Source organism: Lampetra fluviatilis, chromosome 26 (assembly GCF_964198595.1).
Source record: "Lampetra fluviatilis chromosome 26, kcLamFluv1.1, whole genome shotgun sequence".
Classification (NCBI taxonomy): domain Eukaryota; kingdom Metazoa; phylum Chordata; class Hyperoartia; order Petromyzontiformes; family Petromyzontidae; genus Lampetra; species Lampetra fluviatilis.
The window spans coordinates 10885090-10947309 of record NC_136300.1 but is presented as its reverse complement, the minus strand read 5'-3'; the positions used below and the strand labels follow the sequence as shown (position 1 = coordinate 10947309).

At 50.7% G+C, this 62220-nt stretch overlaps 3 protein-coding genes across 5 annotated transcripts in view; all 3 read left to right on the top strand.

Annotated features, from left to right (window-relative positions):
• The first annotated feature begins 1583 nt into the window (after positions 1–1583).
• LOC144942082 (enoyl-CoA delta isomerase 2-like) lies at positions 1584–16549 on the top strand. Of its 2 annotated transcripts, none has more exons than XM_078868760.1 (10): positions 1584–1661; positions 6730–6898; positions 8239–8337; positions 9999–10178; positions 10700–10769; positions 11141–11243; positions 11618–11738; positions 12836–12925; positions 13489–13632; positions 14811–16549. In XM_078868760.1, exons 1-10 carry the CDS (start codon positions 1612–1614, stop codon positions 14964–14966), a joined length of 1182 nt encoding a protein of 393 aa, XP_078724886.1. In that variant the 5' UTR covers positions 1584–1611; the 3' UTR covers positions 14967–16549. The 2 variants fall into 2 exon arrangements, with proteins under 2 accessions (XP_078724886.1, XP_078724887.1); XM_078868761.1 differs by lacking the exon at positions 1584–1661 and adding an exon at positions 4552–4918.
• A 3446-nt stretch (positions 16550–19995) lies between these two features.
• LOC144942081 (tubulin beta-2B chain-like) lies at positions 19996–34796 on the top strand. Its single transcript, XM_078868759.1, has 6 exons — positions 19996–20175; positions 24656–24764; positions 26065–26175; positions 27026–27270; positions 28810–29412; positions 31203–34796. Exons 1-6 carry the CDS (start codon positions 20119–20121, stop codon positions 31419–31421), a joined length of 1344 nt encoding a protein of 447 aa, XP_078724885.1. The 5' UTR covers positions 19996–20118; the 3' UTR covers positions 31422–34796.
• A 23481-nt stretch (positions 34797–58277) lies between these two features.
• Positions 58278–62220, top strand: part of LOC144942208 (protein-glutamine gamma-glutamyltransferase K-like) — a 4284-nt gene continuing 341 nt past the window's right edge. Inside the window, exons 1-3 of one of the 2 annotated variants that reach the window (XM_078868964.1) lie at positions 58278–58377; positions 60285–60440; positions 60884–61020. In XM_078868964.1, the coding sequence (XP_078725090.1) occupies positions 60887–61020 (134 nt within the window). In that variant the 5' untranslated portion in view covers positions 58278–58377; positions 60285–60440; positions 60884–60886. Of the gene's footprint in view, positions 58378–60266; positions 60441–60883; positions 61021–62220 lie in introns of those variants that run through there. The other variant, XM_078868965.1, reaches the window with a different exon arrangement.

Below are 62220 nucleotides of genomic sequence, written 5' to 3'. Positions count from 1 at the left end.
TACTTAAAGCTTTCGTGACTGCAGGAATTAATATTCTTTGGGTCTTTCGGTAAAGTCTTTAGGTTTATGACCCTTGGGCTACACCCATTTCAAATCTTTTAAACAGCCTGCATCAGCAGCTTTTCCCCCTCTTTTTTCACCTGATGACAATTGCTTGTGTTGCAATCGAAACGTCGTGATATTTGTATTCTTTTTATTCACTTCATTTTTATTATTTTATTGTTATATCTACGTGACTTTACCGAAAGACCCAAATAATACTTGTTTTTTATTCGGTTATAAACAGTAAACTACATCTGTGAAAAGAATATCTTCATAGCTCATCGGATTCCTGCAATGTAAAGACGCTCGTCAATAGAATCAGAATCAATAACACTTTATGGTCTTCATAGGAAAACTATGCAAGAGGCGACGTTTCATGCAATGGCCCTTCTTCATAGCACAACGAGAGAGATCATAAGAGTTGGAGACAGTAATTATTTATACCCTGGTGCCTGATGCAAATTCAACTTTACACATATTAAAAGCTTGTTTTTCTATTCGGTTATAAACAATTACTCACATCTGTGAAAAAGAAAGATTTTCACAGCTCATCGGATTCCTGCAATTTAAATACATTTTACGATTTTGATTTAAAGCTTTCGTGACTGCAGGGATTCATCTTCTTGGTTCTTTCGGTAAAGTCACGTAGAAGGGAAGTAATAAAATAATAAAAATAAAACATAATAACAGGACCCTGCGGGGTGGGCTGGTAGGAATAATACTAATACCGGTACAGGGATATCGACCGCACACACACGCACACGCGCACACACGCGCATAAACGTACACACGCACACACACCGCACGCACACACACATACATGCACGCACGCACACGTAATGAAGTTGTGTTGCTACGCTTCCAGTTCGCCGTGAATAACGATCCGAAGCCCAATAGCGCCCATTCATCACGCCGCTCGAGTGGGCCGGACACGCACACACACGCACACAGTCACACATATACACACACGCACGCACACACGCACACACAGACACGCACACACACGCGCATACACACGCACACGCACGCAAACACACACACACACGCGCAGGGGGAGCGGGCGGCCATCTTGTCGGACGGACGGACGGACAAACGGACGCGGACGGACGGACGGACAAACGGTCGGACGGACGGACAAACGGTCGGACGATATAATCTATTGGTGGTCTGGTCCACTTCGTTCCTACCAGTAAAATTATTCTCACGTTTCGGCCACAACGCAAGCAGTCGTCATCAGGTGAAAACCAGGTCCGTCGAGGCGACAGAGTCTGAAGACGACAGAGTCTTGAGAATAATTTTATGTTTTATTTTTATTATTTTATTACTTCCCTTCTACGTGACTTTACCGAAAGAACCAAGAAGACATTTTACGATCCTAAGAAGCTCTCCTGCCTACTCCTGACGTCACCGCATCCCCCCGCCCTCGTCGCATGACGTCACGTCACACTTCCATCCTCGCGCGTGACCGCATGTCACCTCCGCGGCCGCGGTGGTTTACGTGACGTCACGTAACCAACACTTCCGAGGCGGCTACATGACGTCATCTCGCGGGTCGGACATCACTTTGCCATGGCGTCTGTGACTCGGCTGGGTGGGCTTCTGCTCCGTGCTTCGTTCAGGTCGGTGACGGCGAATTCGGCGATTTGGCGGCTGCGGGCCGAGACGTTTCGGAAAACGCTCCGTCAGAGTTGTAATTATCGCCGTCGTTTATGAAAGAGAAATGTATAAACACGAAAAAAAGTTATTTACACGCAAATCAAAGTTCGCAAAGGGTTTGAGCCAAGTGGGTGAACTGAAGCCGGGTCTCGTTACCCCTCTACAACGCACTGTACGCGTGCACTGTACCGCGCTGAATCTACTGCTGGATGGATTAACGAAGTTCTTTCCACACCGTGCGGGTCGTGGTGGGGCTGTGGTTGTCTTCACCATATTTCGCCACGCCGGGCAGTACGTACACTGTTGTTGTTGAACTTCTTTTGCACCGTACGTAGCTCCAAAGCGGTCAACCCATACGGCTTACCCTGTATTCTTGTGCAGGGAAATTGAGTTTTTTAGGTTCAATGCGGGCAGCACAAATTAAGTGTCTATTTGTTTGTGTTTCTCCCTTGTGATGGTACTTTGTAGATTTATAAGGGCCACGGGGTGACCGGTAAGGTCTGAATTGGTCTGTAGTAAGGTAGGGCACTGACAAGGGGTTGACAGGAATGGTAGCCAACTGTGCGAATCGGAGGTGCGGGGGAAGGAGTTTTGACTGCTCTGCCCTCCCACGTAGCCCGGCAGCAACCTATTGTATACATGGTGGTGGTGGTTGCCCATATAGATTGCAGCGTTAACTCTCTTAGCGACGTCATAACGCGCTTGTGCCAGGCTAGGTGCACCTTTAAGTCACGTGCGGTGGTGAAGGCGCCCGGCAGGAGGTTACGGGATAATCGCAAGTGCTGTGGGTTTCGCGCACCAGGGATGATTTGACAGGTGCATCGCCAGCGGTCAGCCTAACTCTGTAACAACGTAGGGACCTCCTTTGCCGGCACCAAAATATGAGAATAGTTTTTTCCCCTTTTTTCTGGCAACAAAACAGGTGTTAAGATGTTAAAACACCAAACTGAAACTTTTTACAAGGAATCATGTCTGCATTAACCACAATACTTGTCAGAATGCAAACAACAAACGTACTCTGATAATATATGCATTGTCCTTAAAATTGATTGGTCCACACCAGAGACAGCTTTCTTTTGAGCCTCGTCTCAAAACGGTGTTAGACCAGAGGACGACCAAAAGACCCCCCGTGTAACCTTTAACACACTGTTGGGGCAAGTGCTGTTGGCGAGTAGCACCTATGAATGCCGGCACGGCACACGAGGGGGTGGGTGGCCAGCACCACGCCCGGTCGCCTTTGTCTCCCCAGTGGCGATGTTTACACCACACTGCACCGGGAACTCATTTTAGGCTGAGTCGACCCTAAGGCAGGCCCAGGACTGGTTCAGATAATCGTCAGTGGTGTTGGCCGTGAGCGGAAATGGAATTCGGGTCGCTGGATTGTTTGTGCAGCACGCTAACTGCGACACTTTACCTCTTTAACGACCACTAAACCACACAAAGCCCTCGCCTTCATCATTATCGGCCATAATCTATCCACTGCTAGATGACGACCCCCCCCCCCAAGATCGCTCAACTCATCTCACAGTCTCGCCACGCGACAGTCCATCTCGTCATAACGAGCCGATTTCATTGCTCCATCTCCCCGTGTGGTGGACGTCTGGTCTGCCACTCCGTTGTGAGGCTTGACCCTCCAACCGATCTTCGTCTCTTCCAGCGACGTTTACTGCCCAAGGGTACGTTTCTGCACAGTCTCAAGGGCTCTGCTGGCAAGGCCCCCCCCCTCCAGATGAGCTTCGCAGCTCTGCTACAAGGACATCCACAGCCCAAGACCGCCGGCATTGGCGGCAGTTACACAACATTGCAGTTACGTAGAGTCACACAGAGAGCAATACGCATGTATGTTGAACTTCTTTCGCACCGTACATAGTCAACCTTTTAGAATTATGTGGAGTGCCATGGAGTTACGTAGAGGTGTACAGAGTTACATTGCCAAGAGCACTCCGACTCCCACCCATCCACCCACCTCTTTGTTGTATTACTTTGAACCTGGGCCATCTTCAATAGCTGTTCTAGGTACATGCTAATGCTGCAATAAGAATAATAATGCGAGTCATAGCGCCCACAATATTTCACGGACACGAGCAACGTTTTACCCATGACACCCGCCCCACGGGAAAGGGAAGTAAGAGTCACAAGGATCCTGTATAGTGAATGGAAACAAAAACAAGGGAATGGGTGGGGGAAGACAGAAGAAAATGGAAGAGGGTGGAAACGGATCGTAGAAGTGAGAGCACGGGGTCAGGATAGATGAGGATGGGGAGGTGGAGGAGGTTGCATCAGTGGTCTCGACACACAGCCCTAACCCTCACATCCAATGTACGATCCGCAAATACGAAGGAAACATCACGGCGACACACTCCGCTGCTCCTGACGCGGTTGTCTGGCTTGACCACCTGAATGTGAAGTTGCAGTTGTTGCTCCGCATCTACATGCATCTACATGCGGCGCAACAAGGATGCCGTAGTGGCGAGATTTTATCTCCCTCTCCTGGTATACAGGAGGTCGTGGGTTCGATCCCGACCCTGATGCCTGTATATTTGGAGTTTGCACGTTCTCCCCGTGGCCACGTGGATTTTTCTCCAGGTCCTCCAGGTTTTCCCTCACCATTTATAAACATGCGCTTAGAGTATTTGGATGCTATACATTTCCACATGATAAGCCACTTCGTTGAGCTATCATTTGTGGCAAGGTCGCTTCTGACAAAGAGTTGTATAGGTCAGTGGGCCTTCTCTGATAAAAAAAAATAGTAGTACATCAGCCATACGAAAGAAGAAGAGAACCCTAACATCTAAACCACACACAGTAGTCTAGAACCATCACAGGTCAACAAGTCGGTGGATGGGTCCTGGGGTTTAAACAGCTTTCCTGCAGGCGATTGGACATTTGGCTGTGAAGCCCAAGAAATCCACACACCCGTTGACCTTCACCCAGCGTTACCACAACCTCAGCCAAAGTCACCACCAGAGAGAGAGGCGGGTCGGGGGTGGTATAGTTGTTTGCGAGTTGCATACGTGCACTGCACAGCCATGTATATATAATCTCACTTGGGCATTTTTCTTTTACACATTCCATCAGATAAGTTTGCCACGCGGCCATATTGGAGCCCATAATTTCAAGTGGCATTGGTTCAAACTCGCGCAAACTCTGGATTGGATTCGACACGCTGTCTCGTCGGCAGGAGTTGAGTCTCACGAGAAGGCGTGACCTGGACGGGAGAGTGAGTAGCAACTTTTAATGCAATCAGCGCCGCCACTTTTAAAGCTCTTGCCACAAATGAACCACAATACCTTGCTGATCTTGTCAAGGAGCATATAAATCAACATGCGAACTCCTGTTCATCCTCACAGCAGAGGATTTTGGCTGGCCATCGGACAGACAGTCACCGCAGCATCGCGCGCTTTCAGTTACGCTTCTGTGGCCATCTGGAAACGCTCTTCCGATATTAGGAAGCCACTGGAGTTGTGCACTTTTATTATTTTGATCACAAACTCATTGCTGGAGAACTTATTTTTGTATTTAGTTTGTTGTTCTTTACCCCGCACCTCTGATTGGCACATTTGGCTACATACGGTTCGAAAGAAGTTCAACATAGACACACTACTGCCACTCCAACCCAAAATAGGATTGCCGGCTGGCTACGGCCTGCCTGGTTACTCTCTCGAACCTATTTGGCGGACAGTGACAGCATTACAATTGTTTTCAAACCCTCATCATCATCATCACAATGCTGTCGACGTTGGCATGATCTTCATTGCGGTGCACATGTACAGACGGCCCCTTTTTAAATCCTTTATATTAAGTTCACTTGCTTGCGCGCTTACGACCGTGCAAATCTTTCGGTCGTTTTTTAACCCATTTCCCGTGATCCAATCGAGCTGACATTTTGCACACAGACTCGTTGTGCGTGGCAATTTATTTTCGTGAAAAAAATTTCCAAAATTTTACACTTTTTAGGAACATTTTTTTTATATTTAATTACCAATTGCTTAATGGTGGCAGGCAATCATCTGACCCATAGGTGGCAGCCATCTCAAGCCAGAGGACGAGAGGACTCTAGCCGCCCGTTTCGAAGACCAATGTGGGCTGGTTTGTGGCCCATTGAACACGTACTGTAATTTATTGTCTTGCTCTTTGTAAGAAACTGAAAACACAGCAAGGTCCTCCTGTCATGGAATGTAATGTAAACCAATCGAAAGCAAAAGAAAAACAGAAATGAATAATAAAATAAAACCGATGCAACACATATAAAGGATTTATAGTGAAAAACTTTGTTTTTACAGGTTAATCTTTTTGTCAATAAACTACTGGATGAGGGCCTCCCAAAGCCATACGGGTCATCAAGGTTTTTTGGCCATATTTCACCGTACTGGTCAGTGCAGGTTGGTGAAGTCGTGAGTATAGACATTTGGGGCGTAGTCCAGCACAGCACACCATCATAATTCTACTTGTTGATTGAAAAGTGCTGGTTTTCATCGCACTCGCCATACTATTGATTTAGTAGAAGATGTTTATCCGTCGTTTCGCTTTTAACTAAAGAGCCAAAAGTAGCACAAGAATGAGCTCCTGGTTCGCATATCACGGTGGAAAGACGATGGCGCCAAGGACTCCTCCAGAGTCGTTCCTGTTTAAGGGACGAGCTTGGCGATCCAGACTCGCGTCACTTTTAGAGTTCAGTTCAGCACCACGAGGAAAAACAACAGCAGGTCAATCATTCACCCGCTGCACCGTTACCACTGACCAGTGATGATTGGCAAAGTGGTACAGAGTTCACAGCATAAACGCCAGCCATACCGCTCGGCGGCGTCGGCGGCATTGTCCCTCCGGAGGATTCAACGTGTAGGTTTTCGCTGCCACTCATGATCCGAGTGTGGTATTTCTTGCTGAGCATATCTTCTCTCGGGCTTTCGCCACGCACTACTGCGGCCGTCTTCAGAAGTTGTTCAGAGTTCGCACTCCGGAGCTCGGAGCGGTGCGACGTCGCGTCGTCTTGACCACGTGTTCGTCCGCTTGGTCGTCGCCGCCGTGCAGGACAGTGCCGTGGAGAGACATTCCTCGTGCCGGCCTCCGCAGCTCCGCCGTGGCCATGCGTCCTGTGGCGAGTGAGGCCGAGTTTGAGACGGCGAAGCAGCGGCTGGGACAGCTGACGTCGGACCCAGGAAATGAGGCAAAGCTCCTGATCTACGCACTCTTCAAGCAGGTGGTACACGCACCCCCACCAACTACCCCCACCAACTACCGCCCCCCTCCATACCACCGCCACCATCACCACAACCCCAATCACCATCACTACTACAACCTCAATCACCACCATCACTACTACAACCTCAATCACCACCATCGCTACTACAACCTCAATCACCACCATCACCACCGCCACAACCCAATCACTACTACCACCACAATCCCAATCACTACCACCACAACCCCAATCACCACCACCCCCCCCACCATTACCTCCCCAACCCCAATCACCACCACCACTTCCACCAAAGACAAAGATCCTCCATATAGCCTTAACATGCTGTTGGAGCAAGTGCTGTTAGCAAATAGCACTTATGAAGGGCAGCATGGCACACGAGGAGGTGAGTAGCCAGCACCACGCCCGACCGCATTTGGCTCCCCAGTGGCAATGGTTTTACACATCACACCAGGTACTCATTTGAGGCTGAGTCGACCTAGGGGAGGCCCAGGACCGGTCCGGATAATCGTCACTGGTGTTGGCCGTGAGCGAGAATCGAAGTCGGGTCGCTGGGTTCGTAACGCAGCGTAGCGTTAACCGCTACACAACCCCAATCACCACCACCACACACCGAGGTATACAGCAGCCGGCCAGAGGGAAAACACCCCTGTGCGGAGGTGTACAGAGTAGACGGTCTCTAGAGACGCGGGGAGGAGGAGAGGTCGACTGTGACATGAAGAGCGATATAGAAAGATAGAGAGATGGACATGAGTACAGGTGCAGCAGTCCCGGGGGACAAAAAATCCCCCCTACCAAAGGCTCAACCCCACCCCCTCTCATAATTTTTTTTTTTTACAAAAGCACCGTACTTATGTGCGCGTGTGTGTGTATCCTGCTGTACCTGGTGCGGTGTGTAAACGTCGTCACTGGGGAGACGAAGGCGGTTGGGCGAGGTGCTGGCCACCCACCTGCTCGTGTGCCGTGCCGGCCATCATAGGTGCTCGCTAACAGCACTTGCCCCAACAGTCTGTTGAGGCTATACGGGGATCTTTGTTTCCTGCTGCAAGGTGGCGTTGTAACGGAAGTGGTCAGTCGTGTTTCTGCCGGCCTCCCCGTAAGCTGCTTCCTGCAGCGCCGCTTGCTGACAGAAATCGTTATCAGCACGTTTTCCCCCTGCTGGGTCCGGATGGAATTTCCATGGCGTTGGAGGCAGCCTGAGCCAGCCGCCAAATGTTATTTTTGGGTGCGGGGGAGGTGTAGAAGCGGCGTCGGTGGCGATTTCTATTTTGAGCTGTCGGTTTGGCGCTGTGGTTGAGCGTTGGCGGTGGGTCTTGATGTGCCCTGCTGTGTCCGTTCAGTCCACGCAGGGGTCTTGCAACACCCCCAAGCCCGGAATGCTGGACTTTGTCAACAAAATGAAGTGGGAGGCGTGGAAGAACCTGGGACCTCTGAGCAAGGTAACTGCCGCGTGTCGGTTCCGGGAGGCTACGGGCTGATGATGTGGCCCAGGTGGTTCGCCGGTTCAAATGCCAGCAGGCCATCCTGGTCATTACCGCCGATTTGTTAACCGTAAAGATACGCCCTTGTCTGCTTCGAGGTCTACGTTAAAGATCCCCTGTGTAATTTGCTCGCCGTATCTCCAAGCACAGGGTGACTTGAAAAATACCAATTACCGGTAAGATGGAAGCCGTTAGACAGATGTTCGGGATCCATCAGAGTCCGAGCCAATTTCGCAAGACTTAAAAAACCATTATTCCCAAGAGCTTACCACGTGTGATCCAGCGTGCATTCGTGGTGGACCCGACTTGTGAAGAGTGCACGATGAAAGATGTTCAGACTTGAAACTAACGACACTTAAATCATGGGCGGGGTGATGGCCGACACCGAGTGGCCGTGGGCGGGGGAGGTGATGATGGGGTGGGGCCTGCGCCGCGAATTACCCATTTGGAATATACACAGCAATCGCCACGCCCCGACTGAAAACACTTTTAAGGACCCACCTGAAAGAGTTATGAGTCAGTGAGGCTTTCGTGCGAAAAGAAACATAATAACTCTTTAGCCCAAATTTGCCAATTCGAAAAATACCCGAATCATTGCCCCCTACTGGCAGACGAATGCCCACTTGCAGTCCAGGTGCCGCACAGAGATAGCTTCCACTGAGGGTGCCCTATAAAAATCTTCGAGATGATGCAAGTTCTGAATTGCCCCGGCATAAAGGAGGGCAACTATTTCAAACATAAAATCATTATCCCAACATTTAGAGCGCATGTGCTCGTGTTATCTTTCCATTCTAAGGCCATCTTCACCAGATTGACCTTGTAATTGAGTTCTTATATGGTAATCAAACTCTCAGATTTTGACAGCTTTGTAGTGGACATGTTCGCGGCATGACAATCAAATGGATATATTTTCGTGTTATTCTCAGAGCTGGATTGAGCCAATTTTAAGTGTAAATGGAATTTAACGCGACGTATTTTTTTGCGCGTGGATAATTGGTAAACGGGCTGAGACCATCGGCTCTCTACATTTGAAGAGACCCAGCTACGTCGAGGAGGGCTGAATCCTTCACTCTAACCCAAGATCTCAGCCGTTGCCCGTTGACCATCTCTGACCTGGCCTTGGACCACCTCTCACTTTAACTTTCTTAGTTGGGGGTATGGCGAGTCGCACATGGCAACCTCAATGCCAGGTCAAGGTCCAGAGATCGTCACGGCCAGCTCTACCGCATCTCTCCAGTTGTTGCAATACGGATTGAGGTGTCTCAACCCGATTTGGTCTCCAACGATTTACCCCATGAATCACCCAACCACCTTTGTATGTATATTGAGATCCTGGGTTAGAGGGCACCACGGTGGTGAGATGTTAACGACCTCGCCTGGTATACAGGAGGTCGTGGGTTTGATCCAGAACCCTGACGCCTGTATATTTGGAGTTTGCGTGGCTGCAATAAATTTCCACACGATAATCCACTTTGTTGAGCTATTATTCGTTTTAATTTACAGATTGAGGTCTCAGCTCGGTTTGATCCCCAGCGACTGACCGCATGAGCCGTATCTCTAGTCACGATTGCTCGTGATGACAACACCACCCCCCCGCCCCGATCGTTGAACCCCGGCAGGAGGAGGCTCGACTGAAATACGTGCAGCTCATCGACTCGCTGGTGGCGGCCGAGGCTCCTGCTGCTCCGTCGACGGAGCCCGGCGCCACAGCTTACCAGACCCTGCAGCTGAAGCGTGAGAACAACATGACGGTGATCACGCTGAACCGGCCTGACAAGAAGAACGCCATCAACATCACGGTGACGCCCGCAAACCCAACTCTAAACTTAACAATGTTTCTATTTTACCAGATAAGGCCCACTGAGCTATATAGCTCTTTTTCAGAAGTGACCTGACCACAAATTACAGCTTAACTTAGTGGCCTATCATGTGTAAATTTACAGCAGCCAAATACTATATACGCACGTTGATTCTAAATGTGGAGGGGAAAGAGCCAGGATTAAAATTTACACCACCACGGGGAGAGAGAACACGCAAACTCCAAATATACAGCAGGTGTCAGGTTTGGGATCGAACCCACGACCTCCTGCATACCAGGCAAGGGAGTTAACATATCGCCTCCGCAGCGCTTTGCTGCCACCGCTATCTCCCGGCTGACTCGCCGTTAAAAGAATGGCCCAGTAGCTCACTGGGAACGCCTGCCGCCATCTGACTTAAGACGTGCATACCATCGTCACGGAGGATGTGCGGTTTGCAAGTGCCGACGCGTGAGAGGTGCGATATGTTGCGATGGTCCTTGAGTACCCGTGTCGCCTCCCAGATGTACGAAGAGATCATGAAGGCGTTGGAGGAGGCTGGGAAAGACGAGTCCGCGTTTGCCGTTATCACAGGTGAGATTCTCCAAACGCCATCGCATCTACATATAGATATGCTTGTTCCAATGTTGTACATCAGCATTCGTTTGCAGCCCTTTTTGTCAATCCACTGCTGGATGAAGGCCTCCACACAGCAATGAGGTCACGAGGTTTGTTTGACCGTACTTCACGCTGGTCAATGTTGCTTAGTGAAGTGGTGGGGAGGGGTCAGATAGCCGTGGCTGGGAGTTGCTCTCGGGTTACCAGACTCATAGCACCGTGAATGAAACACTTTAGCCATGTGTGCACCTGCACCAGTGTGTATGTGTGAACACCGGCGAGAGTGTGAGCGAGCGCATACGCGCAAGTGTGTGTGTTCACCGGCACGCATGCACCGCTTGCCCCAGGCGCCGGCGATTACTTCTGCAGCGGCAACGACCTCAGCAACTTCACCAACATCCCGCCCAGCGGCATCAAACAGATGGCGCTCGACGCCGCCGAGCTGCTGCGGTGAGCCGGGGGGAGTGGGTGAGGGGGTGGCAGTGGTGGTCAAAGGTGGTGCTGTTGTTGGGTGCTGATGGTTATTGATAAATGCCAGTGGTGATGGGCAATGGTGGTCAGTGGCGATGGTGGTGATGAGTGGCGGTGGTCGTGATTGGTGGTGGTGGCGGGTGACAAGTAGTGACGATGATGGTCAGTGCTGTTTATGCACTATAGTGGTGAGTAGTTATCGGTGGTAAAGGGCAGCAGTGAGGATAGACGCTGGTGATTGGCGATGATGATGGGTGATGGATGATGGTGATGGGGGGGGGCGCGACGGACGACGGTGATGGGGGCGTTTGATTGGCGTTGGTAACAATGGCTGTTCACCTCTGCGCGAGCAGTAGGTTTGTGTCGTCCTTCATCGAATTCCCCAAGCCACTGGTGGCGGTGGTGAACGGCCCGGCGGTCGGCGTGTCGGTGACGCTGCTCGGCCTCTACGACGCCGTCTACGCCAGCAGCAGGGTCGGCCACCCACCCACATGCATGTCTACATCACAAGGGATCCCCCGGGCAAAACCCCCTCTAACAGACTGTTGTGGCAAGCACTGTTGTAGCAGGCATTATTGAAGGTCGGCTCGGCACACACACGTGGGCGTGAATGGCCAAGGCCATGGCCGCCCTGACCGCCTTTGTCTCCCCGTTGCTGATGTTTTTACACACAGCACTGGGTACTCGTTTAAGTCTATGAGTCGACCTATGGGGTGGCCCAGGACCAGTTCAGATATTCGCCACTGATATTGCTCGTGAGCGGGAACTGAACTCGGGTCGCCAGGTTTGCAACGCGTCGCACTAACCGCTGCGCCACCATTCTCCTGTACAAATACATGCAAAGACAAAGATCCCCCGTGTAGCCTTAACAGACTGTTGAGGCAGGTGCTGTTAGCGACCACCAAAGAAGGTTGGCATGGCTCACGAGGGAGTGGGTGGCCAGTACCACGCCCGGCCGCCTGTCTCCCCAGTGGCGATGTTTACACACCGCACCAGGTACTTATTTGAGGCCTAGTCGACCTAGCGGAGGCCCAGGACCAATTCAAATAATCTTCACTAGTGTCGGCCGTGAGCAGGAATCAAACTTGGGTCGCTGGGTTCGTGGTGAAGTGCGCTAACCGCTACACTACCACTCCCCACAGAAAGACGTGCTCACACAGACACACACACATACACATTGTTTTTTGTGTCAGTACTGTTTTGATCTGCAAGTCTTTTTTTTTTTCTGTTTTCCGTCTATATTTTCCGTATTATTTGGCCTACCTCGATTGTACTCTTGATTCTTTTGACCATGAGCCTCATGGGAACGTTTGCGTACGATTTGCATGCACGATGAATGGAGGCGCCACCGGTGGTGAGGTGTTATCTCCATCGCCTGGTATACAGGAGGTAGTGGGTTCGATCCACACGATAAGCCACCACTTAGTTACGCTATCATTTGTGATACCCAGGTGGCTTCTGAAAAACGAGCTACATAGCTCAGTGGGCCTTACCTGGTAAAATAAAAATTGTTTAATAGCTCTTTAGTATCTCGGTGTGTGCTCACGGTGCTCGCTCTGTCTCCCTTGAAGGCGACGTTCCACACCCCGTTCAGCCAGCTGGGTCAGAGCCCCGAAGGCTGCTCCTCCTACATCTTCCCCAAGCTCATGGGCGCCGCCAAGGTGAGCTCCGCCATGCCGTACCCTGGCGTCCTGGCGCTCGCTGCCCGTTCCAATGCCACTCGGCCTCCTGCCTCCAGAGGCTTGGCACATCACCAGCATCGCCAATATCACGCGAGCGCGCAAGCCGCTAGCCAGCTCCTCCTCCTACCCATCAGCACCACCTGGACCACCCACATACATCCCTAGTATAGGTCAAATGGTAATTGCATGTGAGGTTATCAAGAAGCATAGACAGCTCGGCATCAAATTGTGATTTGGACAAAAGGGGTAACGAAACGATGCGTCAAGCGATGGGATTCCAGGTGTTTTGGGGCATTAGCAGAGAAACATGCCCAATGTGTCTCCACTGAGTCTGTGGGTCTCTGGGTGAGTTTACTGGTCTTTGTGTGAGTCTCCTTGAGCCGATAGAATTCCAGGTGTTTCGGACATTCACAGACTGACAACGCATATAAACAACACACATCCACACGTAAAATTTACGTGCATGCTACATGCGCACATTCTCCTGCTCATCCCCCTCTGTCCGTCCGTCTCACGCGCACCCTGTCCTCACGATCTCCCAGGCCACCGAGATGCTTCTCTTCAACAAGAGGCTGACGTCCCAGCAGGCGTGCGACCTGGGCCTTGTCACCGAAGTCTACCCCGAAAACAGCTTCCAGCGGGAGGTGTGGGCTCGCTTGGAAACGTTGGCCAAGCTGCCCAAGAAGGTGCATGGTTCCATCGTTGTTCCGTCGTTTCTATTGTTTTGCGCAAATTGCTCAGTTTGGGCACAGTGGGTTCTCAGATTTCCTATAATGGCAAAAAAAAACACGGTACTTTTTACTGTAACGGGAATTGGCCCAAAAGCATCCCAGTGCTGAAAAATAATGACCTGAAAATTACTCGCTTTGGATCGCACGCAGCAAACATTGCCGCCCACTGCTGCAAAAACTTGGCAGGACCCTCCTGAAAGAGAGTCTGAAGACTCAGCGAGTCTTTCCTGGTGCTAGAATCAAAAGCAGCGACAAAAAATGTTGACGGCTGGCAGTAAACACAGCAACATCTTAAATGGCACTCGACTCTTTTTTGTACATCCCTGTTGTTTGTCATTTTACGAAGCTGACAGCTGCTTATTGATCTGCCCACAACATTTTTTGTCCATCTATTCGTCCTTCTGAGAACACTTAACTATGTGGTGGTGGCTGTGCACATCGTGGCTGCCTGTAACCCAGCACTGAAGGCAGCAAGGGCTAGTGAATTGCTGCAGAGATGTTGCGAAACTCCCTTCCCTGTTGGTGTCGAGGTGGAGCCATACTTGGCTCGCCAGGAGATGACAGCACAGAAAATGTGCACGCCACCTGTTTCATCTATATGGGATAGAGTGTTGCCCCCTTGCACGTGTGGGTATTTTGCTGGTGCTCTGATTTATTCCCACGTGTATAACCATCCGGTAGTGAGATGCACAAAGGGCTGCACCATGGTGGCGAGGTGTTAACTACCTCGACTGGTATGCAGGAGGTTGTGGGTTCAATCCTGACCATAACGCCTGCTGTATATTTGGAGTTTGCATGTTCTCCCTGTGGTCACGTAGATTTTCTCCGGGTCCTCCGGTTTTTCCCTCCACATTTCGAATCAACATGCATGAAAGTATTTGACTGGTACAGTAAAAATAGTTAGTTTTTGTTGTTTGGATAAAAATTGTATTACTCCGTACGAGCGATGCTCCAACTGTGTGACGTGCGATGACGGCCATTTGCGCCGCTCTGCGTAACGAGGTCGCGTCGCAGGGCACATACGTACGTTGAACTTCATTCGCACCGTACGTAGCCAACCGTGCTATTCGGAGGTGCTGGGGGGAGTTAAGAGCAGGCAAACTAACGATGTGTCGTCACGTGTGCGCGCACAGTCCCTGGCGTTCTCCAAGCAGCTGTCACGCGACGCGGAGCGAGAGGCGCTACATGCTGCCAACTTGCGCGAGTGCCAGCGGCTCATCGAGCGCTGGCAGTCCGAAGACTGCATGGCCGCCATCGCAGGCTTCTTCCAGAGCAAGGCCAAGCTGTAGGCCGCCGCCAGGGGCAGGGGGTGGGGTGAGGCGGCCGCTGTGTGCGGTGCCGTGTGGCGCCACTTCTCATCGTCGCGGTGGTGGTGGTGGGGTGCGGTTTAGTGGTTAGGCGTCGTGGTCATGTCGTGTTGTACCGCCGGGAGATTGCGTGTGAGTGTACCGCTTTGGAATGTGCTCTGAGTTCCATCCGTGAGCGACGAATTGGCGCCGAATGGGACTGATTGTAGCAGCGCGCGTTTCTCAAGATTCCGTTTCGTAAACGCCCAATCAGCAGCTGCTGCTGCACTGTCAGGATTTGTTGAAAGAGTATTGGGCTGTGATGATGCACACATACATACATGCACACATACATACATGCACGCATGCACGCAGACACACGCACAGGCAGGCACACGCGCACGCAGACACATGTACACGCACACATATAGAGTACTCACCACACGTGCACACACAGAGAAAAATGCCTCCAATATAGCCTTAACAGATTGTTGGGAAAAGTGTTGTTAGCAAGCACCTGTGCAGACCAACCCGGCACACAAAGGGGTGGGTGGTCAGCAACACGCCCGGTCGGCCGTTTTTGTCTACCCATTGCTGATGTTTACTCACCATACCAGGTACTCATTTAAGGCTGAGTCGACCTTAGGGGACGTCCAGGACCAGGTTCAGATATTCATCACCGATGTTAGCCGTGAGCGGGAATCTAACTCGGGTCGCCAGTGTGTGCTAACCACTACACCGCTGCCCACATACGCACGCAGCACACACACACATATGCGCCTACACATACAAATCCACAAACACAAGATGCTGTTGGTGAGCAACGATTGCAATGCAATATAATTTTTTATTTATCTTACAAATGCAACTGCGTGTCTAGGCTCGACAGAACAGTGGGACATGGGCACGCTGTTAAGGCTGGAGCACCGCAACAACGGGGGGTGGGGTGGTCAGGACCATGCCCACACATAGCAGATACTAATTTTAGGCCGAGTCACTCTAGGGGAGGCCCAGAGTCGGTTCAGGTATCATTTCCCACTGATGCTAGCCGGTGCCGGGAATCTATACTCGGACGATTGGGTGATTTTTAGTGGCCTGCGCTAAACACTGCACTAGCAGCACGTGCTGCTCGACCGGGAGGATCGTGTCCGTGTCATAGTGGTGGCGAGACCTCTGCTTGTGTTATTGTATACATTGAAGAGGACCACCTTTGCTCGCGCCAGTGTTGAGTGAGAGATTGAGTCGGTGAGCGTGTAGGGAGAGAGAGAGCGAGCGAGTCTGTGAGTCAGTCCGTGAGTGAGTCTGCGAATGAGCAGGTGTGCAGATTGGGTGAGCGAGTCGGTGAGTGAGTAGTGATGCTGAGAGCGAGCGAGCCAGTGAGAGAGAGTGCACATCCATCGCACCGCTCTGTTCGGTTTGAGATCGAATTCGTCCTGGGTCCACTAATGGGGCATTCATTTCAGGGCCATGGCGTCCGAATCGCCATGGGGGAGACGTCTCGAAGTGCATTTCCACTTTTTTCCAACGTGAAATCGATTAGCGTAACTTTTTTGAATGAGAATATGCAAATATAAATACAATTTCATTGGTCCGTTGTGTCTCGGGGAGTGTCTTTGTAACGACGAGGTGCACCTAGCCTGGCACAAGCGCCGTTAGTGACTTCACCGCCACATTGGGTGGTGAATGGCAGTTGTGACGCAAGAGTTGTTCAACGGGAGCACAGTGGCCTTATCGGAGGACATTTGACAAACTCGACACGGTCATGAACACTTCAGAAACCTAGAAGTGGATGGACTTGCCCTCACATTTTGAAATAATTTTCGTATTTTTTAATCTGATTTAGCAGGAGATAAGTCCGTCCGCGTGTCTCGCAGAGAGAGAAACGACCCTCAGAAGCGGATATCCCAGAGCTGCCTCTTCAGATGCCCTCTTTCAAGTGGCGCTCTGCCCCACGCACAGCAGAGAGCGGCACACATCCGCTCCCACTCTGCGTAGTTAATGCTCGTCTGCGTGACAGTCGAACTGATATATTTGTTTTAACTCTCGGAACTGAAATTTAGCCACAAATTGAGCGATTCACCGTTAGCCAAACGAGTCTATGAACCACTGCAGTTTGGGGTTCATGTTTCCAGAATCCTCGAGAATCAACATCATGCGTTTTTGGCTGCTGTAAGTTTCCACACGTTAAGCCACTTCGCTGAGCTATCATTTGTGGCCAAGTCGCTATGAAACACTTTCCTGCTGCGGAGGGAGCTGGTAGGAACGTTGGGTTGCTCGGTCAATGGCCAGGGTCAACGGCGGCGTGGTGTATTCCGCAAATATGCCCGACTGTGAGGGCGGGCACAAGCCGGCGTGAGTAGGTTGAACCTTGAGTTTTATAAGGGCACCACGGGGTGACCAGCTCCTCCCCACCCAGCCCCACCCCCCACACAGCCCCACCCTCCCCACCCAGTCCCACCCTCCCCACCCAGCCCCTCCCCTCCACCCAGCCCCTCCCTGCACGATGGACACAATAATCCCCTGTGGGCTGGTGTAACCAGGAGGTTCCTACCAGTAAAAGAGCTACATAGGTGAGTGGGCCTTACCTGGTAACATACAGAATATGATTGTCTTATATGTGTCTTCTCGTATGTATTTTGCATCGTGTCCATTTTTATAGTATTATTGTTTAACACGTAGGCTTTCGCGACCAATATCAATACACCGATGTGCTGTACTAGTGACCATGTCACTAGTACGGCATGTTCTGTTTACGTGACAAACCTTACTACAGTAATTGGTGGTGGCGGGTTTAACGACATATATTTAGACGGTCTAACCCAAAAACGTGTATTAAGTATGATTGTTAGTTCCATTAGCCCGAGTATAAACTTTTCCGTAAATGATAAATCGTGCTTCGATGCATTCGATGCGTTTAAAGTGCGAAAGAATCAATTTTAGTTCATTATTAATGGTCACGTACCCAGCAAAAAACATTAGCGGCCTAATGTTTCATTCAAGTAATGACACGTGTCCACAGTGCTGCGTCACGTGTCACACTGGTGCTGGTAAAGTACAAACTCGTGTACATCAGGATCATGAGCCATGGTCTGTCCACTGCTGGATATCGATGTCCACATCACCATGAGCCAAGGTCTATCCACTGCAGAAAGAAGACCGCCTCACATCATCACGGTCCCGCGATGCTCCAATCTATCCTGCACTGGCCTATCTCCTGCGATCTATCTCCTGCACACAAGTTGATCCATCTCACTCCAACTCCGCTGTGGTCGCCCTATACATAATTTACGCGATCTAACCCAAAAACACCTCTTATGGATGATATTGGTCGCGAAAACCTACGGGCTCTACATATAATAGGGCTCTACATCATTTTACACACACTCCCAGCATAAACACACTCCCAGCATAAACACACTCCCAGCACACACACACTACCAGCGTAAACACACTCCAAGCACACACACACTCCCAACACACACTCTCAGCATAAACACACTCCCAGCACACACACACTACCAGCGTAAACACACTCCAAGCACACACTCCTAACACACACTCCCAGCATAAACACACTCCCAGCACACACACACTACCAGCGTAAACACACTCCAAGCACACACACTCCCAACACACACTCTCAGCATAAACACACTCCCAGCACACACACACTACCAGCGTAAACACACTCCAAGCACACACTCCTAACACACACTCCCAGCATAAACACACTCCCAGCACACACACACTACCAGCGTAAACACACTCCAAGCACACACACTCCCAACACACACTGTCAGCACGTACACACTCTCAGCACGTACACACTGCCAGCACAGTCCCCGGTGCCATGGGTAGATTGAGATGAATCGCAGATGCGCTCTACCTGTGCTCCCCACTATGCCAATTAGATGCGCTTTAATCTCCCAGTGCTCTGCTCGTTGTTGTGAGCGTCTCTTCTCCACCCTCCGCTGTTCCTGTTGGGCGGCTGCCTCCATCGGCCTTGTGGTGTCCTTCACGAGCCTCCTCCTCTACAGAGGCCAATCTTGACACCTCTGGTACCGGTCGTCGGCAAGTCCACTCAGCGCCGCATCCTCCCGTGCCACATCAGCTCCATCTCTCCTCCAGCCCGTGCTGTGCCCGTTAACCCCCCTCGATCTGGCCAAAGAGAAGCTGCTTGGGCATGCGGTGGCTGGGCATGCGACGGCTCACGCAAACAGACGTTAGCACGATGAATCTGCGTGCATATGTCATGAAGAGCCAGATTGCATGGCGCATGTACATGCACACAACCATTTTCAATTCACTGCTGGATGAAGGCCTCTCCACGTGTCTCGATCATGGAGATTATTTGACGTCCTCACCATGCTGGTCAATGCGGGTTCTAGGTGGAGGCAGGACCGGTTCAGATACGATGTCAGCCCTGGCTGGGAATCGAACTCGGGTCGCCGGGATCATAGCGCGGTGCGCTGACCACTTAGCCGCCGCTCCCACCTCCCAGTGCGTTTTACGATTTCGGTGCGAATGCCGCCTCATCGCCTTTTCGTTCCCGACGCATTCTGGGTGATGCGCATCCACGCGTCCTCAATCCACCATCTCCACCCTCCTCATCCCCTCCCTCCCTCTCTCCATGCCTCCCTCTCAGACGCATTGCGAGAGAAGGGGAGGGGTGCGCATGGAGAGGAGGAGGGGAGGGATGATGATGGGAGGGGGTAGGAGAGGAGGGGAGGAGAGAGGATGGGAGGATAGAGGTGGGGGCAAAGGAGGGGAGGGGGGAAGAGATGATGGGATGGGATAGGAGCACAGGGGAGGGTAGAGGAGGGGGGGAGAGAGGAGATGGGGAGGAGGAGGAGGGGAGAGGACGCGAGTCGCAAGGGATGGATAATCCCCTGACATTGGTTACAATGTTGGGCGCGTTATACAGCGTGGCACTGGAAGGGAGGGCGGGTGGGGTGGGGAGGGGGGGGAGAGGGTGGGACGATGAGTGGGAGGGCGTCTCCCTGGCCGCTATAAGAACCCGGCCTGGAGCGCTCCCCTCCCAAGAAACGCGACCTGCATCGTCTCGCTCTGCACCACCACCGCGTCCTGCACCACCACCACCACCGCGTCCTGCACCAGTCCCCCAGCTGCCGCGCTCCCCGCCACCACCACCACCATGCGTGAGATCGTGCACATCCAGGCCGGCCAGTGCGGCAACCAGATCGGCGCCAAGGTGAGAGTGGCACCTCATCACCCCCACCGCCACCACCATCATCATCATCGTCACGATCATAATGCTCTCATTCGTATTCATTCAGATCATCATCCACATCGTCACGATTATCCACACTCTCGTTCCTATTCATTCAGATCATCATCCTCCACATCATCATGCACATATCACACATCACCATGCTCATCCTAAGAGACAGAATCCTCATCACCACCTCTTCATTCTGCTCCGACTGCGCATGTTTATTCCACCACCTCCACGGTTCTTCTGTTCCCTCCTCTTGCACGGATCCCACCTCTTCCTACAACCGCCACCTCCTCCTCGTTCACCTGCTCCATCTCCCCTTAATTGCTTATTCTCCACCTCTTCCTAGCCTCCCCTCTTCCTCCTCCTCCTCTTCGAGGGCGTGGTCCTGGTCCTTCCTCGTGCGCCTCCGAATTTCGCGACGTCAAAAAATATTCTGCTCGCTGATGCCGCCCACACTTCCATCCTAGTAGCATTGCTACCCGTATAGCCACCTCCTCTCTCCTGTAAATTCACTGCTGGATGAGGTGGGAGGGGGTGCTCCCCAAGCCTGTGTGCGGGCTGTATGAGAGTTAGTTGACCATAATTCAGCGCCCTGGTGAGTGCGGGCCGATTTGAAGGCGAGAGGGGGAGCACATGCATCGAATCTTGAAACAGCATTACAAGACTGGACCACAAATAAAACACACAAATAAATCTTCGAAATCGGACACGCGGGAGGGATGTGTCCTCACAATGCTATCGAAGGAGTTATCGTCTACGATGCTATTCGACGAGATCCATCCGATCATTCGCTGATTCATCGCCACTGCGATAGAAGCACCAATCAATGATAGAGACATCATCAACGTCACAATTATCGCTGTTACTCCGACATATCGCATTATGTTAAACAACAACAATAAAACGTTGCCGCTGATGCTGCTTCTGAAGAAGGGCCATGGTTCGAACCGTCGCCAATGTGAGGCGTTCCCTCTGCAGGGGCAGAGTTGGTTCGAGACGAAGGTGGGGGGGGGGGGGTTGTGCGCACCGCCGCCTACCCAATGCAGCATCACCCAAAAAAAACCACAACGTTGGTGATAGCAGGAATTTAATGGGGATTGTTGCATTCCTTGCAGGGAAATCGATAGATTCGGTGATTCATATATTGGTTATATATTTAATAAAAACATTTGTGACGTCGATCTGCATAGATCTGCGTTTGATTTGAAACAAAGACCTCATCAGCCTCCCCTCCCACCCCCATTCTCCACGCCCTGTGAGTGGGGGGGGGTGCCCCTCCCCTCATCCCGGCCTCCTATTTCCCCAGATATCGATTTTAGGAGAGGTTAATTTTATTGTGGTTTTTTTTCTCCCCATGCCTTACTTCCCGCATCATCTCCCCCAGATGGTCAATTTCATTTCTCCCATCTGTGCAGAATTTCAGGCGACAGTTTCTGCTATAAAAATCGCGTCTCGTGTTGCTTTTGTATAATTCTGGGGGGGGGGGGGCGGGGAGGGTTTTAAATCAATCCATCGTTGTCTTAATAAAAATTCCGATTCTGTGTTTATTCGGAGCGGCTAAAGAATGATCACGCTCGCTTTCCGCTTCCCGCCGGAGCCTTGCACTGCATACTAATAACGTGCAACCAACCCCCTGACACCCGTGGCAGACGCGAGCGAAATATGAGATGAATAAATAATAAGCAGCCACATGATTTAATAAATGAACACATGCAGGCATTCTTGCAACTGTTCTTTCCGTATATATATCAGCAGACTGAGTACGTCGATAAAACGGCATGAAAATGGACATGACGAAGACGACGATGCTGATGATGCTGATGATGTTGGTCACGCTGATGATGTTGGCGATGCTGATGATGATGACTGTGTATGCTGATGATGCTGTTGATGATATAATGATGATGTTGGTGATGCTGATGATGATTTTGTTGGTGATGCTGATGTTGGTGATGCTGATGATGACTGTGTATGTTGATGATGAATGCGAAATGAACGAGCAGATCGTAGCTGCCTGGCTGGAGTAACGTCACTGCTGGGGAGTGAGTAGCATTGATTGCATGGGAGGTGAGTTGCGAAGGGATGGGTTCGATAGCGACCGAGGGTCGTGACTGATGACAGGGGGAGACGTTTCAGGGGCGGTGGGCGGAGATTGGAGGGTGAGAGGGAGAAGGGGGGGGGGGCGCCTGGGTTGGGGTTAGAGAACTGGGGTGAGAGGGAGGGGGAAGCCCCGCCTACCACCCCCCCCCCCCCCCCCAAGATCTCAGGGGTGGGGTCGCTTCGCCAGCTGCTGTCGAGGCATTGGGAGCGGGCGGGCGGGCGCGGCGGGGGGGGGTGCAGGGGAGGGCGCAGGCGGTGCAACTGCACCGGAGCCCAATGGGTGTCCAGGCCACGGGATACGTGCAGGAGTGGGGGAATTGGGGAGGGGAATGTGAGGGGGGGGGGCCAATTCATCTATTGCGCCAGGGCCCACGCCAACCGCGCTCTATCTGTGTGCCCCCGTGTAGGGGTGCCGCTGTGCAGGAGGCGACGGGGGCATCCCCCAAGCCGTGAGGGGCTCTGGCGGTTATTTGACCATACTTCACCAGACTATCACGTAGCCTTGCAAGCAGCCTCCAGCATCCGTTTAGTGCGAGGTGGTCGCCCATTGAAGCCGCAGCAGTCGCGACGATTTGGCCATCGGCACCGTTACTCCGAAGCGAAATTAGAGCATCATTCGTACGTTATTTGCGTTGTGGTTTTAAAAACGGTTATTTCACGCGCGATACGATGCATTTATTGCGGATTTTGAGACTCGATACGAATCGATACAAATTCGATGCATCGCCGCACCAGCGTCAAACACGCCTCTGAGATGTGTCGTCACAGACTGTGGGTCGGGCTTGGAGGCATGCGGCAGGCGCTGGGAAGAGTGCCCAGGAGTGGGGGCTGGCGGCGGATGGGAGGGGAGGATGGAGGGGGCGATGAAAATGGGGGGGGGAGGATGGTTCGGGACCCCTCCCACGTATCCGCAATGCGGACTCCACACTCCCTCACCCCCCACCCCACCCCCGCCACCGCCACCACTCCCATCCTCACCTCCTTACACCGCGCCCCTATGCAGCGCTACGTGGGTGGGGGGGGCTCGTTGAAGCGCTCAACATTCGCCGCTGCAATTCGGCTGCCTTGATGCGCGGATTGCTTCAGCCGGACCTCGCCTCCCAACGGCTGCCAGCGACGCGCGTCGGACGCCCACGGCCACTGCGCTCGCTCTGCCTTTGTCCGCCGAAGGCCGCCGGCAAAATTCCGCGACCCTGAATCCCCGACTCCGCGCTGGGTGTGGCGGTCGCGCCGACGCAGCGACGTCTCTCGGACCTGAGCGGACGAATCGATCGTTCGCCCATCGGTCGAATAAATTGGGCGAATAATTCCGAGCGAGCGATCGAGCTGGTGAATGAACGAATCTTCGGACGAACGAATGAATGAATCATTGTCCGGACGATGCAAATAACGGGACCGTGTGACCGATTGCATCGATGATGAATGACTCGATGGAAATACCGACAACTTTGTAATTGAACACATTTTTGAGTCGTTGAATGAATTAATTGATGGCAAAACGAATGAAGACTGGGCGGGCATTTGCTCGTGTCGCACAAAGGTTGTACTCGAGCCATGCACGGAGACGCAGCAGAGCCAGGGACGCGGCTGGCGTGGTTATCGGTGCCCATGAATCTGAACCCTCGGTGTGGTGGGGATCACGTGGACACGTCAACATGATAAATACGTTCGATTCGTCATTTTTAAAAAGCCAATGATAATGAAACATGATTACAGATGATGATGGTGATCATCATACCGAAACCGATTGAGTAATGATGAGCGTAACGATGATTGCTTGGCCTGGCGAAGATGACGAGGAGTTGATGATGCAGCGTCAACTCAGCGCGAGTTCAACTCAGTCGTCTGCCCCCTGTCTCCTCCACGCCCCCCCCCCCCCCCGTGTCTCCCCGTGTCTGGTGTCTTCACTCGGCCCTCTCGTGTCTCCCTCGTGTCCCCTCCACGTCTTCGCCATGCCTCCCCCTGTCTCCACGCCTGTCCCCCACCGTGCCCCCGCCCCATCGTCTTCAACCCCCCCCCCACCGTGCCCCCCCCCCCCACTGTACCCCTCCCCCCCCCCCCATGCCTCTCCATCGTGCTCCGCCTCCCCACCGTGTCCCACCCCCACCGTGTCCTCCCCCTCCCCACCGTGCCCCCCTCACCATGCTCCTCCCCCCCCCTGTGCTCCCCCTCACCGTGCCCCCCCCCACATGCCCCTCCCCACCGTGCCCCTACTCCCCCACCGTCCTGCCCCCCCCACTGTGCCCCCCCCCCCACCGTATCCCTCCCCCCCCACGTGCCCCTCCCTCCCCCACCATACCCCCCCGCCCACCGTGTCACACCCCCGCCATGTCCTCCCCCCTCCACTGTGCAGTTCTGGGAAGTGATCAGCGATGAGCACGGAATCGACCCCACGGGCTCGTACCATGGAGACAGCGACCTGCAGCTCGAGAGGATCAACGTCTACTACAACGAGGCATCGGGTACGGCGCGGGGAGCCCTCACGGTCCACTCGGCCTCACTGCTCCCTACTGTGGCTGGGCAGCGTCGTCGCCTCGCGTCGCCGTGAAAATCGCGAGCGCCCGAGTCGGTGGCGCAACGGGCGTGGGGCCACCACGCAGGGGGTGCCTTGGCCCTGCCCCCTCCCTGAGTTGGCAACCACCATGAGATTTGTTTCCAACAAGAGTGGAAAAAGAACAACGAGTTATTTAGCACACCGTTTATGTTCGTGAAAACGCTTTCATCCGCGTTCCGCGTTTTAATTTAATTAAGATCCATTCACGCTCGGCAAATTGTGCATCGCGTATCTGTTTCTATGTTGTCATCACCACCACCACCAGGGTGTAACCAGGTAGACACGCAGAGCTGCCGTGGCTGCATTGTACCAAGACGGAGCACCCCCATAGCGTTAAATGTTCGAGACCGTGAGCGTAACGAGGATGTGATGAGGCAAGAGAAGACGCGCGATCTATAATAGCCTCTAGGAGCGACTGTGCGGGACAAATCAATTATTGGGGTGCCACCTGATCCGATTGCCGCACCCCCTGAACTGATAATGTCGTTCCTACGCCACTGGCCCGAGTTTAATATGCGCTCGCAAACAGAGCTTACATCTGTGGGGTAAACTATAGAGGAGGTGATTGACTTTGTATAGCCATCGCCGTCATCATCAGCGATCACGTTTTAAAGTAACCACGTTTTATTATCATCATCACCAGAGGTGTGGACTCGAGTCATGTGACTTGGACTCGAGTCAGACTCGAGTCATGAATTTCATGACTTGCGACTCGACTTGGACTTGCATAACAATGACTTTGTCCCACCTATGAGATGTGGACTCGAGTCATGTGACTTGGACTCGAGTCAGACTCGAGTCATGAATTTGATGACTTGCGACTCGACTTGGACTTGCATAACAATGACTTTGTCCCACCTCTGATCATCACCATCTTAATAAACACGTGCCATCATCACATCCTTTATAAGCATCATCAGTAAGATAGTCAGCTTTCTTATCCCTTGTAATTGCAACGAGGATTCGTGATGATCATGGTCAGAGCCAAAATGTGTTTGCCGATCGAGATTTAGAGAATGTTACAGAGAGATGGATTGGTGTATACACACGTGTGTTTGTGTACACGTGTGTGTATGTGTAACTATGTGTCTGTGTCTGCCTGTGTCTCTGCGTGTGTCTCTGCGCATGTCTCTGTGTGTGTCTCTGTGTGTGTGTCTCTGTGTGTGTCTGTGTGTGTGTCTCTGTGTGGGTCCCGTGCGTGCGTGCAGGGGGTAAGTTCGTCCCAAGAGCCATCCTAGTCGACCTGGAACCCGGCACCATGGACTCCGTCCGATCCGGACCTTTCGGACAAATCTTCCGGCCCGACAACTTCGTCTTCGGTAGGCAACCAAGGCTGCTCGTTTTCTTGATTTTGTTGAACCCGATGTGAACTCAGGAGACCAGGACAGGAGTCTCATTGCAAGAGTGACCTGGGGCATGAGTCTGTGATAAAACCACTTAATCGAGCAATCATTTGTGATCGCCAGGTCGCTTCTGAAAAATAGCTATGTAGCTCAGTTGGCCTTGCCTGGTAAAATACTAATTGTTTAGTTTAGTGTGATCCCAATTGCGTAATTTTGCAATGTAATTTTACATTTTTGAAAACTTGGACCGTGACATCGGCACACCATGGCCTCCTTCCTCGTTCCGAATGATGCCACGTGATCCTTAACGTCCACCGCGATGCAGACGGCGTGGAGTTATGAATCAGTGCGGCCTGCCAGAACCGAACCACGAACCTCCAAAACCGTTAGCTTCGTCGGAGGGTCCCAGGTTGTCCCATCCGCCCACTTCAATTTGTTAACAATCCCAAAAACAAAGATCCCCCGTATAGCCTGAACAGACTTTAGGGGCAAGTGTTGTTAGCGAGCACCTGATGAAGGCCACCATGGTACACAAGGGGGTGGGTAGCCAGCACCACACAGGGCCGCCTTTATCTCCCTCGTGACTACACACCGCACCAGGAACTCATTTGAGGCTGAGTCGACCTAGAGAAAGCCCAGGACCGGTTCAGATAATTGTCACTGATGTTGGCCGTGAGCGGGAATCGAACTCGGGTCGCCGGGTTCGTAGCTCAGTGCGCTAACCGCTACACTACCACTCCGCACTGGGGGGGGGAAGCGAGATGCAACGATGCAAGATGCGCCGGGCCGCATAGTGACCTTCCCCCCACCACCCGTTCCACCGCAGGCCAGAGCGGCGCGGGTAACAACTGGGCCAAGGGCCACTACACGGAGGGTGCGGAGCTGGTGGACTCGGTGCTGGACGTGGTGCGCAAGGAGGCGGAAAGCTGCGACTGCCTGCAGGGCTTCCAGCTAACGCACTCGCTGGGCGGGGGCACCGGCTCGGGCATGGGCACCTTGCTCATCAGCAAGATCCGCGAGGAGTACCCCGACCGCATCATGAACACCTTCAGCGTGGTGCCCTCCCCCAAGGTAAGACTATAGTACAAGTATCAGTACTATCGTCCTATAGTACTGATATTATAACCCTGACCGCATCATGAACACCTTCAGTGTGGTGCCCTCCCCCAAGGTGAGGAGACTAGATAACTACTCGGTGGAGGGCTATAGAACAGGAGGACTAAAATAATGTACACGAGGACTATGGATTACAGCCCCAAAGGAGGATGAACCCCGACCACATCATGAACACTTTTCAGCGTGGTGCCTTCACTCAAGGTGACACCAGCCCTGCCACCCTGACACTGAGGAACTGGAACTACACCTGGCATGAGGTCACACACGAGTAGTTGCCCCAATGCTTGCCCTGACACGAGTTCTGAACCTAGACCTGACACTGACATTTACCCAGAATGACAATCGGTATTTTTCCTGGAGAAATCCTATGAGCTATAAATCTATTTTTTTGCAGATGTCCAGTAGGGGCACGGGGTCATAACGTTACAATAACAAACAATACAAAAACACGATAGGTGTGCAAAGTATAGGAAAGGTAAAAAAAACCCTAAAAGTAAATACAAAGAATAGATAAAGTATAAAAGTTCAAATTGCACAAGTACACCAATTCATCAAACTTGGGCAAGGCAGCAAAAACAGTCCCAGGCACACCAAGACAACACACAGTCCCCCTCAATAGAATTGCACATTAAAATGTAACTATCGATCACATTGACAAATCTGGTTATATCCACCACAAATGAGGTTCCAATGGAGTGTCCCAGTAGTCAAAAATTGGTAGAATTATAGGTTCAACAATTTGCAAAAAATTGTTGGAACAATCGAATGGGAAAACATTATTTCCTTCTTTATTATTTTTTATTTTATTTTCTATCCACGTGACTTTATCGAAAGAACCGAGAATATTGTTTCCTTCTGTATAAAAACCCTATCCACACACACCCTCCACCCAGAAGCAACCACTGAATACTATCCCTGACTGATCCTAAACCATAACCTCTGTATGCGTAACTTCTACCTCTGCCACTTAATTGACGCTAAACTCTAACCCTAACCAATACCCCTGCTTTAACTCTACCCCTATGAGTACCCCTAAATATAACAAAACCACGACTGCCCCCCACACCACCATTAGTGTCGGACACAGTGGTGGAGCCGATCAACACCACTCACCCACCTGCCCACCAACCAACTCGCACACCCACCCACCGACCCACTTGCCCACCCACCCACTCACCCATCCACCCACCAAACCACTCGCCCATCCACCTTTAAACCCACTTGCCCACCCACCAATCCACTTGCCCACCCACCCAACCACCTACCCACCCAACCACCTACCCAATCACCCACCCACCTACCCACTCGCCCATCCACCCATCTACCCACTCACCCATCCACCCATCTATCCACTCGCCCACCCACAAACCCATTTGCCCACCCCAGCCAGCTACCCACTCTCCCACCCACCCACTCACCCACCCACCCACTCACTCACCCACCCACCCACATACGTACTTTCTCACGCCCCCCCCCACTCTCTCCCCACCGCAGGTGTCGGACACGGTGGTGGAGCCGTACAACGCGACGCTGTCGGTCCACCAGCTGGTGGAGAACACGGACGAGACGTACTGCATTGACAACGAGGCGCTCTACGACATCTGCTTCCGCACCCTCAAGCTCACAACACCCACGTACGGCGACCTCAACCACCTGGTGTCGGCCACTATGAGCGGCGTCACCACCTGCCTGCGCTTCCCGGGACAGCTCAACGCCGACCTGCGCAAGCTCGCCGTCAACATGGTGCCCTTCCCTCGCCTGCACTTCTTCATGCCGGGCTTCGCGCCGCTCACCAGCCGCGGCTCGCAGCAGTACCGCGCGCTCACCGTGCCCGAGCTCACCCAGCAGATGTTCGATGCCAAGAACATGATGGCGGCGTGCGACCCGCGGCACGGCCGCTACCTCACGGTGGCCGCCATCTTCCGCGGGCGAATGTCCATGAAGGAGGTGGACGAGCAGATGCTGAGCGTGCAGAACAAGAACAGCAGCTACTTCGTCGAGTGGATCCCCAACAACGTGAAGACGGCCGTGTGCGACATCCCGCCGCGCGGCCTCAAGATGTCCGCCACCTTCATCGGCAACAGCACGGCCATCCAGGTGAGAAGGGGGGTGGGCGGGTGCATGGTTTAAATATAGCTCTCACGAATTATGGTTTTCTCATTCGCAAAGGCACAAACATTCCAAAGCTTGGGAGCTCAACTGGCATAAAGCCCGATCACCCCCGCAGGAAATGAGCCTTGACTTAGAAGAAGACGATCCGAAGATCTCAGGGGGCACCTCGTTTGGAGTATAGAGATGAGCCAGTTCCTGTAAATCATTCCGAGCTTTGCGCCACCTTTCAACGTTACTTTGCGTACTTTTCATTCTGCGTGCTCCCATTACCTCTGCCACTGTGCCCAATCCACGCGTCACAGCCTGCCAATGTTGCACTGACCTGGCTCGTTCCTTTTGTTCACACCGTATTTACGTATGTGTGTGTGTGTATGTTGAAATTCTTTTGCAACCATACATAGCCGACCATATTAATCAGAGGATTTCGTTACTCTCGGTGATGGTAACGGTGGTAGATGCCTTGATTTTATTTATTTTTCTCAAGGAAGTCTTGCCGAGTCTCGAGATTCCCTCTCTGCGAGGGTTCCCGCTACAGTGGGATGTGGGGCCGTTGTTTCCATCGATGAGAGGTTTGGCTTTTTTACATGGTGGAAAATTGGAAGCATCGGAGAGAAAACCCACCACGCGTACAAGTGGATAATGTTTACATTTGTGCACAGATGGATTCAAGAAACTGTTAGTCACCTTGCAGCTCCATGTGCCTGCATTCCCATGTCACATCTCCCCTGTACACCCATGACCCCACGTTCTCACAACCCCATGTTTTAATGTTCACAGGATCCCAACATTCCCACGCCCCTGTGTTCCCCCATGTTCTTATACTCCCCCTCTATATCACATGGCCCCACGTCCCTCTTTTTCCATGTGCTCATGCTTCCGTGTCCCCGTGTCCCTATGGCCCTGCCCGTAATGCCCTCCTGTCCTCATATCCTCATGTCTCCATGTCCATATGTTCTTGAATCGCCATGGCCTCGTATTCCCATGTCTTCAATCTCTTTGCACCTGTTGTACCTTCAGGTCATTAAGTCCCTATGTCCCCATGCCCGTGTGGAGGCGAGGGTTGGTGAATCGCACAAATGTCACGAAATGTTTGTATAGCAAAATTGTGGACACCAACTGTTCCGTCTGTGTGGGATAGGGTGTTTCCCCCTGGTATGCGTGGGTTTTCTCTAGGTGCTCTGGTTTCCTCCCACGTGAAAATAATCATTTATTGCCCAATAACACCTTCATATATAGAGAGGACCGTAGAGCTTGGGCACTTGTTGGCACCTGCTCATCATGTGGCTGCCCTCTTGCTTGTCTGTGGTTTATTGTGCCCCCAAGTCACTATGGCGAGATGTTAACTCCCTCGTCTAGTATACAGGAGGTTGTGGATTCGATCCCAACAATAATGCCTGTATATTTGGTGTTTGCATGTCTCTCTCCTGGTGGTCACTTGTATTTTTCTCAGGGTCCTCCGGTTTTCCCCTCCACATTTAGAATATACATCACACATTTAGAATATTTCTGCTGCTATAAATGTCTACGTGGTGATGATGATGATAAGCCACTTCATTGAGCTTTCATTTGTGGCCAGGTCGCTTCTGAAATAGAGCTACGTAGCTCATTGGGCCTTACATAGTAAAATAAAAATAGTTTTAGTAACTTTAACTTTAGAGTCCTTCTCTCTCTACGACTATGAGCAAATACTGTGCAGTGGCCGCGTATGACGAGGCAGCGGGCCTGCACCCATGACACCGAGTCCCTGTAACCCCCCCCCCCCATGTGTCCCACAGGAGCTGTTCAAGCGCATCTCCGAGCAGTTCACAGCCATGTTCCGCCGCAAGGCCTTCCTCCACTGGTACACGGGCGAGGGCATGGACGAGATGGAGTTCACCGAGGCGGAGAGCAACATGAACGACCTCGTCTCCGAGTACCAGCAGTACCAGGACGCCACGGCCGAGGAGGCGGGCGAGTTCGAGGAGGAGGAGGGCGAGGACGATGAGGAGGCCTGAGACGTCGGATGACCTCGTCGCTTGCCGGGGGTGGTGAAATCCGCGGAAGCTTCCTCGTCGCTCTCTCCCTTTCTCTCTTTCTCTCTCTCTCGATGGTTCCATTTGCGCTGCCCAATGGATTTGGGTTGGGGTGTGTGTGTGTGGGTGTGAGTCGCCATGCTGGTGGTGAAGCTGTCATTCTGCAGGTGGTAAAAATTGTCATTCCGCTAGTCAGGCTGTCATACTGGTGGGCTATCAGCCAACCCCGGCAGTCAGGTCGCTGTGCTGGTGGCAAAGCTGCCGTGTTGGCGGCCTTGCCACCACGCCGGCGGTCAGATCGTCGTTGGTCAGACCAAACAGCGGGGGGACGCCGTTATGGAAATCGAAGTTAAGCACGGTCGGCATTTGGACAACAAGCGGGCACTGAGTTGTAGTTGAGAGTGGTGCAGTACAGGGGTCGTGACCACCGCGGTTGGTCTCCAATGTTGAGCAACCGATGCTCGGCACCGCGTGTAGCCCTACCCCGAGCCCTGACGTTCCACTCCGAAATAATAATTGTGTAATGGAACAGAGGGAACGACGCCTCGTATTTGAGTGGTGCGTTTATACCTACATACACCTACCCAGAGCGGTGTGTGTGTGCGTGTGATGGGGAGCGGTGATGTAGCGGTTAGCGTGCTGCGCTACAAACACGGCAACCCAAGTTAAATTCCCGATCACGGCCAACACCAGTGATGATTATCTGTATCAGTCCTGGGCCTCTCTTAGGTCGACTCAGCCTCAAATGCTTTCCTGGTGCAGTGTGTAAACATCGCCACTGGGAAGACAAATTTGGCCGGGCATGGTGCTGGTCACCCACCCCCTCCTGCGCCGTGCCGGCCTTCATAGGGGCTCGCTAACAGCACTTGTCCCAACAGCCTGTTCAGACTATATAGGGGATCTTTGTCTTAGTTTTATTTATTTATTAATACATCGCACGCACATACACACAGTGAACACTGAGATTCTGAATGAGGGGCATCGTTGTAACTTCCCCATATATCAGCGATGGCTCACCGTTCCAGGTTGAGGAGGCAACTCCAAACGTCACCTCGGGGTTTCCATTCTCAAGTAAATTGTATGCAAAGGCAGAACTGGTCTGTTGTAGTTCAGCTCTCGTGCATTCACCACCACCACCATCATCATTCAGCCTCACATTCCAAACGTCCACCTGCATGGGGTTTTTATCACTGGAGACTGAAAAATCCGGGTTGGAGCTTTTGTAGCCTCCGCTACCTGAAACCACGCGGTGCCGATGCCATCGACGGGACCTCCCTGGCGCTTTTGAAAACTGGACTACGCTTTCTCAACCACGCTCTGGAAGGAAATCGAACGAGCAACATTGGTCAGCGCAAACCTCGGTGTGGAGGGAAGGAGGAGAGATGACTGAGAAGCTTCCGCGGATTCTTGTGAGCTAAGCCACAGGCCGTCATGTATTAAACACGTGTAACAGCGCATGCGTATGTGAGCCAGCACGTCGTCGTCGTCATGACATCATCATCGTCGTTATCACATCATCATCGCCACGTCATGCCACTCTATGTTGTCATTGCAAGAATTTCACAACATCGCATCATCACACCATTGTCACGACAAACTGGCGGCCCGTCTCGTCACATGATCACGATAGAATTACAACGCATCACCACATTTTGACACCACTACCACGTTGTCACCATGATGACACCATCGTCATAATAGGCCTACCACACCATCTCGTCAACCACATCAGAATATACCGCCACATCGCATAACCTCGACACCCAGATCAGAATCGTTCATTATCCTGGAGAAATCCGATGACCTATGAAGCTCTTTTTCACAGATGTCCAGTAAATAACTGCACTACCACATCCATCATTGCAGCATTGTCATCATCACGACTTCGTGTCGCGAGGCGTTAATGGGTCCACTACCATTAACCAACCTTCCACTGTCAATTGACTACCACTGTTGATCATTTAATCACCGCTATCTAGTTATCATCACGCAGTGTGAACCACCATACCGAGGATGGACGAGGGTTGACCGTGCGTCGACCCTTCACTTTTAATCGCCAGGTGACCCATCTCGCCGTGCCTCCTCCGCCCACTCCTCGCTTCATCATCCGGACACCGTCTCTCTGCCGCACGGGCGCACACACGTGTCCAGTTAAAGTCCGCGGACCCAGACCAGGGATCCCATCCTCCGGTGCCGACCTGAGTTGGCCAAAACATTTAGTCGTGTTCTTGCTTTAGGAAGGGATCAACAAACCGTCGTGAGCTATTCGGACGCATGCCACTGTCAACAGGAAGAGGCTATCGCGTGTTCAAACCCGTTGGGAAGTTCTTATCCCCCCCATGTTTACAGCCCTGATTTGGTAGTGGCAGTACCACGTGGTTTGTGGACCACAGGGGCCCCAGTTGAGTACGTGTTAATACTATGACGACTGGGCTCTGTGTAACCTCTGTGGCATAGTGCTACAGAATACAGAGCAACGGATGCAAGTGTTGCAACGTCGAACACGGAGCTGATGTCGTTGCCATTCTTTTTTTGTAATTATGCACAGTTGGTAGATTTGACCGCCAACCATGCACACACAGTTGGTCGTCGCCAATTGTATAATGAAGGGAGTCCGGAGGCCACTTCTGGACAGGAGCAACTAAAGGAGTGCAAGGAACGGGAGACCATGGCAGACAGCGAGAGAGAGAGGGGGGGCCTCGCCCAGCAGTGGGAAGTTAGAGGCTCGAGTCGTCGCCGCTCTGGTGACCGGGAGATCGTTGATCGATGTTCGGTCGCCGGGGCCGGCGGTGGGCGTGAGTCGTGATTTCTCGCTCAAACGGAGTCGGTCGCGTGAACAAAGGCTGCTGCCATCTTCCACTCCGTTTACGGACTGAACAAAGAACGACCAATACACTCCTGGCCCTTGTAAATAAACACTGCAATTACCTGGTCAACATGATACGTTGGCACGTCCACCAACAAGGTTGGCATGGTTTTTTGCCGAGTAGCCCTACCACTGAAGTTTTGCCAATTTAATTGGCACCAACGTTAACTCTGACCCCGGGTCTAATTCCCCTCTCCTCCCGCCGTTTGGTCCCCCTCATCCATGAACTCTGCTTCTGTCGTCGCCTCCTCCGGTCTGTTGCCACGAACTTTATGCAAAGCATTTGTCGAGGTCTATGTTGATATCATTTGTCGGTGTCGCATGCGCTGTGGTGGTGCATCGATGTGTTCTTTGTATTATTTTGCGGGACGAGCTTGCGCGGACACGTACGTCACTCGCGACGCGTGCTTTCTAACGCGTGCTTTGTTACGCGTGTCGCCGGCGTCGGAGTGCGAGCCAACAAGAATAAAACAAAAAAGCTGCCAACTTTATCCTCGCCCTCCGCCCGCACTGTGTGAGAGTGTCCCCAAGACTTGAATCGAATATCATAATGGGAGCCGCCGCTGCGCACTACTCACTCGCTCTCGTCGAGAGGGACAGAGGACGGCTCGGATTGCTCGAGGAGTAATCACAGACGGACAGGGAGGCAGCAGACACGCGGTGACCCGGTGCCAACAATTGCCCAAGCTTTGCAGTCCCCTCTTTATTAAGATGTTTTCAGCCAATTAATGAGTGCACCCGGAGAAAATGCACGCGTGCAAGGGGAGGAAAAACTCTATGCCACACAGACGGAACAGGTGGCGTCCACATGTTTTGCTGCCCTGCCTTGTCCTGACGATCCAGGGTACGTTTACCTCCTCTACGCCCACGAGAAAGGCGAGTTTCACATCTCCGTGTGGTGATCCGCCAACCCTCGCCGCTGTCTCCACAGCGCTGGAGTACAGGCCACGTGCAGCGTCGCCACCACCGCTGGGATTCTGTTGTAAGGGATGTCAGGGGAAGGATTCCCACCAATAGGAGGGGGAGTGGGACGGTGACAGGGGAAGGGGGAGAAGCGAGTGAGGAGATATAAGGGAGAGGACGAGCGGGAAGAGGGGGGTCTTGGCAGGAACGAGATTGAGATGGCTGGGGACAGGTGTGGACTGGAGAAAAGGAATAAAAGACGAACTCCCTGCAACCTTGTGTCGGCTCTCCTTTACACTGTTACCACTGTGGTCTCGACGTACATGCACGTCAGGGGTTCTCAAGAGTGGTGACGCCGGTTCGATTCGATTTTTCGGTGCGGCGGTTGGCACAATGGTGCAAGTTTATTTAATCTCCCTTCCACCGCTCTGTCCACTCAGCATGATGTATCGGTATGCCATAGTTGGTGGATTTTTCACTGGGATCCTCCGGTTTTAGCCTCCACATTTAGAACCAACATACCGTTGGTAGTATTTGGCTGCTATGCATTTCCACACGACTCGCCCACTCTATTGAACTATAATGTGTGATGGCCAGGTTGCTTCTGGAAAAGAACTACGCAGCTCAGTGGGTCTTACTTGGTACAAATAAAAAAAACTATTTTGTCAATCGGCAAGTCACCGCGTGCGGTGGGGTAAAGCGTGGGTACTCCCACCTCTTCCCAGACATCTGGCGTGGTTCCAGATCTTCGGGGCCGGAGACCCCGGTGAATCTGCGCTGGCCGTATCCCCCTTGCACGAGGCTTGGGGACCGTCCATAAATGACGTCATGCACCTGGGGGGGGGGAGGTCAGACATTTGTGACGATGTGTGACGAGGGGGGGGGGGGAGAAATGTGACGTCACATCCAAATGCGCAACTTTAAATAAATATAGACAACACGTTCTACTTAATTAAATAGACTTTTCAATAATGTTTTCTCCTACAAAATCAGAGTGCAGCACCATATTAAATACGCACTACAATGACAATAGTTTAAAGCGATTTGAAGCATGTTTTTTTTTTGGGGGGGGGGGTGCAGAGTTTTGTGACGTAATATTTTAGGGGGGGTCTGACTTTTTGTGACGCCGTGTGACGAGGGAGGGGGGGTCAAAAATCGTCCAAAATCGCGTGACGTCATTTATGGACGGCCCCTTGTGCGTGGGTGCAGCAGCAGGACGACCGTTCAGGACGGCACTGCACGCCGCCCAGCGAGATAGGACGGAGGGGTTTGGTGCAGTCTTAATTGACTGTGATGTTTCCATCCAACCTGCATATGTCAGCTGTTATTTCGACTCTCTGTTTCTCTATGCCTCTCTCTTAGATCTCTCATGCTCACATGTCCGTTGCCTTGCACACTCTTGGCTTTGAATTGCACTCTCATGCTTACATGTCTTTTGGATTGCACTCTCATACTCACAGGCCCTTCGTATTACACCCGTTGGGTTGCACTCGCTCGTCGAGGAGGCCGCTCTTCTTCACCTTTTCTACAGTTACATGCTTATTTCTCCCTTTAACATCATGCTAATTCCTCACATTAACATAGCCACTTCCGTACCCTCTAATTTCTCACATTAACATCATGCTAATCCCTCACATTAACATAGCCACTTCCGTGCCCTCGTCTAGGAGGCCACTCTCCTAGCTTACTTTTACATGCTAATCCCTCACATTATCATCGCCACTTCTGTGCCCTCGATTTTAGGAGGCCGCTCATCTATCTTACAGTTACATGCTAATTTCTCACGTTAACTTCACTAGCCCCGGCCACTTCTTTATAACCCTTGAGCTACACCCATTTCAAACCTTTTAAAACAGTCTGCCTCAGCAGCAGACCATGCTTTCCCACCTGATGATGGACGCTTGTGTTGCGCCCGAAACGTCGTGATTTATTTTATTTTATACCTACGTGACTTTACCGAAAGAACCAAAGAGTAATATTTAACTATTTAGTTGCTAAATGTTTCAATAATGTGTGTGTCTAAGTCCATGTGTGCGTGTGAGTCCATTAGTGTGTGTGTGAGTCTGTGTGTGTGTCAGTCGATGTGTGTGTGTTAGTCAATGTGTGTACATGGTCTGTGTATGTAGACAACTATTTCTTTTTTTATTTTATTAGTACATTTTCTAATATTTATGTGTGTGTCTAAATGCATGTGTGCATGTGAGTCGATGTGCGTGTCTGCATCGATGTATGTGTGTGTGTGGGTCGATGTGTGTATAGGTCCATGTGTGTGTGTAATAAGTCCATATATGTGCGTGTGTGTAAGTCGATGTGTGTGTGAGTTGCTGTGTGTGTGGGTGTACAAATCGATGTGTGTGAGTCGATGTATGTGTGTAAGTCCATGCGTGTGCGTGAGTCGCTGTGTCTTTGTAAATCGATATGTGTGTGTAAGTTGCCGTACGTGTGTGTAAGTCCATGTGTGTGTGGCAGTCGATGTGTGTGCAAGTCGATGTGTGTGTGCATGAGTTGATATGTCTGTGTGTCAGTCGATATGTGTGTGTGTTAGTCAATGTGTGTGCGTGGTGTTTGTGTGTGTAGACAACTAATATTTTAAAATTAAGTTTGTAAAATTTTCAATAATAACACTGGTCAATAAAAAAAAAATTCTGGCCTGGACTTTTGCAGCTGTTTTAGACTAATTTCAGGGTGCTGATTCCAAATCTGATCTCAGATTTGCTCTATCACATCTCATTTTTATGCTATCGGCATACCCCATTTTCATTGATTTTACCTGAAATTAACTCTGTCACTTATGATTGCAAGTTGTTGCGAGTCAGTGACTGCTTTAGTGTTAAAATATGGTGCTGTATTTTTAGGATAGTGTGTTTATAATATCATTTTATGTAGATATCCACATTTATTTAATATTTTTCTTCTGCAGTTTTTATTGAAAATGCAATATTTGATATCTCAAAAACCTGATGTGATAGACAAAAACTGATGCCATATTTGGAATCAGCACCCCAAAATTATCTTAAAACCGTTGGAATACCATATGCTAGAAAAAATGTGTTGACCAGTGTAATGTGTGTGTCTAAGTCCATGTGTGCGTGTGAGTCGATGTGCGTGTGGGTCCATGTGTGTGAGTAAGTCAGTGTATTTGTGTGTACGTCCATGTGTGTGTGTGAGTTTATGTGTGTGTGTGAGTCAATAGGTCTGCATGTCAGTCGATGTGTGTGTGTGGCTCTATGTGTGTGTGTGAGTCGATGTGTGTTTGTGTGTCTATGTGTAATGACAGTGCGGGGCGATAGCGGACGGTGGGGCTCCCCGGGACCATGGTTACTAATGGAAGGGTTACCGGAACCATGGTTGCTAATGAGTTCATGAGCATTCATGCGACGGGAGCCAATGGTAGGGGAGGACGAGTTAATAAGCATTTCTTAGACGGGAACCAATTGGATTGAGGCATAGGGTGTGGTCGGGCCCGGCGAGGATAAATAGCAGTGTGAGTGAAGGCTCAGGGCACTGCTTGGTGTGGGGGAACTACGCCGTCGTGATCTGAGTCCGGGCCGTCTTCATCGTCCGCGAGTTGTCTTACAACAAGAAGTGATGTTATCCCAAAATAGTGTCATGTGAAACACCCGTGTGTATATAGTCACTTGTAGTTGCACGTTGAGTTATTGGTTGATATTTATTTTATAATAAACACACAGAAGAGAAGACTGTGTCTCTGAGAGCTACATTACAGTGGTGTCAGAAGTGGGGAATCGTAACATGCCGAGGAAGGTGAATAGCAAGAACCCGCCGGTAGCTTTTTCAGAGGAGGACGACTTCCAAGGGGTCCTCCAAGCAGCCCCAGGAGATGAAGCCCTGCGGGCATGGGGAATGCAACATCGGTGACGAAGGTGACGATCGCCTCGTCGCTCCAGCCACGGGTTCTCGGAGAGTTGCCACCGCCGCTGCCGAGGGAGGAGGCGGGAGCCGCTTCACCCCAGCGCGGTCCGATGGAGGGATGGCAGGAGATGCGGGCAGAGGTGGGTCGGCTAGGCTCGATGGTGGCTCTTTGGTGGCGTCGGTGGGGACGGCGACATCAAAGACGGAGGTGGCTGTGGACGAGTTGCTCACTCGACCAGGGAACACGGAGCGGCCGCCTGCGGTCGGGGTTCCCGTGTTGGAAACCACGCAGACGGAGGCCGCCATTTCGCGGGAGGCCGCGCGATCAACGGCTGCCATTTTGCAGCCGGTGCCGGAGGCTGTAGAAACAGCGACGACACCTGCGGCGAGGCGGAGTACCGTCCGGTTGACTGGACGGAGGAGGAGGCGTTGCGGGCTTTGCTTACGGCTCTGGACGATGATGGGCTGGCAGCATTTTGGGCCATTCCTCCAGAAAGAAGAGTGACGCTGCAGAAGGTATACAAATAAATGGCGGCCGTATACGACCCCCCATCGGACACACGGGAAAAGTTTCTCCAGCGATGTCGAGGGGACGCTGAGGCACTCCTCGCTTACCATGGGGTGCTGATGGTGTTGGGACTGGCGGCCTACCCTCAGTTGGACCAAGCGGCACTTGACTCCCTCGTGATGGAGAAGATGTTCGTCGTGCTGCCAGTGATCAACAAGGACGCCCAAACATCCTTGTGGGCCGCCCGGTGCTTGCAGGCACGCGACGTGCTACGAAAGCGTACAAGAGTGGCCGCGTGGGCCGGGAAGCCGGGACCAGGTGACAGATCGCTCGGTCGACCTTTGCGGGGCATGGAGGAGCCGACCGATGATGGCGCCGAATCAACGGGGGAGGTGTTGGCGGCGGTTCACATATGGAAGTGGCCAGGGCAACCTGCTTCCGTTGCAGTCAACTGGGCCACTTCACGCGGGAATGTCAAAACGCCTCTCGGACATCGACGGGGTCCCGCATGTCCACCGCCTCGTCGACTTTTTCGTCCCAGCCTGCCCAGGCAGGTCACGACATGCCGGACACTCGGCCGCTAGGAACATTTCACGCATTGGGACAAGGGGGCTTCCGGGGAACGAATTCCGTCTCTCCCTCTCGTCGGGGGCAACGATTGATTGGCACGGTCAATGCAGGTGTGGCCAAACTCACGCACACAATGGCGAAAGCTGGCACGCAAAGTGGTAGCAGGGGCGGCAGGCACGTCGGTTATTGTCGGGCGTGTACAAGGGGTGGACGTTCGGGTTCTGGTTGACACGGGTGCCTCGGCTACTATCATATCCGAGGTTGTTTTAGAAACGTTGCCTTTTGCGAATCGTTGTGTGGTGCCGGTGATTCGCGCATGTGTGGTGGCGAACGGGGGAAGTATGGGTATTGTAGGTCAAATAGATGCCCACATTTCATTGGGGTAGATTGAGATACCAGGGCCAGTATTAATTTCGAAAACATTAGCGGTTCCCTGCCTTTTGGGCACGGATTTTTTTAGTAGGATGCCCCTACTGATTTTGACCGAACAAGTTTGTGTTCAGATGCCGTCAGGGCGGCGGTTGTTTTTTTTGGATTACCAGCTTCGACGTGAAATACAGGGGTTGTTGGTACAGGCTCTGCTAAGGAAACTTTGGAGATTCCGCCCAGTACTCAAGTTTTGGTCCGACTGCGTTACCGTAGACGGTTGGACCTGTCTGACCTGGAGGCAGGTGTCCTCCTTACCCCGTCTAAGGCGGTATCCCGGGGGCTTACATTGGTGAGTGCGTTGACGCTGTTGCGAGGAGGTCAGGAGCCGTTCTTACAAGTCCTCAATGTTGGGGTAGAGCCGGTGGTGTTTCAGGCGGGAATGGTGTTAGCCCATGCGACGTTGACGGGGAGAGATTCCCTCAAGGCCACCGGGGAGGCCGTGGGAGGTGGCATGGTGCATACAGGGGGAGAGGATGAAGCATGGATAGAAAAGCTGTGGGGAAAACCCGAAGTTGTCCATGGAGCAGCGGGCCAAGTTGCGATCCCTCCTATGGGAATATTCGAAGGTATTCAGTAAGAGGAAGTTTGATATAGCGCGCACTTCCCGTCTGCAACACCATATTAACACGGGAACGGCTGCCCCCATTTGACAGAATCTGTATAGGTTAAGCCCGGGGGAAAAGGAAAGTGTGCAACTGGCGGTGGAGGAAATGCTGGCGGCAGATATTATTTCCCCTTCGACCAGCCCTTGGGGCGCTCCCGTGGTGTTGATAAAAAAAAATAAGGCTGATGGCATGGTGCGGTTCTGCGTAGATTTCCGCAAGTTGAATAAAGTTTCAGTCGCAGATGCGTACCCACTCCCCCGTATGGACGACTCGTTGGATGCGCTATCGGGGGCCAGATTTTTTTCCACCTTAGACCTTTTGTCGGGATTTTGACAACTTCCCCTGGGTGAGTCATCCAAACCAAAAACGGAATTTAGAACACCTCAAGGATTGTACCATTTCAACTGCCTTGCAATGGGCTTACACTCAGCCCCGGCCACCTTCCAGAGGTTGATGCAACTAGTCCTAGCGGAGTTGCAATGGGATTCACTTCTCATTTACCTTGACGATATTATTGTGTTTGGCCGCACTTTTGAGGAACATTTGCAACGGTTGCATTCCGTGTTGTTGAGGAAACGGTCGGCATACCTTAAGTTGAAACCTGCGAAATGCCACCTGTTGCAAATCTCTGTGCGATATCTGGGTCACATCGTGGGCAATTCCGGAAGAGCAACGGATCTCGACAAGACGGCGTGTGTGCGCGATTGGCCGACTCCTCAGTCGGTGGGGGAGGTGCAGTTTTGTCGGTTTCGCGCCCTATTACCGAAGGTTCATTCCGCAGTTCGCGATGATCGCTAAGCCTCTACATGCTTTAACGGCTAAAGGCCAGAAGTTTAGGTGGGGAGAGGAGGAGGCCGCTTTTGTTACACTGTGCAAAAGCCATGCCGACGCGCCTCCCCTGGAGTAGCCGGATTTTTTACCTTAGAATACAGATGCCAGTGACACGGGTCTTGGGGCTGTCCTGTCCCAAGTTAAGAACGGCGTTGAAAGGGTGGTAGCGTACTGGAGCCGCGTCCTGTCATCCGCGGAACGACGTTACAGCGTGACCAGGAGGGAACTCTTGGCCATGGTGCACTTTGTGCAACAGTACAGGCCTTACCTGTACGGTAGGGAATTCGTGGTCCACACAGACCACGCGGCCCTTCAATACTCCATGCGTGTGGATCAACCTTCGGGCCAACTGTCACGTTGGTTGGAGATATTACAGGAATTTTCATTTTAGGTGATTTAACTAAAACGATTGCGGCATAGTAATAAGGACGCATTTTCCCGAATGCCGACGGGGGAGGGCTGTGCTTGTTCAACGGGCGCAGGACGATGTAAGCCACGGGGCGCGAAGCCATCCGGGGTAGTGGCGTCAGTGGAGAGCGGTAGATGGAACGCTGGACCTCACGCTTGCCGAATGGGGTCGGTTGCAAATGGATCACGCGTCTTTGTTGCGACTCCGGGGGCGTGCGGAGCGGGAACGAATGAACCCTAGCTCGGCGAAGTCCTCAAAGATTGTGCTGAGGGACGGGTTTCTTATGAGATGGGATGAGGGGTTTCAACGCTACGGCCTGGTGGTTCTTACGGTTTTACGGGGTGCATTGACTCGAGAGGTACACGAAACCAAATTATTACATCTCGGCGTTCGGAAGACGTTACTGACCTTGCAAAGGGGGGGTGTTGTAATGACAGTGCGGGGCAATAGCGGACGGTGGGGCTCCCCGGGACCATGGTTACTAATGGAAGGGTTACCGGGACCATGGTTGCTAATGAGTTCATGAGCATTCATGCGACGGGAGCCAATGGTAGGGAAGGACGAGTTAATAAGCATTCCTTAGAGGGGAACCCATTGGATTGAGGCATTGGGTGTGGTCGGGCCCGGCGAGGATAAATAGCAGTGTGAGTGAAGGTTCAGGGCACTGCTTGGTGTGGGGGGGGGGGAACTGCGTCGTCGTGATCTGGGTCCAGGCCATCTTCATCGTCCGCGAGTTGTCTTACAAGAAGAAGTTATGTTATCCCAGAATCGTGTCGTGTGAAACACCCGTGTGTATATAGTCACTCGTAGTTGCACATTGAGTTATTGGTTGATATTTATTTGATAATAAACAAACAGAAGAGACGACGCCATCTCTGCAAGCTATATTACATATGTGTCAGTCGATATGTGCATACATTGATGTGTATGTGTGTGTGTGATGAGTCCATATGTGTGTGAGTCGGTGTGTGTGTGTGTACGTTTATGTGTGTGTGAGTGTGTGGGGAGCGGTAGTGTAGCGGTTAGCGTGCTGCGCTGTGAACCCGGCGACCCGAGTTCGATTCCCGCTCACGGCCAACACCGGTGACGGTTATCAGAACCGGTCCTGGGCCTCCCCTAGGTCGACTCAGCCTAAAATGAGTACCTTGTGCGGTGTGTAAACATTGCCACTAGGGAGCCAAAGGTGGCCAGGCGTGGTGTTGGCCACCCACCCCCTCGTGTGCCGTGCCTGCCTTCATAGGTGCTCGCTAACAGCACTTGCCACTACAGTCTGTTAAGGATACACGGGGGATATTTGTCTATTTGTGTGGGGAGCGGTAGTGTAGCAGTTAGCGCGCTGCGCTATGAACCTGGCGACCCGGGTTCGATTCCCGCTCACGGCCAACACCAGTGACGATTATCTGAACCAGTCCTGGGCCTCCCCTAGGGCGACTCAGCCTGAAATGATTACCTGGTGCGGTGCATAAACATCGCCACTGGGGAGAAAAAGGCGGTCGCGCGTGGTGCTGGCCACCCACCCCCTGGTGTGCCGTTCCGGCCTTTATGGGTGCTCACTAATAGCACTTGCCCCTACAGTCTGTTAAGGCTATACGGGGGATCTTTGTCTTTGTGTGTATCTCCATGTGTGTGTATCTAACGTCGATGTCTGTGTGTGTGAGTCCATATGTGTGTGTGTAGGGCAGTGTGTGTAAGTCGATGTGTGTGTGTAAGTCCACGTGTGTGTGTCTTAGTCGATATGTGTGTGTATAAGTCCGTATGTAATTGTGTGTGTAAGTCCATGTGTGTGTGTGAGTCCGTGTGTGTGTGTGCATCGATGTGTGTGTGTGTGTAAGTCCATATGTGTGTGTTGGTCCATGCGTGTGTGTGAGTCGATGTGTATTTGTAAGTCGATATGTGTGTGTGTGTCAGTCGATATGTGCGTGTGTTAGTCAATGTGAGAGGCGCAGAGGGTGTTGGAGGCCTTGGGGGGCAGGTCTTAGGAGGCTTCTTGAACGCCGGGCTCCAGTGAGCAGCCAGAGATGTCCTCTTCCTCAACCGTAGGAAGCTGTGGACAAACCGACCCATTAGACACTACACACAACTAAGAACATATACCAGCTCAACTGTGATTACACACAACAATCAGCACCCCCTACTGGCAGACAAATGCCGATTTCACGCCAGGTGCTGAGTCACCTTGTGCCCACAGGGACATCTGTCATTGAGGGTGCCCTTTCAAACGTGTTGAGATGAGATGTGATGTAAAGCACTCTGAGATGCCCTGGTGTACAGAAAGGTGCTAAATCATTCTTATCATTATCATTGTTTACAGCAATAATGGAATTGTGTCTATAGATAATCTGTATTTGTAAATGAGGACCATGACAGCTTAACGAGATGGTTAGACCAGCTCATCATTATCATCATACACTGAATCGTGTGTGTATGAATATATTATTTACGTTAAACGCAAATTATATACTTGTGTGTGCGACGCACGAGTGCTGTGCGCTCACCTCCACCTCGCTCTGCGGACGCTGCTGCTCTGAGTGTGCTCTCTGCCTGTTGTCGCGGTAGGGCGCCAACTCGGCGTGCAGCTCCACCACCACACGTTCGTACCACTGAATCTCTGCCTGCAGAGATTCCAGTTGCCAATTCCTGTCAATGAGCTGTGTGGGCCACGGGAAAACGGCGGCAAAGAAACACAGAAAGCATTTTAACGATTGCGTGCGGTTATTGTATAACATACAGATGCAACAACAGACACATAGAATCTGAATCTTTATTTATAATTGAGCAATGTAATGAGCTATTAAGCTCTTTTACACAGATGTCCATACACCACCTATGAGCAAATGACCAGAATGCACCCAATCATCTCAGATCTTGGAAGAAAAGCATGGCTGAACTTCCATAGTGCTTGGATGGATGACCACCATCCATACAACCCAAGACAACACCTCTAAAAGCCCACATATATGAATTAACCCAAAAGCTGCATTAAAATATCAGATTAAGATCGCTTTCCAACCAAACACGGGGAGCGAGATGCACGTAGCAGAGGGGAGCAGATGGTCTAGTAGTAGTAGGTACTTCTACTAGAGGTGGGATGGTGGATCGTAACGTGGTACAGTCCCTAAACAGAGGATGCTCCGTAACCCAGTACGCATCCATACTGTACAACCATTAGTATGAAAAAGAAGTGGATACAGGCAGTCATCAACTTACGGACACCTGACTTCGGAATACCCGACCGACGAACCTGTTTCCATGAAATTTCGGTTACCATTGACTTAAAACGCAAACTCGCACTTGCAAACTGAACCGTGGAACTATTTTGTTCAGTGCAGCTATCCTCTACGAGATATCATGAGTCAGCCTCGTGCTGGGAGTGAATGTGGGTGTGCACACGCACATGTGTGTGTATGTGAAAGTGAGTGTGTGGGGAGCGGCACTGTAGCAGTTTGCGCGCTGCACTACGAACCCAGTTCAATTCTCACTCATGGCCAACACCAGTGACAATTTTCTGAATCGTTCCTGGGCCTCCCCTAGGTCGATTCAGCCTCAAATGAGCACCTAGCGCGGTGTGTAAACATCACCACTTGGGATACACAGGCAAATGGGTGTGGTGCTGGTCACACATCCCCTCGCATGCCGTGCTGGCCTTCATGGTGCTCGCTAACAGCACTTGTCCCAACAGTCTATTAAGGCTATACGGGGGATCTTTGTGACGCTGAATGCTGTGCGCTCACCTTCGCCTCGCTCTGCTGGTGCAGCACTTGCAGATCCTGGAGCTGTGCGTGCAAGCTCTGCAAGTTTTCGTGGGATGGCGCCAGCGCAGCATGCAGCTCCCCCACCACGCGCTGGTAGCTCAGAATCCCCGCCTGCAGGGATCCCAGCTGCTTGTTGTTCTCGATGAGCTGTGTGGGCCATGGGCATAAAGCAGCAGAGGGATACGGCAAAGCGTTTTAATGACTGCGTGCAGTTACGATGGAACATTCAGATATAACAAAGACATACAGAACCATATTCTTAGGTTTTTTCTCGGTAAAGTCACGTAGGTAAAACATCTAAATTAATGAAAATAAAATAAAATAAAACAAAAATCACGACGTTTCGGAGGCAACACAACCAGTATCTTTATTTTAAATATAGGAATCTGAACAGCTATGAAACTCTTTCACATACGTCCATATACCATACCACCCATGACCAAATGACCCAGAATACACCCAATATTATATCTTAGAAGAAAAGCACGGTTGAACTTTGATAGTGCTTCGATGGGCGACCACCATCCATACAACCCAAAATACCACCTATAAAAGCCCATATATATGAATCAATTAACCCAATAGGTGCATTAAAAGGTAAAATTAAGGGATGGGATCGAGATGCACGTAGCCACAGGGAGATGGTCTAGTAGTAGTAGGTACTTCTACTAGAGGTGGGATGATGGATCGTAATGTGGTACAGTGCCTAAACAGAGGATGTTCAGTAACCTAGTGCGCATCTATACATCAGTGTGAAAAATAAGTGGATGTAGGCAGTCCTCAGCTTACGAATACCGGACTTATGAACATCCACATTTAAGAACCTGCTTCCATGAAATATATATATATATTTTTTAACATTGACTTTAAACACGAGCTCACACTTGAAAATTTAACCGCGGAGCTATTTTGTTCAGTGGAGCGATCCCCCGCGAAATGTAATGACTCAGACTCGTGCTGGGAGTGAGGCTTTGTGTGTGTGTGCGCGCGGGCGCACATGTGTGTGTATGAAAGTGAATGTGTGGAGAGCGCCTTGAGCTCCTCCCTCAGCTGCATGAATACTTCCTCGTCTTTCTGAGCCTTAATACAGACAACAATCATTTTACCATCGTCATCATTAGCATCGTCATCATGACCAGCCATGATTCGTCCACCTCTGAATGATTGTACTTTTTCTGATACTGCTGGATGAAGGTTTCCCTGAGCCATACCGGTCATAGGAATTGATTGATCATACTTCATCACACTGGTCAGCAAGAGGTGGTACACCCAAGACTGGTTCAGATATCACTGGCCATCGATGCTACCCATGGCTGGAAATCAAACTTCAACGGCTTGGTTCAGAGTGCAGAAGACGAATCACACTAAATTACTTTTTTATATATAATCACAAATATTTAGTTTTCTTTCTACCTGTTTGTATATAACTTCCATTGGTTTCAAATGCCGTATGTTCTCCCCGTTGTAATCTGTTACATCGTGTGGTCTGTTTTAGTTACTTAACTCCCTGTATTGCATTGTTTGTGCATTACTTTGTTCATGATAAAACTTAATTGCTGCATTGTGTACTATTATTTTGACCACACAATGACCATTCTGGTCTCGGTTACTCCTTTCATGTTCCATGATCACATTGTTTTTGATCAAGGCACCGATTTAATAATCGCGGGGGGGGGGGGCGACAAATGTATCCCCGGCCAAATTGTCATTGGCACATTTTATATTTGGCGATTCAGGCTCGACAACCGAAAAAGGGCCTCTCCCTCTTGTGAACGCTACCACAGATGTCTTCAAACTAAAACTTTCATTATCCTTATTTTACCACTGAGCTATATAACTCTATTTCAGAAGCAACCTGTCACAAATGAAAGTTCAAAGAAGTGGCTAATCATGTGGAAATGTTTTGCAGCCAAATAATCTAAACACGTTTCTGAATGTGGAGGGAAAAACCGGAGGACCCAAAGACAAATCCACACGACCACGGGGAGAACATGCAAACTCCAAATATACAGGTGTCAGGCGAGGTAGTTAACATCTAACATCTCGCCACCATGGCGCCCCTCTTCAGTGCCAATCACGGCTTCGTCACGCGTGCCCTTGCGAGAGGGGGTGAATTAGTCACAGGCCTAGTCAGGGCTTGTCTTGTTTAGTCAAATGTAATTACCTCATCCAACATTCACCTATCTGCAGGCAAAATTAAAAGGCATGATGGGAGGACCGATCCTGTGGTCACAATTATACATTTTGCCATATAGAAATGCATTATACTACATTAGAAAAAATAATAATGGCTGATTGCCTTCCTGGCTGCATCTACGTTACTTTATAACCCCTTCAGGTTTCAGCCACCTGTGATTAAGCCAGGTACACATGTGCAATAAGTTAATAATCTCAGCCTGGTCATCAATGACTGCGCAGAAAAGCCCAGGAAAACAATGTTGGCTTTGCACTAAATCGAGCTAAATTCCAACACTGAAAACCAAAGATCTGACTGTTTTGTGGTGAAAATTACTCATTACTTTCCATAGCAGGGCAGGTATCAAAGTACTTCCTTCCATTGTGTGTTCCAGAGGGCACTTAAAGATTTCTCAGAAGTAGTTCTGTGATATATGCTTCTGCGAACCATTCTCTAACCTGCAATGGTGCACTGCTCAGCGGATGAGGACAGACCCCACGTGCACACAAATAGAGGTGTGGGGCTGCAGCTTAAGCCTCTGGTTACCTGGTGCTGCAGCCCGTCGATCTGGCCGCGCATGAAATTCATCTCCGCATCCGCGTGATGAACTGTGTACTGCAGCCGCACCACTTCCTGTGCCGTCGCGGCCTCCTCTGCCCTGGAGACTCCAAGCTCGGCCTTGATGAACTCCATCTTGCCCCTTTACAACACCACAAGGAGGCAGCACGGCGTCAAGCACGGGAACTCCCACGCTCACTAACTCGCTCGCTCACTCGCACTGAGAATCCAACACCGAACCATGGAAGATCTCACACTGCACTGTCCTATATATCTGATCTAATTGTATATTTATTAAGCGAATTCACTCAAAGCGTTTGACATAGTTAAAAAAAGTGACAGAATTTAATAATTTAGATGGCAGGGGCATACAAGGATTCAAGAATGAGAGACCGCGACATCGGGTACTTCGGGATCACGAATGGGTAGGGGAGGTAGAGGAAAGAGCGGGGCAAGGGGAGTGAAGAGGAAGAGAATGGGAATTCGAGACGCGGTAAGCTGAAGGCCGCGGTGTATATGTGCAGATCACCAAATCTCAGGAAAAGCAATTGCATGGCCATGGTGCGACTGGCGCTACAAGCAGAGCAGCCTGGGAACTTTTTTCAAACGTGAATTGTATTACAAATTGTTCCTTGATTTTCTACTTTCCCGTATGTCCATCGCTCAACCTCAGTCACCCTGTGTTCTGCTTTTCGGAAGCACACGCTCGCACACGCGTGATCTGAACACATTGGACGTTGCACGTATGTGTCCTTATCGTGCCATGACGCCTTGACGTGACTCTACCGCCATCCCACCACCGCTCACCTCTGCCACCTCGCTACGAACCGCCATTCCATCACTCCCACACCCGCCGAGCATCCTCCTAATCACTCCCCCCATGCCCCTCATCTCACCGTCGCCGCCACCGGTGCCTACGCTACGCACCTGGTGTTGTCGAGCTCTTCCTGGGCACGGCACTTCTCATTCTGCAGCATCCGCTCGCACTCCACCTTGTGCTCGCCTAGCCGCGCCTGCATCGCCACCAGTTCTGCCTGAGACAGCTCCGCACGCTCATGCTGTTGCTCCAGAGAATTGGCTGTCGAAAGGGACACAAAACCACGGTGATGAAGACAGTATAGCCACCAATGGCAGCAGGTGGAGAAAGAGCAGCAAGCATCAGGAGGAAGAGTAGCAGCAGCGGGAGTAGTATCAGAAACTAGTCAGTGCTAAGAGGGATTAGGTCCCTCAGACCTTTTCACCAGCTTGCATTCAAACGGGGTCCAAAATAATAATACATGCACAGGAAGGACTTAGCGAGCGAGCATTTAGTAAACCCAGTGCAGTCCTACCATGTTAACGGAAGTGGTCCACATGTGAAATGTTGCTAGGACTTAGACTCGTTTAAACTCGTAAAAATAAGTTATTGTTGCATAGTGGTCTACAAAAATTAGTGGTCTACAAAAATTAGTGTTCAATGGGTTCGTGGATTTATAAAGATTGGGAGCACAGGCCCCTACCCACCGGTCTCCTCGAAGCATGCGTTGGTCTCCTGCAGCCGTTGCTGCAACTCCAGTGCTTCAGCCCGCAGGGTGTCCACCTCAGTTTGCTGCACCTCTTGGTTGGCATAGAGGTCACGCACGGTCACACTCAGCTCCGCGGCCTCGGCGCCCAGCCGCTCGGCTTCAGTGCCACGCTCTCGTGCCACTTCCTGTGCCACCACCAGGTCGGCCTCAGAGCGCCGCAGCAGCTCGTCACGCTCCTTCAGCTCCTGCCGGCGGAGGACGGGCAGTATCTATATTACACTTAATTACATGTAATTTGAATACATTCATTATCCTTTTTGTCACTCACCCAAAATATTGAGAAAATTAAGTGGGCTTGGGCAAGACACATTGCTCGAGGGGATGACGGATGGTGGAGAATAATAGCACAGTGTCAGCCTGGGAATGGAGCGATGGAATCTGATTGTGTGCAGGTACTAAGTGGATTGTTATCATTGCAAGATCGGGAGAGGTTGTGGTGGTGGCTTAAGGGAGGCCTTCATCCAGCAATGGATGAACATTGGCCAATTATGAAAAGAGCTCCAAGGGATTGTGGCTTATCAAGTATTTTCCAGGACACCAATCAATGGCCCCCGAATGACAAGAGAACTAGAGTGTGGGTAGGGGGGGGAGGGTAGGGGGGTGGCTGTTGCGAGAGTGAAGGCCTCACCTTCTGCAGGACCGCGATGTGCACGACATGAGCGTCGTACTCTGAGTCGGCGTGCGTGTGCGATGTACGATATTCGGCCAGCTCCATGCTTGCCAGATTCAGAGTCTTCTCGTGCTCATGTCTCAGCTGCTCCTGAAGCCGCTCAGTCCTAAGCGTGAACTCTGCCAGCTCCGTTGACGCGGCTTTGGCGTAGTGCACGGAACGCTCCTCGGCCTCCCGCTCACCCCGCCGCGCTGCCTCCAACTCCGCCTGCAGGCTGTTGATGGCCTGCGAGTGCACCCGTAGCTGCTCACGGACAGATGGGCACAGTGGCAGCCCCTCATCATAAACACGTGCAGCGTGCAGATGACGACAGGTAGAGACATACTGACACACGCAGTATGTAGTTGTACAGAGAAATAGAGACAGAGACACGGGCAAGAGACACACGAAAAGAAATAGAGAAATGACAAACATGCAGAGACATATACACACAAAGACACAAGCAAGTCACATGTAAAAATTTGGACACATGTACGGAAAGTCACAGTGCATATGGAGAGACATGTACATAGCCACAGGCACAACATGTACAGGGAGACAACGTAAGCATGCAGAGACACGGGGATCGAGTACAGACGCACATGTGCCCATATAGGTGGCACGCATGCAGAAGGATGCGCACACATGCAAATGGATGCTTTCAAGATGAAAAGAGAAGAAGTTTAGATTATATTGTGAACAATACGACCACGGGAAAAATACCCATGGTCGTAATCAACATAGCACAATCAGGTTTAAAGAGAATATAAAATATATTCGAATAATAAAATAAATTCCAAAAATATAAGCATGATATATCAACCATTTGTAAGCATGCATACAACATGGAAATGCTCTTCATCATAAGATTATGAATAAATTCCGAGCACCCAAATGATTGTCTTCAAATGGAGTCAATATTCAGAACAACTCACAATGCCATGTCGGTCATGGGGATGTGTTTTACTATACTTCTCCATGCTGGTCAGCCCCATACAGGTGTATTAATCAGTAAAACATACATGCATATTCTGTGGGGAGATGCTATGATACAAAAATTGTGTTTGATCTGCTTTTTTCATTTTCAACAGTATTAGGATTAAAATTTAGCCAAATTAAGTACAGAACCAAAATATTTTTCGTTGGGTTTTTTTGTGCACTCATTCGTGACCAGGCTGAGATCACCAACTCATTACGCTTGGGAACCCGGTTAAATCACTGTGGTTGGGCGGCTGTAATCTGGATTTGATCCTGGCATCTCAGCAGTGCCGGCACAGCATCTTTGACCCCTGGGGCACCCAGCCACCTCCCAGAATGCACTTATTTAATGGCCCATTTCCTTGACGTTCAGATCACACTCTGAATAAAAACTCAACACATTCATCAAAAACGATGCACTCAATAGGGCAGAACATCAAAAAGGCGACGTTTCAGGCAATGGTCCTTTACAGCAATATCCATTGCAGTCTTATTTACGAATATGTTGAGGTTTTGTCATCCCTGCTTGTGCGCCATGGAGCTTCACAACGAGAACACGTTTAATTTTAGCCGCGCTCCGTGCAACAAGGGGACGGGGAGGGGGGTTTGGCGGCAGCCAGGGTACCTCCTCAGAATGGTGGATCTCTAGTTGGTGCAGCATCTCGTGGAGGCTCTTATCCTTCTGGTTCAGGGCGCCACGCAGGGTGTTAAAGTGCGCTCGTGCCCTGCCCAGGTTGGCCCGCAGGTTCGACACCTCCTGAGACAGCTGGTGCATTTCGTTCTCCGGCATTGGCAACTGCGACGGGAGCAAGGGCACATGGCATGGGCACGTTAGCTCCTCCCAGTGTAAATCCTGCCTTCATTCGCATCGTGCCGGACGCCATTTGACACGGATGGTGGAAACAACACCATGGCACATGGCAAGTGAAGTGCCTCATACGTAGGTAGACACACATCGGACAGATACGCTGACACCCACACACCCACGCAAGACAACACGATTCCTCACACAGCCTAAACACCGTGGTAGAACGCGCAGCAGCGTTGGTCTCAGAAACTCACCCACCACCCATCTCTGTTTACATTAGCTCAGCCAATGAGAGTGACGAACGCTCTGGGACAACCAGCAACCAACCCCCGCGATTCAATTATGACAATGTATGGTCACGAGTACATTAAAAAAATCGATAATTTTGTCAATGTTGTTACAATCTTTGTTATTCAGTATTATCACAGTACGCTCTGAGCCACGCAGCGCTCGCCAGTTTTTAAAAGACACCCTGGTCCACTGACGTGTTTGCTCTTCCTTGGTCTCTCTTTGCCTTGTTTTCATATTTTTAGTGAGCATCTTAGCCCCAAAATGTCTGGAAAGAGGCCTGCAAATGTGTTAGTGCTGGAAATGAGACCAACAGGTCAAGTAAAAGTATCACTTAGAATGGTAACATGCAAGTGATAAGGCCGGTCGAGATGGGTGAGCATCAGGCGAGTACATTACATAATACTTATTGATAATAAAAAATGTATATTTGTTTTGAAACAATGTTTACCATCTGCTTTATTACTGTAATTAAATTGCGCTGATACTGACACCCCAATGAAGCCCTCATTTATTGTTCATGAGAGACAACGCTGTTGGGAAAGCATCCCCATATGTACAATGGTATAATAACCCTTTAAGCGCTGATTCGATGAATGCCTTTATTATGATGAATGCTCAATTCTCCACCTACGCATCTTGAGCGCTAAACGAGGACTGCCTGTATTAATTCCATACAGGTTTGCAGCGGTGGCCTCCACTCCAGCCTAGCTTTGACTCCACTCTCTTGCCAAGTACAACTCTGCCATCAAAACGCACCTCCACTGTTGACAAATTCAGTGTCTCCTGTGTGGCTTTCAACTGTGGTATGCTGAAGGATCTCATTGATGCTCTTGCCGACCCAGAGAAATAAACACAGGCCACCTCGCAGCGACAAGAAGTCCATGCGGTGATGACGTAAGAATCACGTAGGCATTGCGCGACCAGTATTATTCATAATAAAGGTTTTTAGGTTAGATCGCGATATTATAATTGTGTCGCAACCCTCCACCACCCGACACGGCCAATCAGTAGAAAATGTGTCACGTTAACAAAACGCCAATTAATTACTTCTTCGGCCCACCGGTGTGTTTGAAGAGTGAATCCACAACATTTAGCATTTGAGTACGACGTTTTACTGGTAATTACATCCAGCTTCTTCGGGCGATTTGCCAGAATAGTGAAGCCACCCACCTGCTTCCCGTCTTAAACAGTGCAGGATGACGCCATCATCGTTGAATCCCATCAGGTTTTGAGATCAGAAGCGGAGGTGTGGGGGGGTATTGTAATTGTATAATAGATTAGCAATCATATTCTTTCGGTCGGCATCCTTTTTCCTGATGCCGACCGCTTGTGTTGCGATCGAAACGTCGTAGGTTTTTTGTTACTTTTTGTTATTTTCTTTGAAGATATCTAAGTGACTTTATCGAAAGACCCAAAGAATATGAATTCTTGCAGTCACGAAAGCTTTAAGGGGCCGTCCATAAATGACGTCACGCACATCGGGGGGGGGGGGGGGGGTTTGAGAAATGTGACGTCACATCAAAATGCGCAACTTTAAGGGAGGAGTAAAAAATCTGCCAAAATGGCGTGACGTCATTTATGGACGGCCCCTAAGTCAAGATTAGTAATGTAAATACAAGTGAAACGTCGTACTCAAATTCTAAATGTTGTGGATTCACTCTTCAAACACACCGGTGGGCTGAAGAAGTAACTAATTGGCGTTTTGTTAACGTGACACATTTTTTACTGATTGGCCGTGTCGGGTGGTGGAGGGTTGCGACACATTGATAATAACGCGATCTCACCAAAAAACCGATATGAATGACGTAACAGACATGACAGTGGTGACGTCATTGGCTCCATCCTATGTGGGCGGAGCCAACCATAAATGGGCGGAGTCTATGGCTCGTCCTTATCGCGTCACCAAGTGCCACGTGACCCCAGGCACAGTTGCTGGACAACGGCAGTTGGTCCGAGATGCTGTCACCATGGCAACGCAAACAAGGACCACCTTGCCCAGAGAAAGCTCCTTCCGACTAAAATCCTTGATGAAACTCTCAATCTGTGATATTAAACTATGAACCTCCTTACCTACGTATCAAGCGTTCAATTTTAAAGTGAAACTTAAATAACAGAAAAAAAATCGATATTTTTTTTCTCGATGTGATCACGGTATTTATTTCGTATAACTCCGATATCGCTGAAAGGCAAGAGGTGGCGCCACTCACCTCCACTCTTGACGAATTCGATGTCTCCAGCGTCGCTTGCAACTGCTGCGCTCTCTTGAAGAACCTCATAGTTCCTGTTGGGGGCGCAAGAGATAGAAGCAGCCGCTCAGCTCGCTCGCCCTGTCGGAGTGACGTCAAAGCCGGAGGTGACGTCATTGGCCCCGCCTACCGTGGGCGGAGCCAGATCACGTGAACCCCGCCCCCCCAGGCACCCAATGGGGGCAGAGGAAGCTCCCTGCGACTTGCGACTCGGAACCTCCTCGCCACGTGTCGAGAGTTCAATGTCGCAGTGAAATTCACTCACGAGGCGACTGTCTCTGGTCTTGGTGTGGTCCTTTGACTGTCGGTGTTTTGCCGTCTTGCCCAAGCTTGGATATGATGTTGACAAATCTACAGGAAGGTTTGTGCTGCACAGTTTGTTTTTGCACTACATATTTATTTGTGACTTGATGACATTTTCTCAATCCTTACTCAAGTATCCTTTCAACTTCTTGGTTCTTTCCGTAAAGTCACGTAGAAGGGAGATAATAAAATAATAAAACATAATAAAATAATACAATTCTCACAGTAAGAATGTGTGATAAATAAAACATAATAAAATAATACAATTCTCACAGTGAGAATTGTATTATTTTATTATCTCCCTTCTACGTGACTTTACCGAAAGAACCAAGAAGATTAATCCCTGCAGTCACGAAAGCTTTAAATCGAAATTCAAGTATCCTTTATTACATTTTGTTGTTGATGCAACCGGCTGACCCGCCCCTTCTGGACGTGTGTGAAAGAGGACGTCAAGCTCATGAGATCCCTCCGGTATAAATACGCGCACGCGTGTAGGTAGATGTAGCAGACACGAATAATTTACTATAATTCCGGATGTATTAAGTACTTTATTCAATGTTTTGTCACAAATCAAACATCGAGAATAAGCAACAAATATGCAACACTCCTGAGACGGACACCTCCCTTACCGACCTCACCTCGTCCTCACCCCTCGCCTCATCCTCCTCACCCCTCTGCTCGTTATCTTCACTCCTCACTTCGTCCTCCTCACCCCTCACCTCATCCTCCTATCCTCTAAGTAACAGACACGTATAATCTGTTTTTTTCATATAAAAATGTCATTTTGTGTCTCTGCCTGTCTGTGAATGTTCACGCGCTTGCGAGGGATTTGGCTCTCAAACGGTGGGGTTCGCGTAAACAAAAATTAGCCAGGTACCACGCCGGAAGCCCCGTGCTTGGCATAGGCGATTCCTTTTTCACGCCCGTCGCCTTAAAATTTGATAAATTAGCGTCTTTTGCCGATTTTTTTATTTAAATAGTTTCGCGATTATTTATGTATTTCCCTTCGCTGGCTGACAACGCAGCCAGCTGCACTTGCGCACAACGCGCACGAGGTGACCCCCCAGCAGCAATCCACACGCGCCGTCGCCAAAGGTAAGGCGCACACTTTTGTATTATATGCATTTATACAAGACGTAAGTCGCACACATTAGTACCTTAAGCATTTGTGTAATTACACTTGGCACTGCTCACATGGGTTGCCCCTAGCAACGCGCACGATCGGCACGAATTTGTATTCGCCTTAAACATGCAGCAAAAACACACGGAACATGTAAGTTATTCACAGTGCGATGTCCTATTCACCCCACCCCAATGATACCCCAATGCGTCCTGAAACTATTATAGAGCCCCTACATATTCTTCTAGCGCGTACATGCCATTATTGTAGCGCGGCCGGGGGGAGCGGCCCAGCCTGCCAAGGTCACACCTCGGCGGGCTGGGAAATCTAGGCGAGGCCGGGGGCTCTGCACGGGACTAGGCCTCACTACGGCACTCTGTCTGCTTGCTACTTTGTGCTATAGATTCAATATATACTGCTATACAGTCAGCATGTACTACTGTAGTGCTAGCAGGTAACCACCACAGTCACTATGCACTGCTGTAATCATAGCAGGTACCACCACAGTCAGTATACACAGCTGTAATCATAGCAGGTACCACTACAGTCTGTATACACAGCTGTAATCATAGCAGGTACCACCACAGTATGCACAGCTGCAGTGAAAGCAGATACTACAACTGTCACTATGCACTGCTGTAATAATAGCAGGTACCACCACTGTCGCTTGCCCTGCTGTAATCATAGCAGGTTACACCACAGTATGCACTGCTGTAGTTAAAGCAGCTACCACCACAGTATGCTCTGCTGTAATCATAGCAGGTACCACCGCATTCAGTATGCACTGCTGTTGTGAAACAATGTACCACCACAGTATGCACTGCTGTTATCATAGTAGGTACCTTGTGGATTGCAGATGCACAGATTAATATGATAGCGCATGAATGAATGAGTGTACAGCTGGACAGCAAATGAATGAACAAGATTCTTTATCGCCATTGAAAATAAATTAACATTGTAATCAATCACCCTATACGCCTGCTGAACCAACGTATCCTACAGCAGCATATACATTACCTGGGTGTTTGTTTCTTATGTATGATCGGAATGCGTTCTACGCACGATCCATATGTGATATCAAACAAGATATTTGCCTGCTTTCCGAATGATCTGCACGTGTTTCACGCATGATGTTTATGTTTCACACGCGTTCTGTGTGGGTGGCCGGGACCATCCTCGGCCGCCTTTGTCTCTTGAGTTGCGATGTGTACACATTGCACCGGATACTCATTTAAAGCCGACCTCTGGAGATCCAGGACTGGTTAAGATTATCGACACTGATGATGGTGGCCGTAAGCGGGAATCGGTACATTGGATTCATCATAACGCAGCTTTCTAAACCCACACGCTCACAGACAGGACTGCAACTCATCCACCTCGCGCATCTGTGCCAGGAACTTCCAATCGCGGAGCGACGCGCGAATGAAGCGACCCGACTTCCCATCGGGACATGATGGCTGGCAGGCGGTTGAAGCTATCCCGCAGGAAGCGAGCTCAGGTAACGCTCACCTGAGCGTCGCGAAGCATGCCCCGCAGGTGGTATCACGTGGACGATGCATGTGCGTCCACGTCATGGCCCTTTCACGAGTCTGCTGCTGTATGGGGACCTCCCCACCATACTTCACCACGCTGGTCGGTGCGGGTTGGTTGCAGGCGTGGGAAGCGGCACTATGCAAGGGTTCATGTTGCTGTACTGCCCCTTTGCTGACCACGTGGCAATTTCCAGATTCATTCAGCAAGTGCGCAATCGCCGGGCCATGCGACAGCGCCCCCGTTTGCCACGTGCAGCTCTCGTAGATGATGACAACAAACACGCATCCTGCTTTACGAAGCCTGACAGTGGTCATGATGATGGTGGTTCTTGTGGTACCTCCCCATCAGATAAACAAAAATTTAATATTTTTTTTATTTTACCCGGTAAAGCTCAATGAGCTATATAGGTGTTTCTCAGAAGCTACCTGGCTATCACAAATGATACCTCAACGAAGTGGCTTATCACGTGGATATGTATTGCAGCCTCGATATCACAGCCAAATACAAACCCTCTGAGGGTAACCATGAGCCCGGGCAGCAGGGGGGAAGTGGGCAGATGGTCAGGGGCCAAGGAGCAAGGGGAGGATGGAGCAGGGCAGCGGGGAGTGGGTCAGTGGCGCGGAATGTTCGAGTGATGCAAATGTTGACTGAATTTTATTGAAAACAACTAGAACAATATACCAGTGTGCGTTGATCGATGATGTTGATTATTATGTTTAACGATAATTATATTGAGATTAGGATATGCAGGAGATAGTGATAGTAATGCTAATGTCTTTACGCATGGTGATGGTAGGGAACTATCAATCTGGTGATGGCTGGGGAAGTTGCAGATAGTGATGATAGTGCTCCTGTTAAGTGGTGGTACTTCAGATGATGATTACGATGCTGTGACTATTGCTGTAGCTGCTGAAATAATAATGATGCTGCATCTGCTGCTGACGATGATGCCAGTCCCTACCCACCCTCGTCCACCCCCGCAGGCTCCGAGGAGGAGCGTCGTGTGGTGGTGTAAGCACTCAGCCTGCTGAAGCACGGGAGTGCAGAGAGGCGACCCCATGAGGTTTAGACAGGAGGGACAGGGTCCTCCCGGGGGGACAACACGAGTGGCGCCGGGGGTCCTGGCGGGGTCGAGAGGGCAGAAGACGCAGCGGATTTCGGCAGGGCTCTGGATGTATGCTCCATTGTAAACTCCGATAGCCACCTGATTGTATCCCCCGGCGGGGACCCGATTGGGGCACCAACGGGCAGGGACCCGGGTGGGGACCCACCACCCCCCGAGGTGACTCTGACAGTGCGGATTCATGAGGAGACTGCGCTGGGCCGGGAGTTAACAGCCGAGGTGCGCGTGGCGAGAAGAAGCACGCGACCCCGCGTGAGCGTGCAGGCCATGAGGCCACGTACACGGGCACCAACCTGGGTGGGTTCGAGGAGGAGGCTCCTCCTGGAGCTGGGACCGCACGAGGGTGAGACGGAAGGAGGGAGATGGGGAGGGAGAGAATGAGGGCAATTATATGAATATTATAGTTACGTGCACTTGTGTGCATGCGTGTATGTGAGCGGTAGTGTAGTGGTTAGCGCTCTGCTACGAACCCGGGGACCCAAGTTCTATTCCCGCTCATGGCCAACACCAGTGGCGATTTTCTAAACCGGTCCTGGGCCTCTTCCCCTAGGTCTACGCAGCCTCAAATGACTGCTGGGTGCAGTGTGTAAACATCGCCACTGGACGGACAAAAGCAGTCGTGCGTGGTACTGGCCACCCACCACATCGTGTACTGTCCCGGCCTTCATAGATGTTTGCTAACAACACTTGCCCCAACAGTCTGTTTGAAGGCTCTACGAGGGGACCTTTGTCTTTGTTGTCCGGCGCAGAGCGGCGCGTGCTGGTGCGTGTGCCCGCGAGCGAGTACCTGCACCTGGCCGTGGACCACTTCGCGCTCGTGCTGGTGGTGTGCGCGCGCGTGCTCTACACGGGCGCCGAGGTCGCGCGCGTGACCCGTGACCCGTGTGCGCTCCCCACGCTTGCACGTGAGTGGCACACTACAGCAGCATAAACAATAACAACAACAGCAGCAACAACTATACTTCTCAAAATTTATTTTGGGTGTCATAAATCCTCCTCCACCCGACACAGTGGTGCGATGGTAGATGGTGGTGTGTTTATAATGGCATGATGATGGTATAATTTTTGATGATGCTGTGATGTTAGATGTATGTTGAACTTATTTCGCAATGTATGTAGACACCAGTGCTTAACGGAGGTGTTTTTGCCATGGCATGATGGTTTAATGATGGTGTGATGATGATGGCATGATAATGGTGTGGTGGTAATTGATGGTGTGATGATGATAATGATGATGCCATGTTAAATGAAAGTGAGATCATGATGATGGTGGTGATGTGATTGTCGAAGCTTTGTTTGTGATGGTGTGATAATGGTGCAGTGGTAGATGGTGTGATATCCCCCACAGGTGATGGAGGGGACCCACGTGGGTCGCGATCTCATCTCCGAGCTCTGCTTCACGAACCCCGTGGCACGCGCCCTGCACCACGTGTGCGTCCGCGTGGAGGGAGCCGGCGTGCATGCGCCGGGCAACATACTCGTCGGGTATGGTGCCGTCATCACAAGTTCACGATCATAACAAGATCAAATATATAATAGACAATGTTTCGGGCAACTGCCCTTGTTTATAGCACACGTGTTATCGATTGAACCAAACACATGTGCTATGACGACGGATCATCGCCCGAAACGTCCGTTATTATATAATTTTCCTTTTAAAACGAGGATGTTATTGACGATGGAGAGTTTTAATATTTGCGTGTGTATGCACCACTGCTTACACAATCTCACAATACTGTCCATGTGTTTAGTGACATACCTGATGCTCGCGCTGCTGCTGATGATGATGATGACACGTGCCCATATGTGTCTTTCGCTTCTAGATTTGAAGCTTTCGTGACTGCAATGATTCATATTCTTAGGTTTTTTTCGGTAAAGTCACGTAGGTAAAAACATAAAAAAGTAAAATAAAATAAAAATAAAAATCACGACGTTTCGGAGGCAACACAAGCTTCCGTCTTCAGGTGGTACCGTCACAGCCACGACAGCTGTATCAAGTAAATGAGAGATTGGAGGAGTTACCACTGCGTTTATATAATGGTTGGAGAAGGTGGTGGGGCAAGGGCCGCATACTTATTATTAATATGGTAAGGTGAGGTTTGAGACTAAGAATAGACTGCATAACAAAGGCTGAGCCTTTGTTATGGAGAGGTGCGGTTTGTAACTCAACCTGTAACAAGAAGACCACCACTAAACATGGTTAAACAGTAATGGTTGTCTGTCAAATAAGATTGGCAAATAAGTGTAGTTAAATCTTTTTTGCATGGTTAATCACATCTGAGTAATCATTGGAAATATGTGATTAACCATGCAAAAAAAAAGATAACAAAGGCTCAGCCTTTGTTATGCAGTCTATTCTTAGTCTCAAACCTGACCTTACCATATTAATAATAAGTATGCGGCCCTTGCCCCACCACCTTCTCCAACCATTATATAAACGCAGTGGTAACTCCTGCAATCTCTCATTTACTTGATACAGCTGTCGTGGCTGTGACGGTACCACCTGAAGACGGAAGCTTGTGTTGCCTCCGAAACGTCGTGATTTTTATTTTTATTTTATTTTACTTTTTAATGTTTTTACCTACGTGACTTTACCGAAAAAACCTAAGAATATGTCTTTTGCTTCACGATAGTGTAGCGGTGAGCGTGATTCGTTATGCACCCGCGACCCAGTTCTGGGCCTCC

What these genes read in the sequence shown, in the direction of transcription:
- LOC144942082 (XM_078868760.1), top strand. Translation starts at nt 1,612, where the DNA reads ATGGCGTCTGTGACTCGGCTGGGTGGGCTTCTGCTCCGTGCTTCGTTC. An exon ending in AGAACGCCATCAACATCACG is followed by an intron (nt 10,179 to 10,699) that starts GTGACGCCCGCA and finishes GTCGCCTCCCAG; the next exon opens with ATGTACGAAGAGATCATGAA. An exon ending in TGGCCAAGCTGCCCAAGAAG is followed by an intron (nt 13,633 to 14,810) that starts GTGCATGGTTCC and finishes GTGCGCGCACAG; the next exon opens with TCCCTGGCGTTCTCCAAGCA.
- LOC144942081 (XM_078868759.1), top strand. Translation starts at nt 20,119, where the DNA reads ATGCGTGAGATCGTGCACATCCAGGCCGGCCAGTGCGGCAACCAGATC. An exon ending in GCAACCAGATCGGCGCCAAG is followed by an intron (nt 20,176 to 24,655) that starts GTGAGAGTGGCA and finishes TCCACTGTGCAG; the next exon opens with TTCTGGGAAGTGATCAGCGA. An exon ending in CTACTACAACGAGGCATCGG is followed by an intron (nt 24,765 to 26,064) that starts GTACGGCGCGGG and finishes GCGTGCGTGCAG; the next exon opens with GGGGTAAGTTCGTCCCAAGA.